The 58,865-nt window shown below is 40.6% G+C and overlaps 5 protein-coding genes and 1 pseudogene across 8 annotated transcripts; 3 read left to right on the forward strand and 3 right to left on the reverse strand.

Annotated features, from left to right (window-relative positions):
- The first annotated feature begins 4,668 nt into the window (after positions 1–4,668).
- Positions 4,669–8,882, forward strand: LOC103696476 (actin-101). The gene is made up of 5 exons (XM_008778129.4): positions 4,669–4,872; positions 7,199–7,268; positions 7,380–7,773; positions 7,867–8,480; positions 8,577–8,882. The coding sequence occupies exons 2-5, from the start codon at positions 7,209–7,211 to the stop codon at positions 8,640–8,642; spliced, it is 1,134 nt and encodes a 377-aa protein (XP_008776351.1). The 5' UTR covers positions 4,669–4,872; positions 7,199–7,208; the 3' UTR covers positions 8,643–8,882.
- A 4,853-nt stretch (positions 8,883–13,735) lies between these two features.
- On the reverse strand, positions 13,736–19,780 carry LOC103696481 (serine/threonine-protein kinase AFC1-like). The gene is made up of 12 exons (XM_008778139.3): positions 19,495–19,780; positions 18,710–18,881; positions 18,032–18,058; positions 17,590–17,743; positions 17,454–17,502; positions 17,229–17,343; positions 16,925–17,016; positions 16,560–16,716; positions 16,371–16,435; positions 14,830–14,927; positions 14,243–14,348; positions 13,736–14,089 (listed from the first exon to the last, which is right to left on the reverse strand). Exons 1-12 carry the CDS (start codon positions 19,600–19,602, stop codon positions 13,928–13,930), a joined length of 1,305 nt encoding a protein of 434 aa, XP_008776361.1. The 5' UTR covers positions 19,603–19,780; the 3' UTR covers positions 13,736–13,927.
- Positions 19,781–25,147: 5,367 nt separating this feature from the next.
- Positions 25,148–25,804, reverse strand: LOC103696491 (annotated as a pseudogene).
- A 1,658-nt stretch (positions 25,805–27,462) lies between these two features.
- LOC103696499 (diaminopimelate epimerase, chloroplastic) lies at positions 27,463–37,513 on the forward strand. Its single transcript, XM_008778161.4, has 9 exons — positions 27,463–27,861; positions 27,962–28,129; positions 30,388–30,458; positions 31,788–31,845; positions 32,907–33,086; positions 34,688–34,772; positions 36,481–36,540; positions 36,945–37,018; positions 37,134–37,513. Exons 1-9 carry the CDS (start codon positions 27,601–27,603, stop codon positions 37,248–37,250), a joined length of 1,074 nt encoding a protein of 357 aa, XP_008776383.2. The 5' UTR covers positions 27,463–27,600; the 3' UTR covers positions 37,251–37,513.
- Positions 37,514–43,282: 5,769 nt separating this feature from the next.
- On the reverse strand, positions 43,283–44,585 carry LOC103696506 (myb-related protein MYBAS2-like). Of its 2 annotated transcripts, none has more exons than XM_039132453.1 (3): positions 44,440–44,585; positions 44,154–44,283; positions 43,283–44,046 (listed from the first exon to the last, which is right to left on the reverse strand). In XM_039132453.1, exons 2-3 carry the CDS (start codon positions 44,207–44,209, stop codon positions 43,545–43,547), a joined length of 558 nt encoding a protein of 185 aa, XP_038988381.1. In that variant the 5' UTR covers positions 44,210–44,283; positions 44,440–44,585; the 3' UTR covers positions 43,283–43,544. The 2 variants fall into 2 exon arrangements, with proteins under 2 accessions (XP_038988381.1, XP_008776389.2); XM_008778167.2 differs by having other exon boundaries at positions 44,382–44,579.
- Positions 44,586–50,915: 6,330 nt separating this feature from the next.
- On the forward strand, positions 50,916–54,471 carry LOC103696515. 3 transcript variants are annotated; one of them, XR_005514382.1, is made up of 4 exons: positions 50,916–51,483; positions 51,573–51,642; positions 51,885–53,314; positions 54,152–54,471. XR_005514382.1 is itself a non-coding variant. In XM_008778176.4 (3 exons), exons 1-3 carry the CDS (start codon positions 51,270–51,272, stop codon positions 52,972–52,974), a joined length of 1,374 nt encoding a protein of 457 aa, XP_008776398.2. In that variant the 5' UTR covers positions 50,916–51,269; the 3' UTR covers positions 52,975–54,425. The 3 variants fall into 3 exon arrangements, 1 of the variants encoding a protein (XP_008776398.2); XR_005514383.1 differs by having other exon boundaries at positions 51,885–53,252; XM_008778176.4 differs by having other exon boundaries at positions 51,885–54,425.
- The last annotated feature ends 4,394 nt before the right edge of the window (positions 54,472–58,865 follow it).

Raw genomic sequence — 58,865 nt, forward strand, 5'->3', positions numbered from 1 at the left:
GACATCATCTCTTATGATCCACGATAAATTATACCCTATGTGCACCATGGGTGGCGCTCCGCACCAATCATGCATCTTGGTTCCCATAAGCCTCATTGATCTTATCTATCTTGTTTCGGTAATTTCGATAATGTGGCGAGTAACTATTGGCCCCTCCATGGTGCCCATCTAATAATATCTCCTCCAGATGACGCAGCTAGGTTTAGTTTAAGATATCCTTTGAAAATCTACAAGACACCACCTCAAAGTCTAAATGGAGCTTTCAATAGCGGTAAGTTCCTAAGACGATTTGATTTGGCATTGTAAATGGAGACGGACCGAGGACTATAAAAAAAATATCAATCACACATCTATCTTTTTAACGTAAGCATAAAGAAACAAAATTAAACAAAGGAGATTAGGTGGGCAGGAAAAGGAAGAGTTTTCTTCTTCTTCTTTTGGTTAAAAAGTTGTTAAAGTTTTACTTGTTTAAGATATGGTGATTCTGGTTTTGTTATAAAGACACGCTGTAACAGCCAACAACTTATATAATTTTAGAATTGTAGTCAGCATAGCCTTGTCAGCTCTAGTGAGATGATAATAATATTATGTTTAATTTCTTAGAACATCATATAATGATCGATGAACTCACTCTAATTACTTCTCAATCGGCTTGGTTCATGCTTTTCTCTACCAATAACTCTAATTACTTCTAAATAAAGAACCTAATAGAAACAAAGAGTATATAATTAAGATCTCACAGGAATAACCTCTATTCTTACGCATTTTAGTTAATACAATATTATCATCTTCTTCTGAGATAAAATACAGTCAGATTCCACATTTATTTGATAATGAATCAATGATGGCACTGTCAACAATTGTCAATTTACGAACGTTTCCCTCCTTCTCATATTGTAGTAAAAGAAAAATATTTTGTGCCAAATATATATATATATTAGTTCCTCTTAAAATTTACTAAAAAATCAGGAAAAAAAATCTAGAGAAACCCGAAGGATCTCACTGGCTTTACCTTCCATAGAGAAAAGCCGAGCACAGAATCTGTCGCTGTCTTGGAGCCAAGGGAATATGCCATTCTTAAGGCTGCATGTTGAATCAAAGAGAAGTACTGACCAATCCGGATGCTTCATTGAACTTGTTCTCATCGAAAAGCTAATTTGTCCAGTCATGATAAACAGACAAAAAATAAGTAATAAAACCAAAAAAGATGTATCATGATTCGTGCATCTAAATTGACAGGAATGTAATGTCACATTATCAAGGATGTCAATATGTGGAGTAGGAGAGCAGACTCCTAGCATCCCTTTTCCTCCACCAGGGATTATTTTAGTACACTTAAGAGTTTTGATGCATAAAATTCTATTATGGCATTCTTATAACACAGCAACTCCAAAGCTAGCTTGCACATACAGCTTAAATGCTAGTCCACATGCTCTAACAGTCTGATCCCACTATTTCTCCAAGAAATAAGAGGACTAATGAACACATTCAAAATAAGTTTTATTGAATCATCCCTATGTCGTTTTTCGATAGAGAGCAAAAGTTTCTGCAATAATTTGTTCAGAGTTGGATCTAATCAGCTTATCCAACATTCATTCTTTGAAGGATTTTTTTTACCTGAATATCTTTCTAAAAATTTAAATTTGCATTAATATTCTCTTAAAATTTATATTTATTTTTGTATCCTTATAAAACACTATTTTTGTACAAATGCTTCTAATATAACGGTTCTTCTAACACCATTAATAAAAATCATATTTATTTTAATTAAAAAAAATAAAATTTTGAAATTAGTTTTTTATCCCCCATCGCAAACATCTTATAATATATTTTTTTGCATATATATCCATTAAAGATATTTTAGTCATTTTAATTTGAAACCGTTAATTTTTTAACGGCGTTAGATGGTGTGGATATATATACAAAAATAATAATAAAAGAATGATAGAATAGCAAAATAAGTAATTTACAAGGATATACATATAAATATCAATTTTAAGAAGGATATACATACAAAATTTAATATTTAGAAGGGTATTCATAAAAAAAAAAATTCTTCTTAGAAACCAACCTAGCTTGGAGACTGGCACACAACATGCAAGGTCAAAGGAGGGAAATTGACCATTTTAGAAAAGACTGAATGCCAAGAGATCAGGGAACCAAGAAAAAAAAGGAAGTTAAGTTCCAAAACAAAATAGTAAGGAGAAAAAATTGAAACTAAATTATAGAGTTACAGAATGAGAAAAAAGAAAACATAGTAACAGCAAGAATTCAAATAAGTGGTAGCAGCAGTAGCAGAGCAATCACTTAAAAGAAAATGAATAACAACAAATAACGTTGCAATTTCCATCACTCAGCATGTGTTTATCAAATCAGTAGTGCATAATTAACATTATCGATCGATCATTAATTTGTCTGCATATAACTATTGCTCCGGAATAAGTTTGCAAATTATTCAAGGAATGATTATAGTTGAGCAATTATGCCACCGTGTACCTTGGTTTCGTATGTGGTGATATAACCAACCTGGGTATACATATAGGTTTCGGGCTCCCCCATTTTTTTTTCTTGTCTTGAAGATGCAGCAGCTGACTCACTATCACTCTCAAGGCATGTGCCCAGCCATTAGTGTATATTATGGAGGATTGCATTTAGATAAGGTATCTGGAAATGGAGTAGTATGGAATGGCTTGATGCCTCTTTCCATGTACGTAATGTTAACGAATGCACTTAATTGAAGCTTTCCTGCGATGCTTTTTGTTGACAAAAACAAATTAAACCAACTAGATATTTGATGTAATTTTTCTCAATTTGAATTCTGAAGTTGTAACAACTCAGGATCTCACCTAAAAAGACTAGTCGAAAAGTATTATTTGGATGTCTTCGTCAGGCTAAAGATTTAAATCCGTTCAAATATAATCACAAACACCACAATCGGCTCATGGTCAGTCCTAAATCTAATGAACTTGTATCTCCTACTCTATATAAGTCATAGGCTAGTCCGAGCTCGGGCTCTAGGTTAGGCCTAATAATGACCTGGCTCGAACTTGTTGGATCTATTTTTAAGACCGAACCCGACCTGAGTTTTTTTGGGCCTAGCCCGTCTCCCAACCAGAAGCTAAGCGGCCTGATGGGCCTTAGGTCGGCCTGGATCCACTTCCAGCCCTACTCCTTACATGGTTGCATCATCAGATTTTGCCCTAAAGTAATATAGAAAACAAAGTAGGTGGTGGGAGCTGTCCCCCGCGCTGATCTTCGTGCGCAAGAGCCCACCACCTATGAAGGGACCCGTTCATGAGGGCCTCTCAACCCTGCAACACCCAAACCAAACCATTCTTTCCAACCCAACAGCCCATTATCCAAATTCAGCTTTTTCTTATTTTTCGGTAGAAAAGCAACGGGAAAGTGGTTTAGGATGATTCATGAGAGGACCGAGGACCAGACTTTGTCTCCTCTTTGCTTTTGACGTGTTAATTAGACTCGACAATATGACTGACCGAGTAACATACTTCTATATAAAATGATCGATCAGCAATTCTCTGATGACGTAGAACTTGAAAAATCCTTGCCATATTCAACTCTTGCAATGAAAATTCTGCCAAGTGAGAGTTCAACTATCTAGGCACATTGTCCTGACAGACGTTAAGCAGGAACTAATGCGTGGCTTCTTGAAGCTGAATTCTGCCATGTCATCATCATTCGTAATTTTATAATTAATCAACTCTATTTTTGATGTGACATGAAAGCGTCATGGGAATGCTTCGTTCAAGAAATGTGGCCAAAAGCCCATCCATTTGCGCGTTCCAGCATGCAAACCAAGCAGCCAACCGATTAGCTTGCTATAGTAAAACCGGTAAATAAGACCTATATCTAGCTCCCTAGAATGATGCCTTAGCAATAGGCCTAGCCCAAATAGCAAATGGGCCAGATTATGTGTTAACTTTTCCAGTGTCTGGACCGGTTCACTGGGCTTGTCCCATGGAAACCCGCACCCCTGCTAAAATTCGGTTTCTTTCCAAGTGATTGGTATTTTTTTTGTCCTTCTATTAGAAAATCGAAAGGCATCACCAGCAGCCAGAGAATCCAAGGAGATTGGACCACCATTTCAAAATGAACATCCTCCTCCATCATCGCCAAACTCTATGTGCTCATCATTATAAAGGTTTCATCTAGATGGACAGTGGGTTTATGCCAAAGATCTTAGTTAGTTTTCTGTTTTTTGATTTTGTTGGCCGCATTCATACTCGTTGTATGTGGACTGCCGTTGTACCAAAAATCAGATCAGCTAAAAATAGAAGTTTCATGATGCTAACAATACCTGTATAGTTTGTCAGAATTTAGCCTCTTCTCAAAATCTTTTTACGAAATTTCTATGTGCTCATCATTCTGAAGGTTTCATTTAGATAGACATTGGGTTAGCTAGTCTTTTGTTTTTGATTTTATTGGTCACATTTGTATTCATCCGCCGTTGTACTTGTTATAAAAAAAAAAGAAAATCCCTATGCGGGCTCAAGATTATCCCAATCCTCGCAATATGAACGGCAGGTGCTGCGTCCGTATGTGGTTTCTTATGCGAACGCCTCGTGCTTCGAAATTCTTAGCCGGCCGTTCAGACAAGCTATTCGAAATTTGTTGCTTTTTTTTTCCACTGATAAAGTCCAGAGAAAAAAGGTTAATTTTCTGGTCTCGCTTCAGTCTCCGCTCAACCGCCCGCATATGGTATAAAAGGTCCGGCTCCCATTTCTCTCCCATTCGCCATTTCTTGGTCTCGGCGAGAGCGCGTTTCCCCATTCCTTCCTCTTTGGATCTCTCGCCCTCCCCCTGTCGGCTTGGAGGAAGGGTGAAAGAATCCTAATCGCCGTCTTCGACGAGGTCAGCTCTCGATTTCTCCAGATCTTGACTGTTTTCCGCTGCCAGATCTTGTTTTCCCGTTTCTGATCTGCTCGATTTCGTGTCCTTTATCTGGTTTTGCATGCAAATATGAATCAGATGCAGTATACTTGTATTTGGTTGTGAAAATATTTTAGAACGATGGGTTTCTGAGATCTTTTCTATGGTTCGATCTGGAGGATCGTTAGGTTTTAGGGCCGATCGGGGAGGTTTGAGCGCCGGAGTAGGGTTTATAATGGTGGATCCTGGAACTAAGCTAGTTTTCTTGATTTCAAACTTAACTGGTGCACTGGTCGTGCAAATAGTAGGTGATGTACGAAGGATATTCGAGTTGATGTCTAGATGTTGATGATCTGCCGTTAATTGCATCACTAACTTTCTTAGTCGCTTCTTGCTGAGAGTGGTGTATGATTTATATGAGGATTGTATTACTTGGGTTTTTGAAGTGTTAGGGATCAGTTTGCTTTACCATTGTTTGCCATGATGTTCTGTTCTTTTTTTTTTCTTTCAAAATCCAGTAGTGCAGTTTCTTTTAGTAAATTCTCTTACTAAAAGAAAATTTACACCATTCTCAAGATTTTCATCATTTCTTGATATTTTACTGACCGAATTCAAGATCCTACTCTTAGGAATTTATGGTGATTTTTATGGATAATTCGTAATTTTTTTCTTACTAGGTATAGCTCTATCTTAAGACTTTTGGTATTTCTCCTATTCATTGAGGTGTTTTTTGTTACGCTAGATCTATCTCTCTAGTCGTGATGATATATGACAGTTTTTGAAATTGTTCCTGAAATTTTCTGAATTATGATTTCTTGTCCTTGAAGAAGTAATCTCAGATCTCAATTTGTTATTTTTTTATAATTCCTACCATACTATGACTTTTACCAAGTAGAACAATTTTTAATAAATTTAACCTGACAAGTTATCCCTTTGAGTAACCACCTATAACTTTATCGTTCTTTTGGGCTAGACATGTTTATCATGAAGAAAACCTGCCAGCGGACTTGCTGGGTTCCAATGGTTGCTCTTGAAATGTTGTCTTGCTGGACTGCGGTGTTTTCCTTTAGTTTTGTCTAACCTTGTATTCGCTGATAGTTTCAGCTGCAGTGTCAATAAAGTTGAGGCTTAGACTCCAAAAGGAAACATAAAAAATAAAAGTAATGCCCAGTATCTTTATGTTTATGATATTAGATCATAAGTCAGATAACAAAAATGTAATACCAATCTAATGGACTATCAGGTCCTATGAACCTTAGTTGCTAGCATTGGGAGCGAAGGTGGGTGCAGAGAAGCAGATTTTGAAAACACTTGATGTAAGGTAGTGCTGAGGAAGTGGGTGTGGATTTGAGTTTTTGAGAAAATTTTGAAGTGTGTGTGTTATCCTAAGTAGAAGATTCCTGCTAAAAAGTTCTTGTCTTATATATAACCACCATTATCCTCAATGTTTTGGTGGTATATGATCTGCAATTCATCCAGATAGCTATCAGCTTGATCCTTTATTTGTGGTCAATCAATGCACTAATTGTTAATAAGTATGTTGTTCTTTGATATTTTCCTGAAAAAAGTCTCAACAAACCAATGAACTAATCTGACATCTGAACATTATAATTTGTTTTTTGGTCCCTGTTTCTCCACCCTTACGTGTGGCTTTAGATAAGGTCTAATCAAGATCTTTCTCATCTATCACATTAGAAGGTTATGTTGTTAAGCACTTCTTAGCGCTTTTCTTCTTCTTCCTTTTCAGATATATCATAGAGGAATTGGTAGATCTTTTATCTTCTTCTAAGCTGTGTCTAAACCTCTATATTTACTTAAGTAATCAATAAAAATTTTCCTATTTAGTCTGCTTGGTGAATGTATTGGCAATTGTTGCATGACTCTGCAGCACTAATTATTGATCTGGTTATGTTATCCTGTTTTGTTAGGACAACAGAACCATAGCATATCGAACACTTGATAAATCTCCCATATCTATACTTGATTAATGATGTGAAACTTATTAAAGAAAAACTCTGAATTATGTTTTGAGAAGTCAAATAGATTTTTCCTTATGAATTAACTTTCTTACTTTTTTGAATTCTAAAAAATTGCTCTCTTCTTGGCATCCTCATTAAATTGCCATTTTTTTAAAATAGTTAGAACTGCAAGGTTTTCGCTTACGTGTTTCTTTGCTTTTGAAATGTCTGGTAATTAGGGATGAGTAATAATTTGAAATTATGCTCGGTTGCATTAGTGAATTCAAAGGCATAGAGTAGTCACCTGTGCCAGTTAAAGTTACATTGTCTCATGTGTAGTACCTCTGCAGATTATAGAAAATGGCCGATGCTGAGGATATCCAACCTCTTGTCTGTGACAATGGAACTGGAATGGTGAAGGTAAGTTAATTATTCCATCGTTGTGTGACATCTTTTTTCTTTTTTAAAAGAATTTATTTCTCTGCATGGCCTCGAACTGGCGTTCATATTTGTCTTGCCTTCATTAAATAGGCTGGATTTGCTGGTGATGACGCACCTCGGGCAGTATTCCCCAGCATAGTAGGCCGGCCTCGCCATACAGGTGTTATGGTTGGGATGGGCCAAAAGGATGCTTATGTTGGTGATGAGGCGCAATCTAAAAGAGGTATCCTTACTCTGAAATACCCCATTGAGCATGGAATTGTTAGCAATTGGGATGACATGGAGAAAATCTGGCATCACACTTTCTACAATGAACTTCGTGTTGCTCCCGAAGAGCACCCTGTACTTCTCACTGAAGCCCCTCTCAACCCCAAGGCTAACAGAGAGAAAATGACACAAATCATGTTTGAGACTTTCAATGTGCCTGCCATGTATGTTGCGATTCAGGCAGTTCTTTCACTCTATGCTAGCGGCCGCACAACTGGTTCGTATCATTTTGATTGCTCGCTTCTAATTATGCTAACATTTCATCATCATAATCTGTTAAACTAATATTGGCTGGCTCTTTTTTCAACAGGTATCGTGCTTGATTCTGGTGATGGTGTTAGCCACACTGTTCCAATCTATGAAGGATATGCCCTACCTCATGCCATCCTTCGTTTGGATCTTGCGGGTCGTGATCTCACAGATGCCCTGATGAAGATCCTTACAGAGAGAGGTTACTCCTTCACCACAACTGCAGAACGGGAAATTGTAAGGGACATGAAAGAGAAGCTTGCCTATGTTGCTCTTGATTATGAACAAGAGCTGGAGACAGCCAAGAGTAGCTCTGCTGTGGAAAAGAGCTACGAACTCCCTGATGGGCAGGTGATCACGATTGGGGCTGAGAGATTCAGGTGCCCGGAGGTCCTCTTCCAGCCATCCTTGATTGGCATGGAAGCTGCTGGAATTCATGAAACTACATACAACTCTATCATGAAGTGTGATGTGGATATCAGGAAAGACTTGTATGGTAATATTGTGCTTAGTGGCGGATCAACTATGTTCCCTGGTATAGCTGATCGTATGAGCAAGGAGATTACAGCCCTTGCCCCAAGCAGCATGAAAATTAAGGTGGTTGCCCCACCTGAACGGAAATACAGTGTCTGGATAGGAGGCTCCATCCTTGCCTCCCTCAGCACATTTCAGCAGGTGAGAATTTTTTTGTACTACACTGGATTTTGCCCCTGTGATGCCTGATATTTGGAATTGCATAGATAACCGATTGCTTTTAAATTTCATTTGCAGATGTGGATTTCCAAGGGTGAATATGATGAATCTGGTCCATCTATCGTCCACCGGAAATGCTTCTGAGGTTGCCCATGGTATGTGCTCTGTATGTTCTCTAGGCAGTTTTTTGTGTCATGCAATATCAGGTCTGGTTGAAATTGTGGTTTTGCTGGAGTATGTAAGAATTTGCTTCCGAAGTGGGTGTCATGAGAGGCTTTCCTGGTTAGAATAATTAAGACTGAGGTGCCATCTAGTATTTGCAGTGGCTTCTGTAAACACTATTGATCTTCTTTTCTCCTCTTATTTCTTATCTTTTTATATTCATATCTGGTCTCTGGTTGTGGCGGGGTTCTCATGACAGTTCACAGTGTCCTTTTTGGAGATTCTAGCTGGTCTGATACAATGCCTTCTTCTGTGTTAAAATAGTGCCAGTATGGTCCAAGCGAGAGAAGGATTGTTATCTTCTGCTCTTATGGCGATGCTATACTTAGTTATCTGGTTGAGGTTAAAACTCGCACTTGGGATGTCTGCTTGAAGATTCACGAGTATCATCTGATTATTGGGCATAAGAAATTTGCGTTGGGAGCAGAGGGGAGGATTTCATTCATGTCTATAGACAAGCAAAGCTTGGGATGGCCGCAAGAATATGTTACATTGCCAGCTTTTCTTGCTGGTATACTTTCAGTATGGAATTTTGGATTCCCAAGAACTATTTACTTGCCAACGAGTAGGTGGTTACAACCAGAAGAGTTATTTTGGTGCCCAGAGGTCCTCTTCAAGCCATACTTGATTGGAAAGGAGTCTCCTGGATTTCATGAGATTTGCACAGAACTCTATCATGAAGTGTGATGTGGATTTGGATATCAGGAAATATTTGTTTGGTAGCAGAGTGCTGAGTGGGAGATCAATCATCTCCCCTGGTCTTGCTGATCGTCTAAAGCCCCTGCCCCAAAGGGCATGAAGGTTGAGGTGGCGGCTCCACCTGAACTCAAGTACGATGCATGGGATGGAGGGCCCGCATAAGTGGAATGATCTAAACATGCTTTTCCGTCCTCATGTACATCCAACTCCATATCCTGAGGGGTAGCTGAGGGAGGCAAATGGTAGCTGAGGGGTGGCTGTTGGAGGAGGTGAGGTCGTGCCACTCTTAAAGATAACGAGAGTCAAAGTCTTGCTTTCAAGGTCCAGCTACAGAAACCTACAGGATAGTACGGGATGGTTAGAAAGTTAATGGACGATGATGACAGTGTGATGGCCTGATCAGCATGAGGAAGTTTATTTGCGGCCACGTGGCCAGCCTCACCTGAATATTGAACCTATGCATCCATCGTATGAGTGATAGTAGACATCCGATAGGAGTTTGGTTTCCTAGGGCAATGAGCAGCCTGATAGGAGTTTGCTTTCCTATTCGAAGTAGGCGACTCCTAATAGAAATAGGAGATCTGGGGCTGCTATAACTTTCCTAGGGCTACAAGAACCCTAGGTCATCTATATAAATTGGAAGCCCCTTTCCTCCATGACTCTCCACCACGAGCACCACCGCGCCTCCTCTTTTCTTTCTTCCTTTTTCTTCATCTTTCTTCCTTCAAACTCACCATTACCTAGCATTGTGCAATTAAGGTTTAGCAGATTCGCCTAGTGAAGTTTGAAAGTCTAAGATGGAAAAAATAAGTAAATCTTATACTCCTTACTAGTTTTCAAACTTGTAAGTAAATCTTATAGTTTTCGAACTTGTAAATAAACTTTATACTTCTTAATAGTTTTCGAAGTTGTAAATAAACTTTATACTTCTTAATAATTTTCGAACTTGTAAATAAACTTTATACTCTTTACTAGTTTTCGAACTTGTAAATGAACCTTATACTCTTTACTAATTTTCGAATTTATAAGTAACCCTGATACTCCTTATTAATTTTTAAATTTTCACATATTTTCTATGTTTATGATCTATATGAAAATATAAAAATACTATTAAATATGGATGATATCAATGTTTTCTTAAAATTAAGAATCAAATATACAATATTATAATACTCATGATTTATCGCAAAATAATAGTTTCTTGGTTATTTTATTATTAGTGACTTGATTATGAACCGTGAACTCAATATATATATAATCTGCATTTGTGTTATTAAAAGACCGTTTACATAATTGTTTCTTTGTTAATGATTTATCTATGAACTCTTGACTCTACGAAGCCATTTAATGCCTATCAACTTTTTTATTTATCTATGATATAAGAACATACGTTTTTAAAAGATATAATTTAAAAAAAATGACTATGGGCTCTTAGATAGTTATGTACAACCCTTGCCAAGAAGTCACGGTAGCTTGGTATACGGCTCTCGCCAGCAGGTTACAATAGCTTGGCATATGGCCCCGTCAGTGAATTATAATAGCTTGGCATATGACCCCGCTAGCTAACTACAGTTATTGGCATGATATTGATTACGATCCTGTCATGGGTATAAGATGACCTTAGCATTTAGTATGAGAGAATTATTATGAACTATGATATGAAAAAATGATAAATGATTTTTGACTTTATAAAGTTAGCATAGTTTATGATTATGTTTATGCACCGAAAAATGTATTTATATAATTTGCATAATTTATGCAAATGCAAGAGCATGATTGATTTATGATTATACTATTATTATGAAATATTCTATTTTTTTTTAATAGTAGGTATCTTCTCTGAATGATATATTGATGCATATACAAACTTATGTTTGATCCAGTAAAGTAGTATAAGGTTTACTTACTTACTGAGCTATGTAACTCATATTTTTCTTTTTATTTTTTCTTTTCCAGATGAATAGGGTCACTAGGAACAAAGGATGATTCAGGCTTGGAGTTCGTGCTAGCAAGCTTGGTAATTTTGTAAAATTTTTTAGTATTTTTAATTAACTATAAAATTGCAGTTGATGATTTTTTAAATTTCGAGGTCATGAGTTTTGTGTAACTAATTCTGGATTAGTCGCTCTGAACCTGCTCTTGTTTACTTATTTAATAGTGGATTTGGATCATTTTATTATATTTTTATTTGAGATGGATTTATATATAAATTATGCTTATTGGCTTTATGCTTGGCTATGTTAGTTTCAATAAATTATATAATGGCTTAATAACGTGTCCGAAGGTCTGACTTACCTCTGTAGAATTATCATAGTGAGAGTTTTCCATACTAATAGGCTTTTTTTTTTTTTTTTTTCTTTTTGGGGTAGGAAAGGCTCGTTATAGGCCCCGGTTGCTGTACAATGGGGGCAAGCCCTCCCCCAATCCCTGGTCACTTGGCATGACCATCAAAGACGTGATCAAGTTGATATGCTTTTTGAATGGGAAAAGAAAAGAAAAAAGATAAAAACTAATGAAGCCTTAAAGGCTGGATACACAGGCCTCCTGTTTTTCCTAGATAAAAAGGTCCAATCTGAATACATTCATGGCTTTCCATGCTGTTTCCACTGTCTCGTGAATCTCTCCTCCAACAGGATTGCACCTATAACAGTTTTTTTTTAAAAAAATAATCTGAATATGCCTCAACAACGTTTGAAGAGCCGATGAGCTCTGAAAAAAGGTCAGATATGAATCACTTTGTATAAGCCCTTCTGCTCCAATCTATGTTGAATACCCGTCAAATTGGACACAATTTTTGCCACTAGTCCCGTCATACCTGTGAAACAATTTATTACCTCACCTGCTAGTCTATAGAATCAACATGGGATAGCCAGAATCAACATAAAATAGCCATTTTATTATTTTTTTATTTTTTTAATCATGAGACCAACGATTCTGATAATAAAAGGAGTATATCATGTTTGGATTTTTTATTTAAAATGGATACTCAAAAAAAAAAAAGGACTCACAGCAGCTAACTAAGATTATATTAGAGCGAGACAATATAACAGAAACAATAAAGTAGTTGTAGAAATAGAAAAGCAAAAAATAAAATAAAAAAACAAATGATACAATTTCAGCTCAACGAAGAACCAACTTGCCATCCCACATTAAGTAATTCATTTGCTCAAGTACCAGCAACATCAAGCTTCATTTATCAGGATAGGTAATTTACTTATTTTGTATCAGATTTTTGCATGCTTATTAAGCAACTTTACGTTACAGAAGTTGAACCAAAAAGAGAATAGCTGTAAACTTTCTGCAGCAACTAACTTTATAAAAAATTGCTTATTCATAAAAATTCTGATATTTCTTTCTCTCCAATACGATCGTGAAATGGTACCTATGAGCATCAGAACAACTGGTTGCACATCTTTAGAAAAATTCCTCTTCCTCCAATCCAAACATAATCCTTCATAAGTTCTGTATAATTATAGCACACCAGCTAAAAGACAGAGCTCTCCCCAAATGATAGCAAAAAAGTTATACTCCAAAAACAAATGGTCCACAGATTCGATAGAGTGGCAGCACAATACACATCCTCCAATATTTTTTCCAAGCTTTCTTCGAATGTTATTTTTAGTATTTAGTTGTTTTTTCCAACAAATCCATGAGAAGTATTTTACTTTAAGTGGCATTGAAAAGTTCCAAAGTGAGGAGGCGAAGTTGAACTTCACTCCTCTAGAATTAATAAACTGATAGTGGAATGCAGAGATAAAGGTTCTGCTTAGTTTCCAAATAATCTTATCCTCATCTCTCTCTACAAGCAAAGAGAGTAATTGATTTTTTTTTAAAAAAAATCTACAAGTTACTACCAATCCTCCAACTAGTTCCCAAAGGCAGATGATTTGCAACCATAACCAAAACAATTTTTGCATCAAAATTCCATAAATTAGCATTCCCATTATTTCTCTTGTGAACGCACTCCAAACAGAGTCCATTTAACATTAACATGTCTAGAACTACGTATCAACCGCAGGGTATCCTTCGGCTGGTATTCACAACCACCATGACAATATTTCCTCATCTAAAATACAAAATTGTGATCACAAATTTATTTAATTGAAAAACAGTAATTTTCCAACACAAAGGTCAGATTTAAAGCAACCGTCATATTAGACTGTTGAAGGCAAGCAATACAAAAGTCATCCAAAAGAATTGCAACACGACACGAAGCCTCTGGCGAAAAACTGTCTCGGTATCAGTCATCTTGCTTAATTTTGAGTGAACTGAATTGAATATAGTTTTGATGCCTGCAAACTAACAAAAGAAGACCATACGAACATGGCAGAATCTAAATTGCATTGCTCCAGTCATGAAATTCATGTTACAAAACTGTTCCTTTGTACAGCAGTAACTTTACAATTCATCATGCAGTGAGTCATCAGGTCCAGCTATCAAATGGTATAGCACACCCTCATCTTCTCACAGTTCTCACTGGTTCAATCAACAAATGAAGACCAAATCCCTCACTTAAAAGAATAACCATATCGTCGCCGATCTCTCATAAAGAATGGGTGTCGAAGGGCCTCTCGTGCTTTCAGACGCTCAGCCGGATCATAGCGGAGCAGCCCTTGCAGAAGATCAATCAAATCCCCAGCAGAATGATCAACATGCTGCATTACCAGGTTCTGAAACAGAAGAGTCAATTATATGTAGACCACTGGGAGATAATTAGACCCTTACCCAAACATTAAACAGTGAAAGGTATCATAAAGACAAGGGCGAACAAAATTCTATTCACGCTTCACAAATACAAGAGCAGAGTAATACCAACAAGTTACCTGGAGGCGAGGCAACTTGTAAACTGCTCTCATGCTTTCATTTGACGTTGCCCCTTCAGGCCAATCCAGTCGCAGTCCTCGACGGAAATACTTCTCAGCACGTTGGCTGTGAGAAACAATACAATAAAAGCAAAGCTAAATCTCATAACCATGGATTCATACACCACCGGAATGGGACGGTACCGACAGTACCATATTGTCCCAAGGCGAAACCAGCACCAGTATGGGTGCCGGGATGCCAAACGCATCCATACCGCTATATACCAGCCATCCGCATAGATGGTACCATACACACCATACCGATCAGCACCAATGGTTTTTCATTCTTTTTGGTACTGACTACTGAGTTTCGGTATATATTGACAGTACCAGTACTGTAACAATATCATACCATTCCGATAGAAAAACGGTGTGGGGTTTGGTACTCATATTTAAAACCTTACGACAATCAAGCATTTCCCTGACTATTTAGAGTCAGATATATGAATCCTTATTCATCAATCATGTAAAATTTACATCAAAACATGTAATAAAGTAGCAGAATATAAATGCATCAGAAAAGGGAAAGAACAACTTATGGCTCTTACTCAGCTCTAATGACCATGTGCTGTGGCAGCGGGCCTAACACTCTCTCCATCATAGCTAGATGCTCCAAGTTCTCATGGGTTTGAAAGAGTGCCTCTCCCTGTTTTTAACAAAGAAAAGAAGTAGACATAATTGGAATTGTTACACAAGCCTACCCTATATCATCTACCCAATGCAGATCTCCGTCAAGTTCTATACACTCCATCCCATGATACAAGATATATAGAAATAAGGTCCAGTAATTTGGTAAGAAAGACTATTCAGTCAATTCTAGCATCTCATTTTGAGGCCAAGAAACTTCATCTCAAAATTACAATAATGATAAAACTTTATGCATGCAAGGAACAATCCTTTTAAGGTTTTTAAGCCTTAAAACAGCAAGAAATGAGTAACAAGCAAATATCAGAATACCTTTTCTAAATAAAATATATCTCCGACTTTTCACCCTTCCAATCAAGATACCAAGCACCATGTTTGGACACAACACTACTTTCAGGGCTATCTTGTACCTGATTGCTTATGATTGTTAAAATTCAAAGCAAATAAATTTTTTTGGACTTTGATCTACCATAAGTGGTGCACAAATGCCCCACCATGCTATACTTCTTATATCCTATATGCTTGTACAAGAGTTAATTAGTAACCAACTAACCATTGATTCACCTAATGAGAGGAAAAGCACAGCAAGACCACATCTGCAATCTTTACATGCTAGGGAGGAGGGACCATGAATCACCATTAAAACTGTTTGCACATATAAAAATTGTTAGGCTCCAATTCAATCACGATTATCCATGCTCATGTGGATAGAACTGCAATGCATCCAAGCATCCGAGAAATTATAGCTCAGGAGATCCGCACTGCACATTAACTATTGGCCTTTGAAAAGAGTAGAGTTATAATAACAACTATTAGGTCCATTTGGAGGAGAAACTGACACAAAAATATTTGTCCACATGCTAAATCATAAATTAGGGCCATAGCTCACATATCTCCAAAGAGGAAGGAACACACATACAATATTTAGCCTTTCAAATGCTCAATTCTTCATCACACCAGTTCCATCTATGATTTCATCAGCACATAATCAGTCAAAATTGCATGTTTGGAAGGAAGGAAAGAAAGTACAGGTTTTAAGTTATTTGCAAATAATTCTTCAGGGACGATTCATGAGACCCCAACCCAGGCCACTAATCTACACATATCCACCTCAAACAACAAATACCTCATTTTCCATCAAAAGACACCACTAACTTGCTAGAGAAATTCTAGCCAGTACACCAGCAGGTTCACAACGCAGTCTCCAGATTTTGTAAATAACTAATTATTAAAATCACAATGAAGTGTATGGACAATGATGAACTGAAACTACTGATTATAAAATCACGATTATAAAGGTCATTGCAACTTTGCCCTGTATATCATCAAAACAAAGCAATCATGAAGTTATAAACTGAAACCAAGGATACAAAACTTGGAAATAAATGGCATAAATGACCTTTTCTGAAAGAAAGAGGAAAAGAAGTGGGGGAGGAGAACTTACCGAGCAAAGTTCAACAAGAATGCAACCCACACTCCACAAATCACAAGGATAGTTCCATCCAAGTCCTTCAAAGAAGAAGTAGAAGAATTATGATGATGATGATACAATAACAATAGTTCCCTCATTACAGACGCAAATCAACAAAAGGGCACAAAATGTACCAAACAGAAATTTATCATTAAAAAATACCGAGAATAACTTCTGGTGCACGATAATGCCTTGTTGACACCACATAGTTATGATCTTGATGTTCAAATGTTGTACTCCCAAAGTCAATAAGCTTGATGGCACTAGACTTTGGCAGATTCTTAAAAAATGAGCCATCCTTAGCTGATCGTGTCAGAAACTTCATGGACAATAACACAAAAAAGATTAGACAGATTGAATACACAAACACAGAATCAAACAACTGCATGATTCAAATCCTCAGAGCAGCTGAGCAGGCATGCCAGAAGTAGCAAAAATGCTGTCAGGGATCATGTTGTCTCCTGAAATATTTCATGCATTAAATCACGGGGTAAAAATACATTTTAATTACAGTTAAAAAAATGTACCTTATAATCAGGGACCTTAATATACTCTGACGACACAAGAAGGATATTCTCAGGCTTCAGATCAGTGTGAATAAGCCGTAAGTCATGCATAACTGAAAGAAGCAGAGAAGCAATATGAACCACTCGACAGTGAAATCAATAAGGCCGTGTTATGACTAGCATGCACATTCTTAAAAGGAAAACATTTGTGTTTCTTTGGATAAACAGAGTAATGAATAAATAATTGAGCAACAAGAATCCACGATATTAGTTTCTTAGATAAAGTGCTTAAGAGGAGGTAATAGAGCAAGAGTCAACCACATACATGCTACAGACTCCAAAAGTTGTCTGCCAAACTCCTGGACCAGGTCAATGGGAAATGAACGATAGCTGTTCCTCCGGAGAAAATCATATAAGCTTGGTCCAAGCTTCTCAAAGACCTGTTATAACCATTTAAGACAACATGCATGCTTTAACTCTGCAGTACCAGAAATCAGAAAAGTCTAAAGCCACCACAAATAGATTAAATAATAAATACATATATACTTACAATACATATATGATTACGATAGTCAAACCAATTCCGTAATTGCACACAGCTGCAGGATTAAAACCACTTCTGCATATTCATCTTAAACCCAAAGTGTTGCAGGGATCGACAAATTTAGTGGAACATGACTGCCTACCGTGTACCACTGATGTCAGCTTTTGCAAGCCTCTGAAGCACATCAATTTCGATCATTGCAGCTTCCCGATATTTTCGAAGTGAACGCACAATTTTGATAGCCACTGCTTCTGTCCTTTCCAAGTCCAAGCATTCCACAACTTGTCCAAATGTTCCTGCATGATTTACAATTCATACAAAGTAGACATATAAATCAGTAACTCTATATACTTTATTTTGAAAAATTGAAAATTAAGGTCCGTGCTATTTTCCTTTTAGGAACCACCTATTATTTTCCCTAGAACCTCTCGTATAAGCTCAAGTTCCATCTCTTTGTATGAAGTTCAAACTCGGTCCAATAATTTCAAACCATTGGAGCATGTGAAAACCAAGAGATAGAACAGAAAGAAGAACGAGATTATTAAATACTCATATAGCACAGAAGGATGGAAGAAAGAACCCACCTTCACCCATTTTGTTGAGTATCCTATCTGCAGAAGTCAATCGCAAAAAGAAAAATGCCAGTGTCAGGGCGTGCAAAAAACTAAATTGGTTAAACTATTTAGGGAAACAACATGGAGAAGAATAATGCCAGAAAATTATGAGAAATCTGCCAAACTAAATGATGGTCAAACAGTTGCATAAACCAGCAAGATTTAAAAATAATAAATTTTCACTCATATTTTTAGCTTGGACTGCATTTTAGAATACTCAAATTAAAAAGTAGATATTTACTTAAAACCCAAATGGTCTAACAAGAATTGCATTTTTTTAAAACTGCCAAAGAAATAAAAAGAAAAAGATATGAAAAGCAAAACTATAATACCAATAATATGTCAGGAAAAGAATTTAATTGTAAAAGTGCAAGAAAATCCTTTTCTAGAAAAATTCAATATTATTGATCTATGTAGCTTGCAGGCTAATACAACAGCAATTTGTCATTCTGCCCATTGATTCCCTCACTGGTAAAGCTTGCATCAAAAAGAAGGGGAAGAATCAATAACAACTAAAAAGGGCAATGTGGTTCGCGATTATATTTCCAATCAAATGAGGGAGGAGAGAAGCAGATGAAATAGCAAGAACTCTGAAGCAACCATTCACACAAGTAACCAAGCAAAAATGAAGGGGTAATGAACAATTACATCTCGGGGTCAGAGTATCGCCAATTGCAAAAACATAATGGCCATCCTTGTCATCCAATCTCCATGGAGGAGATACCGGGCGAGGAACTGCAGTGGAGTAATATGAGTGCAACAAATGGTTTGTGCTAGCCCCATACAGAACTTCCTGTCCATGATATATTGTTGGAATGACCTACAAAACCAAGTCGGTCAAAAATTTTCACGCTTGTGATTCTCCGTGAGCTAAACAAACAAAATATCTGAATTGTCCTTCTTATATATAATTTACTCCGAACATCCCAATCGCATATCCAAATATATTTAAATTAAAGAGAAAACGACTTGTACCTCAAAAATTGCATTTTTATACGAAAGATTCACAAAAAGAAATAAAAAAATCAAATTGTTCCCATATTTAATTAGCTATGAGAAAAGAGATGGAAAATTCTTTCCACGATCTACCGCCCAGACTATGAAAATTCCCTTCCAAAAAATCACAAAAAGCATACAAAATCGAATTTTTCGCAATCAAGAAACGCCTGTGAAATCAATTGATCACTAAGATGAACGCAAGATTGAATCTTTCGCATGAATTTAACCTCAGATTCCCAAAAAAATAACAACAATATTTTTCTGAGATTTCCCAAAAGAGGAAAAGGGATCTACTAAACAATTCAGAGAATCAAAAATCAAAATTTAAGCTTCGAAAACACGAGCCGCCGAGAAAACGATTCAAGAAAGAACCGACATGTATTGAAGGAGACAGATCGAAAAGGAAAATTAGCCAAGAAAAGGGTGGAGGATACCCTGGGAGGAGCGAGAGGAGGGGGCACGTCCCAGGTGAGCCGCGGCCTCTTCCTGGGACGCTTGTCCATGGCCACGTGCCGGTACTCCCCGACCCATTGGGCCTCCATCGCCGATCGAAACTTAATCTAACATCGAATCCAGATGCAGAAGGGAGAGAGAAGGAAACGGAAAAGAGAGATTGGGAGAAGTTAGGAGAGAGAAGGGAAGGTCCATACCCTAGTCGGTTCCTGTCCAGGCCAACTATAGCTAATTTTAAATCTCACAACCAATCTAGCCTCTTAGGCTCAGTTGGCTGTAGAGCTTTTAAAAGTAGAACTATATGAAATAGAGCTTTTATAAAAATTATTTTTTGGTACAATGACGGCTCACACTCAACGGGTGTGAATACGGTCAACAAGATTAGAAAATAGAAGACTACATAAAGGCACAGACACTGACCCGTGGCTCACCCAAAAAAACTCCTAGAGTGGTGGGTTACATAGGAGGCAATTTAGTCTATAGTATCATTGGCCTCTCTGAATACATGCGTGACCTAATAGGAGACACACTCTCCCAGCAATCTGCAGGCATTGTGGAGCAGCGGCCTCCCCTCTGTACCATCTTTCCGACCCCGAATCTACTCAATCACCGTGGCCGAGTCTCCTTCGAGAAGAATGTAATTCATGTCCAACACCCGCCTCGCATAGAAAATGCCCTCCAATACTGCTCTAAGCTCGGCGCAAGCAACAGACGTATCGAAGATCCGCCTCTCCCTGTCACTACCAACCTGGCGTCATGGTCTCTAATCACGAATCCCACACCTCCGCAACTCCCTCCCTCGCTGACGCTGTCATCGAAGTTTACCTTGAAAAAACCAAGGGGTGGGGGCACCGAGGAAACAAAAATAGTCCTGATCGCTGCAAGAGTAGAATGAGTGCCTTAGATTTTTCCAACTAACCCAATAGGTGAACCTTCAAAAATGCTAAGAAACACCATTGCATGCTGTAGAGCTCCATCTGCCACCTCCCTCGGATGAGAGTTGTCGTCCTTAAAGACCTGGGCATTTCTGTCCAACAGTGGTAGGTCAGGTACGCAACCCGTGTCCCCCTCTCCTCAAGTGTGGGCCCTCGTACCAAGCCCTCCAGGTAGCATAAGAAAGTCCTCGATCGACGTCCACCCCTGCTGCGGGTCAGGGTGGGGCAAGGCACACCACCAGATCTGGCTTGCCAGTGGACACTAGATGATAGCATGGTAGATAGACTCCACCTCTGGGCAGACCATACAAATTGAAAAGATCCTCACTCCTCTCCTCACAAGCACACCTCTAGTAGGCAGACACCCCCAAGCCACCTTCCAGAAGAACAAGACAATTCGAGGATGCCAGATCCATCCTACATCCATCTGCCGAAACGACGCTCTCCCGACCATCCCAGCTACATCCCGAGCTCGTACCCTAGACCTCTCGGTCAAGCTCCATATTTTTCTGTCCACCACCCCTCCAATCGAGATTGGCAACGCCAACACTCGCTCGGCGAGCTACTCTCCAAATGTCTGCCTGACGAGAGCTTTGTCCCACCTCCGCTCCCCCTAAATGAACAACTCACACACTTGGTGCCCCTCCAACCATTCATGGTCAATCAAGGTGGGCCAACTCTGCAAAGGCACCTCTGATAGCCACCTGTCCTCTAGGATACTAATAGCCTGACTATTCCCGATCTCCTATCTGATCGCTGGTATCACCACTGGGACGTGGGCGCAGATCTCTCTTCAGATGAAGAAGCAACCTCAGCCAGTTCGGAAGACAGGCGGGCCGGCTGGATCTCCATACTTTGCCCTCAAAAGGGAACCCCAAAGGTTCTCTGGCTTTAACGGAAACCTAGCTGCCAGTTTGGTCACAAGGATCTCCTGACAGTCGATCAACGAGTGGATTCCTAGCCCTCCTCTGGACGTCGGCCGGCATATAGTGTCCCAGGCCTCTAGGTAAACTCCACATCGGTCCCCATGCCGCTCCCAGATGAAGCTCTTGAAGAGCCTCTCCATACACCATATCGCTGCAAGGGGCACCCTAGTATTGGATAACAGGTAAACGAAGATAGAGCTCAAAATTGACCATACCAGCGTGACTCTACCCATCATAGATAGAGCGTTTGTCTGCCATCCCTTGAATCTGCGCCTGATGCCCAGCTCCCTAGACGTGCACTCCGCCCTGCGTAGACGCCTATTGATAATCGGGATCCCAAGATATCTTAGGGTCCCCTCCTACTCCCCAATCTCCATGATGCTCATGACAGAAGCCTTCACCCCTAGGTTGACCTTCGGGCTGAAGTAGATGGCTGACTTTGTCAGGTTCACCTGCTGACCTGACACCGAGCAAAACACCTCCAGGATCCTATGAATATTTAGGGCTAATCGTCTCGTCGCACGGCCAGTAGCAGACAATCATCAGCAAACAGTATGTGTGATATTTGGGCTAAGCCTACCGCCAGGTTGTAAGCCTCTACCTCCTGCATCACCGAGGCCTGCCGAAGCGCTCTAGATAAGGAGTTTGCGCAGATGATGAACAGAAGTGGGGACAAAGGACATCCCTGCCTTAACCCCACCGATGACTCAAAGTACTGCAAGAGAGAGTCATTTAATAGTAAAGCAAAGGACGAGGTTAGAATACATCCCTAAATCTATCTGATCCACTCTAGGTGAAAGCCAAATCCCTCCAAGCAGTGAGCCACGAAGTCCCACCACACCCTATTATATGCTCTCTTCATGTCGAGCTTGACACCCATCAAACTCCTGCATCTCGGTGCCCTCTGAACTTCGACATGAACTCCAACAAGCATAGAAAAATGGGGGATCCCCCTACAAGAAACCCCAACCCCCAACCCAATATTTTTCATGCTACTTCGTGAGCGGCCATAAATGTAACAAGAGCACAACTTCAATGAAGTCTCGAAAATGGACAAAAAATATGGTAAAAAACACTTGAATAGTAAAGGTGAAGAACTGATTGGGTTTTAATTGATTAATCTTTATTGTTTGCATTTACTGGTGAGTTAATTTCATTTTACTTGCTAGTATATTCAAATTAGTGAGAACTGAGTGAACTGATTTCTGATATCTGAATGTCATATTTCCTGCGAGCGAGAGAGGGAGAGGGTGAGATCGAGATTCAAGAATGTGATGGGTGCAAGTCTTTTAAAAATAAATTTGAATATATTATTTTTTTTTAATAGGCTAGACGAATCACATAAATTTTATATGAATATATCTAATCAAGTCAAAAAACAAAATATCTTGAAAGAAAGAAGGCACAATCGCATTGTTAGTCCACAACACACCGCTGGAATACTCCGCCACAAAGAATGCAATTCAATCCGCAACTTTTTTTTCTTTTCCTGCAATGAATAATTCATACAATTTTAGTATGGATACATCCAAAAAAATCAAAAAACAATAAGTTTCGAAGTGCTCTAGGCACCTTCCTCTCCTCTAGAGTAGTTAGCTACATATAAGACGACTCAATCCACGGCTCCATTAGCCTCTCTATAACCATGCTTGGCCTGAAAGACAACGTCACCACTTACCATGTCCCGAATGTTCTGAAGTAAGGGTGGCACCCACCCACGCCACCGGTGCCTCCTAGATCTAGCCAATCACCGTGGCCGAAGACTACTCTAGCTTGCGGTACTTGCCGGGACCCAGACCAGCCCACGCCGTCCACAACTCTACCCCCGATATAGAGGGTAGCTATATTAGTCTTATGGTAGATATAACTAGTCCAAAAGAAGGTACATCAACTCCCACACCACCAAATGTTTCGAAGCAAGGGAGGTTTGTCTGCAACCTTAGTCTACCTCTAGATCCATTCAATCACAGTAGATGAAATCTATGCGCAAAACATAGCCTCGCATATGTGACAGCAGTTTGGTATACTGAATTTAACAGCACATTTTACATCAAAGAGAAATGCTATGAAGTTAGTACAATCCACATTTTTTAGGGTGGGAACTTGAACTAATAATCAAACCAGGCAAAATGGAGGTATTCAGTAAACAAAAAGTTTCAGATTATTTGAATGGGCAACTCCGCCTCAACGGGTTGAAACGTTAAAGAACAATTCTCCCAGCCTACTACCTTGGCAAATACTACATGGTTGATTGGCGATGGACGAAGCATTGATGTGGTGGGGAATCCGTGGGTGGATGTGCTCCCCTTACGACTCTGGCCGACTACGATCAACGTTGAGGCAGCAGACGGACTCAGGGTGTGCGACCTCCTTAGGCCCAAGGAGGTGGAGTGGGACGATGATAGGCTTGGCCAGTTGTTTGGTGAGCACTTAGCAAAGCGGGTTCGATCGCTTCCGGTCTCGAGATTTGCGGGCTCGGATGTCAGGGTTTGGAGCACTTCATGCAGAGCTAGCATCTAGGTTGGGCATGTTCTTCAGGCTCTCCCCCAGGAGTACGAGCACGAGCCAAAGACCGGTTTGTGGTTGGATTTGGAGATTTGAACTCCACTTGAGGGTGGCCTTATTCCTCTAAAAGGTGGCCTGAGAGCGCTTGCCAACGAGATCGATGCTGAGCAGACAAGGATTGCACATTTTCCCCCAGTGTGCAGGGTGTCGTGTGGACGAGATGGTGGACCACGTGCTGTTCCAATGTGCGTGGGTGATGGAGGTCTGGAGACCGGCGGCGACCCCGCAGGAGGTTTGGAGTCGGAGGGACTCTTTCCTACAGGTGATCTCCCGGTGGTCCATTATCCCTCAGATGCATCGAATGGCCATTGGAGCATCCTGTACAGCTTACCAGATATGGCTAGCAAGGAACGCTCGAATGTTTGGTGAGACCAATCCATCCTCGAGGTTCATAGTGGAGCGTGCTCGGGCACAGACGACAGAGATTACTCATGCAGGTTTATGTCGGGTGTCTTTTGCAACTCGGGACACCTAAGACCCCCATTCTGCTTAGGCGGCACCCTTTACAGTATTTTTTACATGGGAGCCCCCACTTCCGAGTTTCTTCAAGATCAATTTTGACAGTTTTATCTTGGACATAGGCAGGTGAGGAGGTGTCAGATTTGTCATCAAGGGCTCAAACTCTCGGGTGGTGGCTGTCAGATCTTCGACACCTCGGTTTCTGAAGCAGAGTTACGAGCGGCATAGGTAGGCATGTGCCATGCGCGGCATGTGCTTCAGTCTAGCTTGATCATACTGGAGGACAACTCGATTACCGTAATCAAATGGGTCAAAAGGGGCTCGTGCAGTGGCGGAGGGGGTCACCCCCTGCTCCGAGACATATGGGTGATGGTTGGAGATGGAGTGGCCTTTCAAGCGTAGCATATATACTGAGAGGCTAATGGAGCGGCGAACTGGGTGGTTGCCTATATAGCAAGCCACTCAGGAGGCACCTTGTGGGCTAGGAAGAGGGAATTGCCCAAGGCACTTCGAGACCTATTGTTTACTAATTCCATTGGATGTATCCGTACTCGTAATGTTTGAAATACCCATTTTAGCAAAATAATAATAATAATAATAAAAGAACAATTCTCCCTTCCATCCATCAATTTTTTCAGCTTTAAACCATGCACCAACAAAACATCTAAGTCAACAGATTAAACATAGCCAGACATGCAAGAAAACACAAGAAATTTCACGGAAAACCAGAATTGCACGCATATCCACTAATAAAATAGAAACTGCTTCTGATTAAATGTTCTGCAATACATCTTAGCTTTCTTTATATCCATCAAATAGAAATCATAAATGAATTCCCAAAGCCCCCCAACTACAATGTTTTTTTTCTTCTTTAGAACAAAAAGGTGAAAAGGAAATCTTGACCTACGAGCTAGTGAACTTGGTGACGACCTTGGTGCCCTCGAAGATGACATTCTTGGCAAGCTCACCGGGGAGGACAAGGCGGATGGAGGTCTGGATCTCCCAGGAGGTGATGGTCGGCTTCTTGTTGTAGCGGGCGAGCCTTAAAGCCTCTTGGGCAAGCTTCTCGAAGATGTCGTTGATGAAGGAGTTCACGATGCTCATGGCCTTTGTCGAGATCCCGATATCTAGGTGGAACTGCTTCAACACCTTAAATATGTAGATCTTGTAGGTCTCGTTCCCTTTCGTCACCTTCTTCTTCTTCTTCTTGTCCGCCTTCTTTGCTCAGGAGACACTTCTCCGCCTTGGGCTTCTTCTCGGTCGAGGCCTTCTCTGCCACCGCCTTCTTCTCCTCCTCCATTGGCTTATCAGAGACCGGCTTCGTCTCCACCTTCAATGGCATCGAAAATCGAAATGGAGAGGGAAACACAAAGGGAATGACAAATTCGGAAGCCTTGGGGAGGTTTGGGGGGGAGAGGGAGAAGACGGGAGGTTTCGCAAGGGGAGAGAGGGATTACATTGGAGGAATACATATATAAATATGAGAAAGTAGTGGATGGTGATTGGCTCATGGGTTGTGGCGCGGATTGATAAGCTGGTAGCCTCTATATCCGTCAATTTTCGGCGAAAGATGGTGAGCGGTATTAGACGACTGAGATGCAACAATACCGCTTCAATGTGCAGGTTCGATGTCGCTCGTGCTCCGATACCTGGAGCACGCCGAGTGAAAACCCGGACTAGAAGTTTGACCGACTATCGGTCTAGTTTCGGTTCACGCTTCACCATCTCATTAGTATTGGTTCAAACATCACAAATACATGAATTGTACATCCAAACCAAATTAAATTTGACATTCTTCTTTAAGAATTTATTCTGAAGACTGTACAAAGCTGGAATAGGGATCTTATTCTACACTAATGCTGCCAAACTTATTTTTCGAGGAAGGGAATAAAGATACTCTATGGAGATGTTTAGGGTTTTATAACATAAGCCACATGTAGCGCACGTTATATATGCATTCCAATCCACCTGTTTGGATACCTACAATTCAAATTGTATAAAAGCTACCTTACGGTAGGTCGACTTCTTAAAATAGTCTCAAAAATGAGTTACAGCCACTTAAATAGACATCTTAAGTAAAAAAAAAAAAGTTTCGTGTCCTCTTCCTCCTTCCCTTCCTCTCATCTCCCCTCAAACCTCCGGAAGGCCCATGGCCATGTCTTCCGCCTTAAACCTAACTGTAGAGGGCCTCTCCTCCTACCTTCCTTCCTCTCTCCTCCCCCATTTGCCTCAAGTCTTTCATTACCACCCCCTCGATGTCATTGTGAGTCCCTATCACCTGCGAGAGGCCGGCCCTCCTTCTTGGATTTTATGATGCTTCCCTCCTCTATCCTGCCACCACCCACCCCTTCTGCTCCTTCTCTTTCATCTTATCTCCCTTTCTTAAGACTTGCACCACTGGTCCACTGCCCACTCCCTCCCTATGGGCACCTAGGTCCACACCCAAACCCTCTCCACTAAGAGCTTCGATATCAATCTCCTTGTTCAAAATGCCTTTTCTCTATATATGTTGAGTGCTCCAACCTAGCATTCACATGTAAAAAGTTCAATAGAATACCGGTCAAAAATGCCTCCTTTTTTTTTTCTCAAATTTTCTTCCAAATATAAGAAATAAACTTTCTTGTAAGATAACTACTTCAACTCAAGTTGCAACTCAACTTGAGTGGCAGTGCTAACTTCAACTACATAGCTCCAAACAGTCTTTAATCTAGGATAAACCGGTATTAGATGGTATAACTCTATTATATGGCTCTGTCTAAATTTCTATACTGCATAATGGGGTGAGATTTTTATATCCTACCTTGTTACTTCTTTGCCCCTCATCTCATCAAAGCCGTGCCTCTCCCCACTTTCCCAATCCTACCCGTAAAAAACTTGGAAGCGGTTGGAAGGAAACGCATCTCTGGTGCAAGATAGAGACCAGGATCGGCGATAGTAGTTTTTTATTCATTCGATGGACGCAAAATCGAATTCGAATTCGAATTCGATTTGTCTTATAAAAGCATGGATTTGATCCGAGTTTAACCCGCTTACATCCCCGGGCTCTTCCCATGAAGCCCACCAAAAGTCAGGTTTGCGCTTGCCGACATTAGGTCGGATACCTTCTGCGGCACCGTCAGGCAACGAGTGACGAGTCCCTCCTACCCCTTTGTATGCGAACCTTTCCACACTCGAGAGGGAGGCGGCTCGGAGACCGAAGACCATGGTCGCCGCCCCTGTCTCCCTCGCTTTCTCCCACTCCTCTCTTCGCTCTCTCGCCTCGATCTCTCCACTCCGCCTCCCTCCATCGATTCCATCTTACAAACCCGTCCTCGTTCTCCGAACCCCTAGTTCTCGATCGCCGGCGGCTTCCATGAGCGTCGAGGCCCCCAAGAAGTCCCCCGATGCCTTTTTATTGGATCGGAAGGAGTCCGGCCTACTTCATTTCGTCAAATACCAGGGCCTAGGCAACGATTTCATCATGGTTCGTGATGCGATCTCCCTTCTCTCCCTCTGGTTCTTGATTTCTTGGGCGTGGACTTCTTCTTGATCCGGTTCTTGTGGACTTTATCTTATTCATATAGGTCGATAATAGGGATTCCTTGGAGCCCAGTGTTACGCCCGAGCAGGCCGTGAAGCTCTGCGATCGAAATTTTGGCATCGGTGCCGATGGTGTAATCTTTGCAATGCCGGGGATCAATGGCACCGATTACTCCATGAGGATCTTTAACTCGGATGGCAGCGAGCCTGAGGTAATCTGTTTTCTTGGAGAATATTTATATGTTTAAAAGTCGATCGATTTGTTTTTATGGCTGTGGATAGGAGTCTTAATCAGCTCGAACATTTGTTTGTGTTTATACAATAGAAGGACACAATTCTTATAAGCAGAGTCGATGATTCCATTTCCCATCTTTCTTTCTTTCTTGCTTGCTTTTTTCTTTTCCTTTTAATCTGTCCATAGTGTTTATTCACTGGTTCTTCTGTTTTACTTACGAGATAAATCAACATTTAAACATTGTTTTGTTATTTGATTTTTATTTAGAGAAAATGCTTGAGAACACCTGCCATATCACAATATAGTTCACCGGTCCTATATTGAACTCGGCCAAAGGGTACTGCCGGACACCATCTATCCCCGGTGTACCACACCAATCCCTGCTGACTTGTGAACCGAGTGGCGAATGGAGTGGTTATCGATAGTTGTACTCTTTTATCGACTAAGAAGTTTGGATTCTTGTTATATATTTAAGGAACATCAGATCTCTTTAATCTGATTAAGCATGCAACTCCATGTAGGCAAAAGCTAAAGTGTATTTTTTTAAACATCATATGGAAGCTGGATTGTGAACACTTATTTGTTTTCTAAAAACTATAGAGTTTCAATTTTCATGTCTTTCTGTACCAAAAATGGAAAAATGATTGAACTTGTTGAAATACATTCTCCATTTATGCCTGAATATATTTGTACATGCCGCCATTTAGATTTAACATTTTCATTCTACAAATAAAAATAGCTAGACTGTCGAGAAACATAAATTGTGGTTTATTTTTACCTTTTATAAATAAAAATACCTTTAAAAATATCATTTAACTTTACAAATAAAAATACATTTTCGTTTTTTAAATTAAATTCTTCCACTATTTGTTTTTACCTTTTACCTCTAGTGCTTCTTGGAACATGCTTCTTTCAGTGATCTCAACGAGCATATATTTGATCTATTAAATGAAAGATTTCATTTTCACGGAGAGATAGATGGTGCTTATTAAAAAGTTGTGTGGAAGAAAATGCATTTCAATCAAAATTAATCTGTCTCTTCAATTGAAAATTGATTTTTTTCATAGTGATGATTCAAACTATCAAATAAAAAGTTTGGAATGTTTATACAGAGATGGCTAGTGCTTCTTGAGAAGTTATCTAGGAGACTTAACATGCATTATAACTGAGATTACTCTGTTTGTTCAATCCGAGCATCTATACATTCAAATTAATTGAAAAATTGTTAAATATATGTCCAGTCATGCACTGTCCACTTCGAGCATGTATATTAATTAATATGTGTCCAGTACTATTTGTATGTGTTAAATGCATGCATACTAGTTTTTAGAAGTTGTTCTTGAGTTGGCACTATATCATAAGGTGGAAACTATGATCTCGAGAAGGCTTATAACAGTAGTAGCAGTGTTGGTTGTTGATATGTATAGTTTTTCAGTTATCAAAAGTGGAGATTTGGATCGACTCTTGAAAAGAAACATTTAGCTGAAATTAGACTTGAGATCGTAACGAGTTTTCACAATCTGGAAAGGTTATTTGCAACGGGAAAGTTATATCAATGTTTATGCTGGGTATGAGATTTTTATCCTAAAAGAGTTCTCTATTATATGGAAGGAAAGGAAAAAAGTGAAGTCAAAATGGCATGCAATTCCCTAGATCTGTGGCTGATACTTATGCTTTGAACTGAAAAGGAACCCTTTTTTATCAATATTAAACAAGAGAAATAAAAAAAAAGAGAAGTTGAGGCATTCAAGTGGCTGGCATTCACTGGATGTGCAGTAATTAATGTTAATGAAGCTATCTTTCTTTCATCTGCATTTTCAATCCATATCTGGTCAAAATCAGACCGTGAACTGCAATTAGTAAAACAACATAAACTGCTACTCTTTTGATCACCTATCGTTTAAGCCTTTCTTCTTGTAATCTTTTACTTTATCATTTTTCTCTCCTACCACTTCTGCTATTCGAGTTGGGCTTTTATCAATCTAGTTGCTCTGCCCTTTCTATATCAATCTAGAAGCCGTCTTTAAGATCATAATCCTATTATGTAAGTGATGCGGAGCAGGCATTTATGTTCGTTGTTTGAACTATTTTCATCCTGTTTTTTTTGCCTTAAACCTTATATATTTATATATCTCAATAGCTATGCAGCTTTAACTTCACAAGAAGCAAGACTCTTTGCGGGCATGTAGGTTAAAGTGCTAATGTATTTTCATGTACTAAATTTTTATGATATAGATGTGCGGTAATGGAGTGCGCTGCTTTGCTCGATTTGTTGCGGAGCTTGAAAACCTTCATGGGATGAAAAGGTGTTGTCACTTATGCTGGTCTAGTTTGTACTTCTCTCGAATTATCTAGATTAAAACTATGGTTGGAACTAGTCCTTGGATAATTTCTATATAGATAATCCATCCCCCCTCCATATGCTGTTGTCATGTTCTTGTCATTTGTTGCTCCAATTTTGCTACTACGTGGCTCAAATGGCGAAAGTACAAGTACAAGGACTAAGGGAAAAATTAAGTGTAGAGAATGTTGCTGCAAAGTGATGTAAATTTCTAATGAAAGGATATAGAATTGGTCAACATGAACAAACGATAGTAACATGTATCGAGAATAGGATTCATAAATGTTTTGTTTTGGTTTGGAGTGTCGGTAAACTATTGGAGGGTGTAAAACTTTGGTTCTTTGCCTTTGATGAATAAAATTTAGTACTTGACTTGAGGCAGGAGGTGGTTGTTCCATGCAACTCAGCGGATGATCTTTGACCTGTGGATTTCCTCCTCTTCTCCTGTCCAAGAATTTCAATGGTGCAGGGGAGAGGAGACCCTGCCAAGATATGATGGTCCACAGAGTATTTGAGAGGATATAATCAGTTCCTTATCGTGATGTTGCATGAATTGGAAGTATCCAGTGATGGTGCATCAATTGTCATGAGATATGCTGGAGCTTTAAGACATGTCCTAACAATCAAAAGATTTGCTTCTTGATTTTTTGAGTCCATTTGATCGGATATGAGCTCAGTGAAGAAATACTTCATGGTAACCAAACTGGTGCTGACCAGGGGAATCTTTTTGTCTCTTTGTAATAATAGAGGTCTTTGAAATATTTAGTATTCTATTTAGGGTGGATGCAACATATATACATACATACACACATACCTGTATGCATTCATGGATACATGCATATATATACACACATGTATGTATGTATGCATATGTATGTTTGTATGTGCATATGTATATATAGATATGTGTATATATATATGTGTGTGCGTGTGTGTGTGTTTACACATATGAATGTATGTATGTATGTAACCATAAATTTAACTAATCATAATTTTTTTTTTCTTGAAAATAATCTATAAAATAAAACCGGCATTATTGTTATGCATGCCTTGTGTTTTCGTTGGCATGTTAACTTGTTGTTGCTGTTTGACAATAACAAATTTAGGTAGGCCGTGCAATTGTTTAATGGTCTAGAAACAAAAAATTGGCCAACTTGTTGAAGGTTGATGTGCTGTTTTTCTAGATATACTTGGATGATTGTTAAATTTGTTGTTTATTAAAATATTTCTTGTTCATATATGTTTAATTGCTCTTATTATATGTTGAGGTTTACATGTTTTGTGTATCTTGCAGTTTTACGATTCACACTGGGGCTGGTTTAATTGTTCCAGAAATCCAAAATGATGGAAAGGTATGTTCAATAATGTATTTCATAATTTCTATTTGATATTTAATTTCCCAATTAAACATATTGATGGGTTTATACATGGAGGAACATTTTTTTTTACCTAATTGCATTAGATTAAACTATGTAACCAATAAGTGAAAAGCAAATCAGAATCACCATTGAACCGTTGCTTATAAAATTTCTTTTTTAAAACCTAAAAGTGCATATTGTTCCTGTTTTCTTCGTAATCAAAAGCTATGAATGTCTCTGAAAGTCAATATTCTTAAGAGCACTCCTCTAAAACTTAGTATTCCTTTCTACTGTTCTTGCTTTGTTAAATAATATGCAAACAGTTGCCTGCATGTAGTAATGTGTTGGAACGCATAAATGTACTTGATAGACTCACATATCACCAGATTGCATTAAGACTTTGAAAAAATTCTTGCATTATGTTAATAGTTTAGTATGTTGCCATATTCTGTATTGACCCTACTATCTAAGAATGGTCTGGCAGTATATATTGCAACTACCTGGACAGGTTGTGAGGTTATCCCTTGTAGCCCTCCTTAAGCTTACACTTTTCTTGAGTTCTTGAAAGATTTTCTTGCTTTTAACCCCTTACATAATTTTTATACGTAATTCCATTATAATTATAATCCAGTTCACAGGTCAGCATTTTTTTTCCTTTATCAATATGATTTACTATTTGTAAGAACAACACTAACTTAAATTTCAAGAATATATGTAACTTTAGTATTTTGTGGAATTTTTTATGGAACATAATGACTAAACAGTATTATGTTGTTCTTGTATTTTTCTCATCTATGGGTCGTTGTATTTGCATTTTCTGGGCATGACTCTTGGGTCTCTTTGCTTGGTGTCATTTGATGCCTCAGGACTTTCCTCTTTCCTTTTTGTTATACTTTTGGATGTTTAAATTTTTTACTATAGGAAGTTGACATCATATGTCTTGATTTTAAATTTTAAAATGGGTTTTGTCTATTTTCAACATTACATGTTCTATATATGACTAGATATAGGTCAGCCTGTTTTTGTAACACCATTTATAATCGTTTTCTTTACAGGTAAAAGTGGATATGGGTCAGCCTATTCTTACAGCACGAGATATTCCTACTAAGCTTCCAGGAAACATGAATGGAGCTGTCATCCAAGCTGAATTGGTAGTTGATGGCATACCATGGAATGTGACCTGTGTTAGTATGGGAAATCCTCATTGCATCACTTTTGGCATGAAAGCATATAAGGTAATCGGTAATCCTATTCAAACACATGACTATTGTCAATTTACAGAAGTTTCTTCAGCTTGTGTTGGGTTTGATTGTGTGCCTGCTCTAGTTATTGCTTGTTTACATCATGCTTCTTCTGTTCCTTTAGTATATGGCAACTATTTTAGTTTAAATAGATTCATTTGATAATTAAATTCGTGATATTGAACTAATGAACTGTCAATTGGCTGTTTTTTTTTTAAGCCTTCAACAGTTCCACCATTGCAGATTAAACAAACTGCAATTCTAAGTTTAGATGTGGAAGTGGCCTTCCATTCCTCTATGTTGTTATGTGTTCATTAGTGGATACTCTAAGTTTTATCTGGGAGCTTTTGCACCTTTATATTGTTAGTGGCTCCAACGGGAACAAATTCACTTAAGCAAGTGCTAAGGGGAAAGAATAATGGGTTCAGTATGTTTCTTTTTGGTTTATTTAATGATTTTGGTTAACATTTGTAAAATCTAAAATGCTGATGCATGGTTATTAACTCGGATCTATTTGCTCAGTAGTCTTATTTTTGTCTTTCATTAATTGTAAAGGATGTTACTGGTAACTTTTTCTTTATCTTTTCTTGAATTTTAATTGGGAACAGCATGAACTGAGCTGCTCTTTGGTCGATCATTCATGCCTCAGAGATGATTAGAGTTCCCTATATCAAATCATGCTGCCTTCCCTCTTCATTGTCTGGACTATTTCAAAGTCTGAGGTCAATCAAATGTGGCCTACAGGGTATAGAGAAAACATGAACCAATCTTTTTAGTTTTTTAGAATTTTGAAGTGCAGAAGTATTAGGGGAAACAGAAATTCCATCCTCGCACTTGTAAGACAAAATACCAGGCTACAACAGATGAGATCTGGTTAATTCATGCTACCGTCTGTTGTAACTTTTTCTTTATTTCTTTTTTGAATTTTAAATGGGATCAGCATAAACTGTGCTGCTTCAAGGGTCGATCATTTGTGCCTCAGAGATGATTGCAGTTCCCTATATTAAACCTTGCTGTCTTCCCCCTTCATCTTGACTATTTCGAAGTCTAAGGTGAATCAAAGGTGGCCCTACAGGGTAAAGAGAAAACATGAAGTGATCTTTTTAGTTTTTTAGAATTTTGAAGTGCAGGAGGTATTAGGGGAAATAGCACTTCAGGGGATTATGCTTAAACTTGGAGTTGTTAATTTTTTTAAGTACAATCTTTGACTATTGCCAACCTTAATAGCTGGGAGAAGGGTTGATGGGTGCTTATGGTTATGGTCTTTGACTTTTCTTAGTTACAAATATTCATGCATATTAAGCTCTAGTGTTCCATTATATCTACCTGGAGTCCTTTATTTCTTTGTGAGATTCTCAAAAATTATTCAATGTGCTGAACAATCAATTTGTCAGTCTTATCTTTCCATAGCTGGACACATCCTCACTAAAGAAAAGCTGAAACAAGTCGTAATCCCTACTATGCATTATGAATGTGCAATGTAAAAGATTTAGAATCAATCTCTATGTGTGTCCAACATAAGTTCTTGAACTATTAATTCTTGAGTAAGCCTTTTGAATTATTAGTATACAATGTCTCATTCTAGCTGTTTACAGGCAATGGAGGTGGATGACTTGAAGCTCGAAGATATTGGTCCAAAATTCGAGCACCATGAAATGTTCCCCTCTCGAATTAATACAGGTTATTTAAATATTTTCTTGAATATACACATCCTTTTTCTATATTGCTTGTTACTATGACCACTGCAGTCCTGTAAATTAGTTTTGGATGCATTCTCACTGTGAAATCATTAACTATTTGTTTTGCTACCTGGAGTGGTTCATCTTGTATGCTTTTTCTTGCACATGGTTCTACAGTGAAATCAGAAAAGTTAAGAAGGCTGAGTTGGTGGATTCTAGTCACTTGGCAATTTTTAGAATGGTTTGTTTGTTGGCCACCATTTTGGTTTGTTGGCACATGGTCTTCAGGGCTAAAATGCCTTTTGGTTTTCTAAAAAAAGGGTGGTCCAGTGCACGGGGCTCCCATTATTGTAGGGTCTGGTGAGGGTCAAGTGTCTGGCCTTAACATCATGTGTGAGAGAGGTTGTTTCCGTATTTCGAACCTGACTTATAGATCACAATGGAGCAACCTTATCATTGTGCCTAGGCTCACCTCTGCATTTTTTTGGTTTCCTAGGAAGGTTTATGTTTCATATTGCTGGTACCCTACAGTTAATGTGGTATTTTTTGGTTCTTCCTTTCTATATTTTAAGGCACATAGATGTGTCTTTATATGTTCTATGTTCAAGAGGAAAGATATTATGCTCCTTTTTACCTTGTTATCTACCTTTAGTTTATTATAATAAAATAAAATTATAGGTGATGTGATCCCATCATTTCTCTGAAAAAGGGGGGAGGGGGGAGATCAATTTTACATAAGCATATATGCGCTTGATTTGAGTATGGTGACATGAGGACAATATCAGGTGTTTCATGAGTTCATATTGGATGCATTTATGTTCTTATTACATAAGACCACCCATAAGTCTCTCGTGATCCCAAAATGCATGGTCATGGGGTTCCATTTAGATTAATTGTGATCCATATGTTACTATCTTCATGTGCAAGGGCTCCATCCATCTTCACTATTATATCCTAAATACATCTGAATAATTATCATAGAACATGCACTTCATCCTACTTCAGAGTCAAACACATGCAGGTTAAAATTTCAAGTACTATTTTCATCCTACAACATGTGATATGCCCTGCATCCTTGTCTCACCCAATGTGCACTTCATGGTTTTAGACTATGGTGTTAGATAATTTGGATCACTGTTCATTTCACATCAATATGATTTTGGGTCAGACAATAGGCAAGGATGACCAGAATGTGCCTCTTGCAATCCTGAAATGCTGCAAGATATGGTTCATTATTTTTATTTTGTTCCCTTCAAAGTTCATCTTAAGAATAGCAAAGGGATAGGCCTCTTTTGGTTCAGTTGTGCTCTGCTGCATTTTTTGTGGTCTTAGCTACCATTGTAATATGTGACCTCTGAAATTGCAATTTAGTTTTTATTCCATTTAATGCTTCAATTATTTTCTGCTTTTGCATATGCTTTATTTTCTAGCACCGAAGCTCTTTATGTGAGTAATGTTAATTGATCACTGTAAGTGGGCATGCTGTAGTTCTCCATCACATGCTCTAGTGCTTCCCTATCTGCATCCAATTGGGCTTGCTTCCACCAAGCTTGGTATTTTAGTTCATGTTTTGTCAACTATAAGTTATTTGCTATTTTGTTAACCCGTAAAATCTTTGGTGGTGCTGTCCACCTTTGCTCACACTAAAGAGCACAGAGAATCCCTTTTTTGGTGGCTGATTGAATTCTTTGGTCATCATTTTCTTGCAGAATTTGTGCAAGTCTTCTCTCGTTCACACCTGAAAATGCGTGTATGGGAGCGTGGTGCAGGTATATCTGAGAGCTATTGCTTACTATGTGTGCACATGTGTTTATCTGTGTGAAGGAGTGAGAGAGAAGGCTGGTGGGTGGCCTGGGAGGCGGGTGGCGGTGGTGGTGGTTTGGATCTACTTTCTCAAGAGCAGAAATTTTCTAAAGCTTCTTTCATCTTCTCAGTGATGTTATGCAGCATAGAATCCCCCCTCCCCTCTTGGGCACTATATAGTAGAAAAAATGTCATCCTAACGTGGTTGTATACCATATTCTTTTGTATGAGTCAGTTATGGAGTTGTTTACAGATCATGCTTAGTGTCCTGTGTCCTGATTGTGGTCACAGATACTCATGGAGTCTCCATTTTGTTATCATGTGATTGTTTTATGAGCAATTGGATTGCTCAATTCTTTTTGAATTGCAGGAGCAACTCTAGCCTGTGGGACTGGAGCTTGTGCAGTCGTTGTTGCAGCAGTTCTAGAGGGCCGCACTGAAAGGGTATGTTTGGTATTACCATGTGATTTTAAAGTTGTGTCCATTTTATCTTCTTCTCTATGCTTCTCCCATCCTCATCATTAATTCTATACTTTTGGCCAATGTTCTTTTGAACCAGATATGCATTGTTGATTTGCCTGGTGGGCCACTGGAGATTGAGTGGAGGGAGGAAGACAATCATGTTTACATGACAGGCCCTGCAGAGGTAGTGTTTTATGGATCTGTCCCCCTTTAGCTCAGCATTTAGATTAGTTTCTAAGACCTTTGCTCCAAGAGGACATGATAAATGAGTCCAATTGAAAGATGTTCTGGAGTATTATTTGCAACATGTATATTAATGTCTGTAAACTGTCAGAAATTTTGTTACTTGTAGTTTACATGATGACATGTCACTCGCAAATTGTAGCTACAGTCAGTTTGCTATATTAAGGCTCGTAACTACTTGCAGACGAAGTTGCTGCCTGACAGCTTTGTGCAGTTCTTCTTATGCAGTGTTCAGGGTTTGTGATGGTGCATAGACCAAAACTGTTGTTTATAAGCACAAGTTAGATAATATTTCATGATGCATCTCCACATTTCGTGAGGTTTTCCGCTTTTTTCAGCTATATGACCTGTGCTTAGAATTCTTTCCCTACCAACTGTATTGTTTCTATATTTAGAACTCTTTCCTAACATGAACATTTAGAATCCTTTTTGACTGTGAACTCTTTAAACTCACCAATGTGTATGCACTGCCCGCTATATTCTACTGTTCATTTTTATAGACCACGTGCATTGCACGTGCCACACTCTAGTTCTGATTAAGATTTAAAGAATTACCTGCTCAAATCTAGACCCTGAGCTCATCATATTGTATCATAGCACCTGATTCTAATGGGCCACTCAGATATGTTCTTGACGCGCTGTATTCTTCTTGTTGGCAGACACATTTGTTGTCAAATTGTGGTTATCAGAACAACAACCTTCTCTCCCTTTCTAGTGTAAATTATTGTCCTCCGGATTTTGTTGCACTATGTAATTGCCCAGTTCATTGTTAGAATGCCATTGTCTCGAGCACTCTGTTCTATCTCTTATTGTCCTCCACTTTGTAGGCCCCGATCTGTTTTTGAAAGAGCTGAACCTTGTGAGGGTTGGAGGACGGTCTCCTTTTTCAAGGAACGCAAATTGAATATATACCAGGACCCCAACGTTCACTTCTTACCTGTTAAAACATTTATTAGTATCATATGCAGGCTAATGATAGGAGGACTTCAAGAATCAGCAAGAGCTTCCAAGGATTTTGGTCAGTATGTTTCTTACATTTGTTAGGATAATAGAATATTTGTTGGAAAGATAGGTTTAGCAGGTTGTTTAGCAAGAGTCTGCTGTCATAAGATCTGGATGAAGAAGCTGAGTTGGACATGAACTATAGTTATTGACCAGTTGTTTGACGTGGGGATACAACTAGGAAATCTGAATTTGGTCAATGTCAGGCTTAGCTAGCATGTCATTCAGTGGGGTTGAGTAAATTCTTGATTGTAACTTCGGGGCTGTTGTTAAATGAACAGTGCATCTGATGAACTTGAATTTTGCTGCTTAATGGTTGGTGAAGAAAGAAAATATAAATTATTCAATAAGTTAGAGACTATAAGTAATGTGCTTGGACATTAGGTTTCTCCTTTATTTATTTGCTCACTATGTAGTGAAATGCCTAACTGTTGGAATACTTTAAAGAACCAAATCCTACGTGGCTATTAGATGGAGAGATGCATTGGGAGATGTTAGGCTTTTAAAATGCTTAAATTAGATATGAGCAACTTTACAAATGAGAAGCTGTGCACAGGCAAAATGGTAATTCATGGTTTTGTTCATGATGTATGTGATTTGAAGATTTCCATTAGTTTGATTTTTTTGATTAAGAGCTGAATTACTATTTTGCATTAAGATGGATTAAATCAATGATAAATGGAAGATGTAGAGAGTTCCTCCAATGGAGGTTGTGGATCCTACACAAATCTTCTGTTTAGGCATTATAAGAATATGAATATGAAGATGTTAACACCATGTCCAAACCGATAATGTGATTCATCAAAAGAGGTGAATAGATAGATCGATGGTGCAGACTGATACATTACTTGGACTCATCTCATTGTCATTTATCTAATTCAAGTGTAAAAACAAAACTCCTGGTGCTTTCGAACGAATAAAATTTTCATTGTTTTGCTTACTTATATAAGTTGTCGTTAATAGTTATTATTAACCCCTCATGACTAAGGTCATAATTTTTAATTATAGTCTTAGGAGTGATTATGCATTTAGGCGTCACAATGCACACTGCATTATAATTGTTCATACTTGATCTTTTAGATAAATTATCACGGAAGAACCAACTGAAATCTACTTTCTCAAGAGTTGTATGAAATATCTTAGCGAAGTCAAAGATGGAAAGTAGCCATGGTTATTTTGGAAAATACGTTTGCTTTACACATTGTGCCAGTGTATACGCTATTCTCCAGTCTAGACCGGCTCATTCTTTTCTGTAGGGTGCATGTAAAATATTTTATCTGCTTTGCTGACTCGTGGTGCTAGAAAGTTGTTCGACAACTTGTTTATCCTTGTGGCCACCATCAACCGTGATTATCAAATTGCAGGTAGCCTTAATTATTATTTCGATGATGTTGTATTAGGCTCTTGTCGTGTTTGTTCCAGCTCTCTTTGGTATGTTTCTTTCCCCTTGACCGCCTAAAAGCCATCGCCTTTTATTCAATAAGAATAAAGAGTCACTCTAAGATAATATATTGGTTGATGGGATACGAGTAGCTGAGCACTAACAATTTTTTAATTAGGAGATAAGAAGGGTAATCAGGCGCGAGATCACTCCCAGCAAAGTAGGGCTCCAAAAACGCCTTTAGAGCAGAGCACTTATCGTCCACCTTTTAACCGCCCTATCGGCCACTAAGACTTGCATGACCTGCAACTAGTTTTGCTAAACTAATCTCCTAATCCATTCCTTCTCTCTATTAAGGCCGGCCATATTTCCTTCCATTAGAAAAGTTGAAGAAAAATGAGGTCATCCACTCACTGCGCTGACCCTTCCATCTCCTCCCCATTCCCAGTGCTGAGTGATTTGGAGAAAAATAAAATGGCGCGAGCCGAGGGCCCATGCATGCACGTGTCCAAAATTTAGAGAAGAGTTTCTAATCATTCTTTGCAACTATGGAGAACCTTGTCTCATCTCTACAGCGCCCATTTTTGAGGCCGTCCTATTTTAAACCAGTGCGGCTATTTTTATGATAACAATCCCTCGGCCTCGGCCAGATCTTTCAAATCACTTATGAAATTTTTTAGTTTATTAAATAGTTTAACAGATCTACTTACATACCACTATCTCTTATAAGAGCTTTTTATTGCTTTTTAGTTTTTTTTCTTGCAAATTCTTTATAAATAGTTTATGTAAACTCTCAAGCCGAGTGACTTTGCTTCCGTCTTTGTAAAAGAAAAAAAATCCCTCAACCACGGATTGGTTAACTAGACAAAGATTGTTTCTATAAACAAGCCGCAAGCAAGCAAGGATTTCACTATACTTTGTAGAAGGATGATAGAACTATGTACTTTTGATGCATTGATTTTTTTTCCCTGATAATATGGATGGTATCGTACCATTCTGGTATGAGACCAACTAACAAAATCAGAAAAGAAAAGAGAGCAAAGGAGGAGGGGCATCGGGGGAGAGGAGAAGACTCCAGACTATCCCACAATAGACTACTGGAATGCTGAGCAACGAAGGATACCACCGAATCGGCCGCCCTGTTCGCCTCCCAAAACAGATGTGCGACCCGAGCGTCCAGACAACCCCGCAATAGGCCACGGATATCGTATAATAAGGAATGTTCATCGCCAGCCATGGCGTGACCCTGGATCCACCGGATGACAGTCGTAGAATCTCCTTCAAACTAAATTCGATCGACCCCAAGGACTAGACGAGCATAGAAAATACCCTTACAGACTGCTCACATCTCTTCCAAAATACTGTCATCGAAGTTCACCTTGAGATAGCTCGAGGATGGGGGCTCCTAGGCGATAAGTATCGCCCGAGGTGCTATCAGAGTTGAATAGGAGCCGTAGATATCCCTCGCAGTCCCGGCACCATCAACAGACTCTGCATGGTCATACTCTGCTGCATGGATGAGCACCTTGTCCACTACACACCTCGGCCTCTACCATCTGTCCTCAAAAACTCTGACGTTCCTGCTTAACCAGGTATGCTAGGCAATATAGGCACATCTAACACTACTAGTCGAGCTGGCAGATTGCTTCACGGATTCCTTCAAGTAATCAAGGAAAGTCGTGACCGGGGAATGAGAATGCAGGAAACTGTAGGCAACCCCTGCTAGTTGCCACACTAGAACAACCCTTGGGCATCCGAAGAGAACGTGCTCCACTGATTCCTCGACTTTTGGACATCCATCACAATAAGTGGGGAGACTCATCCCCCTTCTACAAAGCACCTTCCTAGTCGGCAGCCTGCCGCATACCACCTTTCAAAGGAACAAAACAACCCGAGGGTAAATTCAGAGCTTCTACAACCAGCTTCCATTAGTCGATCGTGGCGCTGTGACTCCATACAACACCCCAAGACCGTTGCCCCTCACCTTGGATCGGCAGGTTGAGCCCCATATGCTTATGTTCGGTCTACCAAACCTTAAAATCGGCATAGCAAGGATTCTCTCTGCCAGATGTCCCCCAAAGAGTTTTTGAACTGTAGCTTTGTCCCAACTCCTCTCACTCGGTCTCAAGAGGTCACACACCTTGAGACCCAAGCTGTCCGAGCTGATCATAGTGGGCCAAAGACACGGAGACAGGTTCGCAATCCAGGGTCGGCACCAGCAGCGAGTGATTGCAGTCGTCGTCTCGGTGGCCGATCAGACCATAAAGGTAATAAAAAGCATGGATATTCTCATAAACAAAACTCTTCCAAAAGACCATCTCGCGCCCTCAAATTAGGATTCCAGGTTTGAGCGGATTGAGGGCATTGATTTCGATCTTCACCCGAGCATAGCCGGGCCTCAGGTGTTGCTCAATGAACCCATCTAGAACAAGGAGCCGACCGGCCGCTGCCACAATCTCCTTAATCGAGTCCTTCCAAATATTCCAATGGGAGAGTAGGGAGACGGACCCAAACCGCTGCCTTCCTAACTTTGTCCACGCCGGGTCTGAAATCTGGCCTCCACGGCTACATCGCTAAGAGCTGGCCGGCCACAACCCACGGCCCACCGGACAAAGGTGAGTTTCGGTCATCTTCACACCGGAAACGGAACACATGGTGGACCTCCACCATCGGATAGGCCTCCACGTCATACTCCAACTTCCCTCGAGTTTTGAAATCGCGGGCAACCCACTCAATGGGAGCCATCCTCCGAAGGCTTCGAGCTACGATCACGGTCGTCTCCCACGCCTGCCTCGTTGTCTCGACCCTCTTCGCCGGCAGCTCCACAACGTCCGCAAAATAGAAATGGAGATTTTCAATCTCCTCCTCGGAGATCTCGTGATTCGTCCACTAGGGTTGTCGAGGGACACCCTGCACCACTCCGGACCACGTTCGGGAGTCCACACCTCGCTCCTGGTTTCGCTGGTCATCGCTGCTGGAAGATCCCTTCTTCGGCCTGCCTCTGCAGTCCACCATCACTGCCGATCACCACCTGCTCGCTAGAAAGCGTCAAAATCGCGCGATTTCTAAAGCAGCACTACCCAGAGCAACTCGCCAACTTAACCTTTCTCCTTGCTTTTCTGTTTTGATGCATGGTTTGATGGGCGGTCTCTCCTCTGCTGAAAGAGTAAAAGGAGAAGGTTATCTTATTAGAATCAATACTTTATGAAATTAGCACCATTGCTTTGGCCATGAAACTTAAACTTTATAGTCCATTGCAGTAGTATATTTAGTTTTGCATGATGGGCGTGACTTCCCCCAGAGTCCGTGTCTTTGTCCCTACATTTTGTATCAAATTAGAAAATGAATGATAGCCCAAGGTTTTGTCAGGTGTATCAACAAACTGGACGTTAGTTATTCAAGTAAGACCTTATAATTAAGGCTATTCCAATGTTATGTCAGTATATATGACCGTATCTCTTTTCAAACTGTATCCCTCCGGACTCACATAAGTCCTCAACAAATCTTGGTTCGTTTTGCTTTTAAATATGCATTATCGCGTGCCCATACACAGATATAGAATCTAACTACTTCAACAACTCGCTGTTCTGTGGAAATATTTGTGTTTGAGATAATGTTTATAGTGAAAACGTGGCCTCTGAAGACCTTTCCTGGAAAGAATCCGCAATAGCGATAGAGACAACTGCTGCACAAAATCCCTCGAGGCAATCAGTTTGGTTCAATAGGATAACAGAGTATTTATCTTACAATCATACAATAGGTTTTATGGCTAAGCATACCTAAATTTTACAGGAGAAATAGCTTTATCCTAACAGAGGTTCTGCTTCAAAGCCATTTCACAACTATAAACAAGGAGCGAGAGAGAAACCAAGTGTAATCCCTTCAGTTACAGAACTCTCTACCGTGTTGGTAGTTGGAGACCAAAAGGTCATCCACGGGAGGAAACATCTTGAACTCTTCGTCGTCCATCTTCCAGAGCAGTTCAGAGCTGTATTCCCACATAGGAGATGGCATTGGAGGCCAGGAGGTATCACAAACTTCATTCTTACATTCCTCGAAGCTCAGCCCGCTGACTGCTTCAGGCGTTGCAATCTCATTCCAGATCTGATCCATGGAGTACCCCTTCACATCTTCCTCCTCCTCGTCGAACCCTGCAGTCATGCAGCAGCAAACACCAACCTCGTTAAGCTCGCGCTGTTCGAGCCCAACCTCTGGTGGTGGTTCACTTGGAGAGGGGGAATGATAGGCCAGCGACGACGATGACCACGAAGGAGAAATCGCGTCTCTCTTTCGCTCTTGAGCCTTCTTTCTCATATGAGTCCTCCAGTAGTTCTTGATCTCATTATCGGTGCGACCGGGGAGCTTTCGAGCTATCCTAGACCACCTGAAACCATCATCCAGATGAACAAGAAGCATACTAATGGATGACACATGCTATCAAGTTTGCTAATGGAACAGTAGTAGATGATGAGCTAGACGTAGTTACTAAACCTATTTCCCCAACGGGAATGGAGCTCGAGGATGAGGCGCTGTTCCTGAAGGGTCATGCGGCCGCGCTTGAGACCGGGGTGCAGGTAATTAACCCAGCGTAACCTGCAACTCTTGCCTGTTCTGTTGAGACCTACATACAACATTAAACCAGGCCGGGTTAAAGGGTAGCTTCCTCCACCCCCCCACCGCCAAAGTAAGCCTACTTGTAGCCCCCGCCACCCCTCAAACCTGAGACTTTGGCTATGAAATCCCAACGACGTTCACCGAATAAGCCCACAAAGCATACCAGTTGCTGGTCCTCCTGCTCCGTCCACGGGCCCTTTCGCGTCTCTTCTTTCACCGTCACCATCGTCGTCTTCCACTCCTATCTTTGCAGGGCCTTCGGAGCTCCTCCTCTTCCCACGCCCACTGCTTTGTTTCCAACTAAACGGCTTGCTTGCCTTTGTGTCCGCTCCTCTCTCATTTATAGCCTGGGCGAGCTGTGCCGTTTATGATCCTGGGTCCTACAATTTGCTCCTCTTTTGTTTTTCTTTAATTATTATTGTTTTGGCTTACGACATTTTGCACTAACTCAGAGGCATCTCCAGTGCACGTGATGCGACAGTAGCCTCCTTTTCAGCCTCAGTTTGCTTAGCAATGTACTAATCAATTGGTGCGTACGCATGACAGCCTTAAAATAAGTAACTACGATCCATTAGAACTTGGCTGCATGCTTCTGACTTCTGCGTCCTCTGCACCCTAAATGGCGGTAGGACATGAATCTATAATCGATTATCTAGCTAAATTAATAGCATGTCTTGGGATTATATCTTTTGTTCTGTTTAAGGTCATCCAAAGATTAATCATAAACCAAACTCATGGTCTCACAGGTATCCTTCTCTGCAGCCTCACAGGGACGTCGTTGGGTAGGACTCTGGAAGTGATCTGGTCTGCAGTTTGCGAGGTTTGTCACTTCGCATGGTTTTTCGCAGTTTGCTGTAATTAATCCACAAACAGTTCCCTACCTAGGATTTCGTCATTGTGTCATTTTTACTGAATAACATCCTCGACCAAATTCATCATCAAGGGCTCACCTGAGTACAGGTTTCTTTTTCTGAGAACAAAATATATGCGAAGTTTCATACAAAAACACTGTTCTCAGCACCTTCTGTTTTTAGGCTCCTATTTATATATCAGTAACATGGGTCTACGAATTTTCATCCAGAAGCATTCTTTTAAGCACCTTTCTCTCTTTACCTGCTATTGGTCAGCAGCATTAATTGTCTTTTTGATTGCAGTCAGCGGCACTGCCATCCATGACACTAGGTTAAAATAAAAATCGTGTGGGGATAAAGCTCCTATCATATATGTTACCACAGCATGATTATGCTTGGTGTCAAATACTAGATTGATATGAAAAGGAGGTTGGGGAACGCTGTTTTACACACAAGTGACACTATTTAAACAAACAAAGGCTGGGCACCTTCCAACAAGTCTTAACTGGAGCTTCTGGGAGGACATGGTAGTGCTTGACCCAGGAGGAAGCTGCCCATTAGAGGAAAAAAGATGGAACGTCCATTCATGGCAGACCATGTTATTGAAGTAAAGAAGTACTCTGGTATTAGGTGACAAGTCTCTCCTTCGACTGTTCCTTTGACCTTTTGGGGTGCGAACAGCAATGGCTGTTCTCCACGATCATCATGGGTACAGAGAAGAAATTTCTTGTCGTAGTGCTCCTTTCTCTGTAGTAGAAAAGCAGCTTCCTCGTCGGTCTAATATCATCATGTAGACATTTACCACTCAAGGTTCTATTTTATATTATTTTTGTTGCTGATACAGGTAAATTTTGTCTCCTGCCATGCACCGATTTCGCCAATATTATCCATAGCACGTATGCAGTATCAAGCTTCTATGTAAGATCTCGGAGACCTAATTCTGAACATAAATTAATATATTTTGGAGATGATATCACTCAATGGTTGATAAGCAACGTAAATAGAATTTGGACATGCTTAGTGCACGGGGGAGAGATTAATTCTGGCGTCACCAAAGTTGATCTAAAGATGTCACAATTGCAGAATAGGTATTAATGGTGACTCCATAAGAGTGTGGGGAGAGAGTCTGGCGTCACCAAAGTTGAACTAACGATGCTGTGCAAGCATTATAGGATTTAATGGCGAAGCACCCGTGGTTCTCTCTAAGCCACGAAGACAGCTTTGAAACTATCTTATCTAATGGTTTATCTGATCTCAAGAAGGTGCAAATTTAGTATTCATTTCCAGGGTGTGTGTGTGTGCACGCCAAGTTACACACTAGATAGTAGTGGGAGATGTTGTCTTGGTGATGTTGATACATTAGCCGGCATTATACGGTCTCCAACAGGCTCTCTGTTAAAGAGGTCAGCTTGGTTGCTAAAAAGACCTGTACCCCTATCTCTCCAAGGAAGTGCGACGTATAAAAAAAAAAGCTAACCCATCACGACGTGGAGGTCACCAATTTGTGGTTTCCCCACTTATTTTGACATAGGTAATTACTGGAGCTTTGCATCAAGGATAGAGATAAAAGTATGGGAAAAAAATGTATACGTACAACGGGCAAAGGTGAAAAATACTCCTCCCGAGTTAAAATAGGTATCAAGAATGAACTTTTACGCTGTCATTTCTCTCAGTTCCCTGTGGTTTGTCTGTCATCAATGGGCTGGAGGAAAACAAGGGGCACGAGGGGGATCGTAGCCCCTCTCTTGTCGGCGTGGCAGGTTGCACCATCTGGACCTTGGTCGGTGGATGGATAGATTTTGTATGTCAAAGGCCATCAAGTGCTTGTTTGATTCATGAGAGTCGCGGTAAATAGATGTGCAGGACAAGAGGAGTAAGTCCAATAGGTCAACTGAAACTCAGTGATTGATTTGATTGATTGATGGATGGATCGATGGATTGATTGATTTTTTTTTTTGGTGGAAATAAAAACACACCGATTTTGATGGTTGCATTATGGTTTTAGCCTAGAAAGATGTCAAATTTAAGCTCTAATTTATTCTCCTATATTTGGACTGGTTCACTATTTCTGTATGTGTCCCTAAGCTACCGTGGTCTGCTCTGGAGCTGATAGGGATGATGATTGATAAGAGTGGGTAGGCTAAGTTCCGGATCAGATTAGCTGCTAACTCTTTTTCTTCCCTTAAAATTGGTTGTTTCTGGGTGCCATTTAGAGCTGAGGAAGAGACTGGAACCAGATTCCAGATTGATGTGGAAGATAGCAGTTGCATTATTTTTATTTTAACTCTTTTTTGTAAGCAATAAATCTTCACTACCAAAAGTCAATTATAAAAATTTTACAGACAATTGTTGAAAATGAAAGGATTTCATGATGCACGTTGTCCAAGCTAGTTCATTTTTCTGTCATGGATCTTTGTAAACAAAACAGGAAGCAAAAGCACCGGAAGGCGAGACATCAGTTTTTTTTTTTTTTTTTTTTTTTTTTTTTGTTCCTGCAATTTTTCTTCTTTACTTGTAAAGTCGCGAGAACAAGATCAGCCTGAATTATTGTTCGCAAAAGGCTCTTAAGCCATTCAAGTAGGCCCATTTCGAGAAACCTGGGCTTGCAACAGTTAAATGGGACAGGCTTTTGAGCGTCCCAGATTGGGACCACAACTGGTTGTCAGTGTTGGTGACCAAGCTTTGGGCCTTTTTCCTGACCATTTTGACTGGGCAGGCCGAGCATGAGTCGGAGTCAGAAAGAAGTTCTGAAAGGCGACAGTGACTCACTCAGTTTCAGCGGAGAGTGGAGAAGAAAGTGGGACACCCTGATCCTCTTTTTTCTTTTTTTTTTTTTTTTTTTTTTTTTTTTTTGCTGAAAACGGGTATTTCATACAATACGTGTACGAATACATCCAAGAAAATCAAAATAAAGCAACTCGCGGAGCGCATGTGGCAGCTCCTCCTCCCCCGACCAAAGGGTATACCCTGAGTGATGAGCCGCATGGGCCGCCACCCAGTCGGCTGCCCCATTAGCTTCTCTAAATACATGTTGAGCCTGGAAGGCTCGCTCATCTCCCATCATGCTCCCTATGTCGCGGATCAAAGGGTGGTCTGTACCATCACCCGTCGCCCCCCTCCGAATCCATCCGATGACCGTGGTGGAGTCGCCCTCCAAAATGATCGACCTGGCTCGCAGGATCATCCTCGCATGGCGCACGCCCGCCCAGGCTGCTCGAAGCTCTGCCTCCGGAACCGACGTATCGAACAGCTGGCAGCCACCTGCTGCAACTACCCTGGAGTGCGGGCCTCGTATAACAAAGCCCGCACCACCCCGCGCACCGCCGTCCAACACCGACCCATCAAAATTGACCTTGAGGAAACTCGGGGGTGGGGGCTCCCAGGTGAAAAACACCATATGGTGGGCTGCCGAAGCAGAGGGGGGCCCCAGGTGTCCCGAGCTGTCAAAGGTCTGTCTGAAGAGGTGGTGGGTACAAACTCAAAGGCCTGAACACGAGCAAGCTCCGCAGCAAACCTCGGTGACACCCTGCGATCGCCGAGAGTACGAGCATTTCTTGCCAGCCAAATCTGGTGCGCTGTGCAAGTCGCTCTAATAGCCTCCTGACACGTCCCGGAACTGGGTAGCCCCTGTCGTATCCTGTGAAGGAACTATGGCCTGTCACTCCGGGCCTCCTGTGGGATCCCGGCCCACTGCCATGTCAATCTCGCCCATACACACTGAAAGAGCACATGGGGTAAGTGATTGTGATTGAAACTAACCTCTTCAAATTGCTCGCCTAGCCTTGAGTTGGTCTACCGACTCCACAGCCCCACACGCTCCACACTCTGCAGGACACCCTGATCTTTGAACAGATCAAGAATCCAAACATTGCAGTCATAATTCGCAGACACCATACCTATTACTGTATGACACAGCTGTGGAATCTGATGCTGGATCAAGAAAGCATCAACAGCAGCATATGAAGTAAAATGCAACAATAAGCAAGATTGGTGACTACAATGTGATCCTGATTTAAGATTGTTAACCATGCAGGCCCACACACATGCACGTACACGCGCGGAGACAAACACGTGCCGAGGGAGAGAGAGCGAGGGAGATGAAGCAAAATAGGTGCTTTTAATTAGCGTGCAATGGTGTCTAACAAAATGCGCATTAAAAGGTGGTTGATTTGTTGATGTTAGAATGCATTTTGCATCATAATAGAGAATCATTTAATTTTATGAGAAATACGATAATCTTTTCAAACAATGTTGCTGCAATCTTGTACACAATTAGTGACATAAGCATTTCAAAGCTGGAAACTGTAGAGAAGAGTGGAGCACTGCCCAAATCAGATGGCTCGACAACTAATCTTAGGCTCTGGCAATTTAATAATACACAGAAGTTGCAATAATTTCAAATATCTCATCAATAGTTGGGTCATTCCAAACTTCTATTTCATGCAATGGGTTGAAAGCTCAAGTTGTGAGACCGGTCCGGCCCAAGCTTGACCCAAGAATGGAGCTTAGCAAAGTTACAACTGGGCCCCCATATATTTTTAGTACATATGCACTCGCATGCACAGACTTTATGCCTTTTTTTTCTTTTTTTGATGATATCTCAAATGACAGCAATTTGTAACGTCACTCTTGCTGTTATCACTTTCATTGTTTCGGAGCCGCCTTCTGCTACATTTATACTCATGTAATGGGAAACTGTTTCAATATTTATAAAGCCAATGTAGATGTTAAACTGCATTTATATACTCTCTCTTTGTTTATTTTTTAAGGTACAATGGCAACTTACACTCAACGAGTATGAATGCGGCCAATAAAATCATAAAACAAAAGACTATATAAATCTTCCGGTAACAACGCATAGCCCAGTCTTTGAGAAATGGAAATGGAAAACTCTAGTTAAAATGCAGCCACCTTATGTTCCTCATAAGCAATGCTTGTGCTTCGAGCTAGTGATATATTTATATTTAACTACAGATATTTGAGTAGCAGACAATTATGCAATCATATCATTTCATTACAATAGCTGCTATATAGTGCAAATACTCAAAGCCTTCTGATATATAAACTGGTATCTGAATACAACTGTATTTTAAAAACTCTAATCATTATTTTTCATTATAGCAATTGTTAATATAGATAATATTTTATTCTCAAGTGTGGGAAGTTTGGAGTGACTGCGTAAATGACGACAGCTGCTTACACTATAATGATGCACTTTTGGGCTGTCCAACTCACGGGTTCTGCGACACGCTCATATTTTGGGCTGCCGACCGTTTGGTTGACCAGCTGTCCTCAAGGCCTCTTCCCCTCAAGGCCCCCAAGAATCTAACAGTAACGCCAAAAGGTCCCCCCCAAAACAAACGAGGATATATTTTGTTTTAAATTTTTAATAGAGACTTGAATAAGATAACGGGGGACCCCACCTAATTACTAACATTTATCTTAAAATCCCAATCTTCATGCCAGCTCAAGATTGTTTTTTTTAATCTCCCCCCTTAGACTCCATGTGTAGTGTGATATTACCAAATAACATGCTTATTTTTTTATTGTTTCTTATTATAAAATAAGAAAAATAAATTTTAAAATAAATGGATTACAAAAAACGTTGCCCTTAGCTATAAAAATTTTTGACTGTTCTTTATTGTTCTGTCACTCATCTATGATCATGCCTTGATGCATTGATCAATCTCGACGATTGAATGGAAAATATAAAATATAAAATCCAATGTATCTGTTGCTTATTCAATTTTTACCGTTACTTGGTTGGTTCATGTGTAAAAAAATATAAAATATATAAATAAATTTATATCTAAGTTTTTGGGATAAGCAATAATTTTAACATCATAAATAGTGTAAAATTGACTCCAGAACTTGGATAGGATGTGAACTTAGATTCTAGAATATATTTTAGATTAACTAACTTGTTACTGTGATCCCATGGGCTCGTTTTGCTGGTTTCCTGCTGTCCGCAGAATCCCTGTTGGAATCCCAGCAGATCCACGCTCCTCTCAAGCTCTCCGCTTCCCTCTTCTCTACTCACCACCATCTACTCTTCTCTAATCCTCTGTTTGACCTTAAACCTTTACTCTCCCCTGTTTCCTCTTCTATAATCCTCTGTTTAAGCCGTTAATTTTCGAAGGCGATGGCGGTCTCTTCGAGTGGAAGAGGCGAGCTTTCGGAGCAGTGGAAGAAGCGAGAGACGAATCCGGAGAGGACGAAGGTCTGGGCGGAGCCGAAGCCGAAGACGTCCGGCAGGAAAGTCTCGGTGGTCTACTACCTCGCCAGAGACGGCCATTTGGAGCCCCCTCACTTCATGGATGTCCCGCTCTCGTCCGCCGAGGGGCTCTATCTCAGAGGTATGAGATCAGAAAACGGGAAAAAAGGCCCCTTTTCCTTTTGTTCTTTCCAATGGCCATCTCATTTCTATTTGTTGTTCCAATTCTAGATGTCATCAATCGTCTCGATATTCTCAGAGGAAGAGGGATGGCTGCCATGTACTCGTGGTCTTCCAAACGGTGAACTCCATATTACGTCTCTGCTTCTTCTTTCATTGTAGAATTTAAGAAACGCCAAAGACACCCTTTTGCCATTCGATGCTGATTCGAGTCCGAAAAGCCCTAAAGAACTCAACTTTTCCCGTTTTAGTTTGTACTTGAATCCAACCAACTATGAAGCACGAAATTTTTGCCAGTTTTTATGCTGATTCGAATCCAATCAACCTTAAAAGTTCTTACCTTTTTGCCGAATTTCGCTTCAGGAGCTATAAGAACGGATTTGTGTGGCACGATCTCTCCGAAGACGACTTCATCTACCCGGTTCACGGCCAAGAGTACATTCTCAAAGGATCGGAGCTCCCCCACCTCGGCAACCCTTCTAACTCTCAGGAATTCCTCGCTGCCTCTTCTTCCAACTCCGAGAAGCCTCCCGAAATCCCCAATTCCGTCCGAGGCGATTCCAACTTCCCCGTTTCAAGAAGAAAGAAGACGTCTTGTAATTCTCGCGATCAAAAAGAGTTCACGGCCTGCAAGAGCGAAGCGGCGCCGGATCCCACCGTCAAATTCTCCGACGCCTCGACCCAGACCGACGACCCGCGACACAGGCGGCGAGCTCCCGTCGGAGAGGAAAGACGAGAGACGATTCCGAATGTCGAAGCGACGGATATCGTCACGGGCGAGATCTCGCCTCTGACGTCCCCCTCCAGCCCTGAGACGCTGGAAGCGCTGATCAAAGCCGAAGGCCGGATCGTGGCGATACGCCCGGAGTATCGCGAAATCCCCAATTGCGTCCGAGGCGATTGCAATTTCCCCGTTTCAAGAAGAAAGAAGACGTCTTGTAATTCTCGCGATCAAAAAGAGTTCACGGCCTGCAAGAGCGAACCGGCGCCGGATCCCGCCGTCAAATTCTCCGACGCCTCGACCCAGACCGATGACCCGCGACACAGGCGGCGAGCTCCCGTCGGAGAGGAAAGACGAGAGACGATTCCGAATGTCGAAGCGACGGATATCGTCACGGACGAGATCTCTCCTCCGACGTCCCCCTCCAGCCCTGAGACGCTGGAAGCGCTGATCAAAGCCGACGGCCGGATCGTGGCGATACGCCCGGAGTATCGCCATCGAACGGTAGGCGCCTGCTCGAACGGCAGGGCGAGGGCGTCGGCGTCGGGAGTCCTGACGCATCTGATCGCGTGCGGCTCGATCTCAGTGAAGGACCCGGGGATCTCGCTGGTGTCGCAGTACAGGGGAAGACTGCCGCGGGCGAAGACCGAAAAGGGGACGAAGGAGATTGAGGAGGCTTCACGGGGAATGCCTCCTAGTATTTGGGCAACTGGATTGGAGGATATGGAGTAGTTTATTGGGAGTTTGATTGAAACCAGGAAGCTAGCTGGGGAGTGATGGTGAGGGAGAATTCCCCAGCCATTCCCCACCTTGAAGTGGTCGTCTTCCTGCAATGCTGCTATGGTGAAGTGAATGTTTCTACCATGAGACCAGAGAATAAGATATCTCTAGCTCTCATTTTGAAGACCCAAAAAAAATTCGATCTTCCTACGAGAGGACACAGCGGAAAGACATTTTTTGCATGAATCACAGATGGAATAAGCGGGGCCGGTCATAAAATTAAAAACAAGGTGAGCTGAAAGCCGTGAGATTTGCTCTAAATTTATTTGCAATGCCCCGGTGCCTCAACATGGTAAGAGTTAGCCTCTTGGACATTCTGGTTGATATAAATATCATTGTTTTTTGTGGTAGATACATTTGTGAGTGAACAAATATGCTCCTATGCTTATATTGATATGTTTATTGATAATTTAAAAGATGAAAAATTTTAATACTGCTAGTGTTTTAAAATGCAATGTATAATGCTGCATATGTGTTTGTATATCCGTACGTGGCCCCTTGACTACACTCTATAGTCTATTGTCTATGTACAATTATTATATACAGCCATAGCATATATAGGCGAAAAATGACAATCTTCTTATCGTTATGTGGATTCTTGAGCCACATATGCAGCCCTAGGCTCATATAGGCCCATGCAGGTGAAGCAGTAAGCTGATATTTAGGTTTGATTTGGATATAAGATAGAGATATTATGGATATTCATAATGTTAAAATAATGATCATATTATCATCGCTATTATTAGGTATTAGGCACGAAGCAACAAATACTAATCATTAGTTGTCATTGTCATCAACCTTGTGATTATCCATCTAAAACATATTACTGTCAATCCGTCATCATTATTTTTATATTAATTATTATATATAATATATAATAATAATAATTACATTTAGTATTCTATATATATCTTTAAATAGTTAAAAAAATAGTAACTGTATATGCTTCCATATATGGTCAGCATACTGTATATTTACTGTATACCATCCACATTGCAACCACTTTTTAAAACACCAAATACCACATATACACAAATTACACATATTTTTTTATTAGTTGTTGATTTTTGTTCTGCTGAATTTCATTTATTGATGAAATCGTAGTTTCTTCCCGAAATTTTGTGAACAGGAGATTAAGAATGGAACCCAGGAAATTGAGGACGGCCATTCTAGACCAGAAAATCCAAGACAAGGAAAGGAGGTAACTCGCCCATCCCACGCGGTACATGGAGGAGCGTAGGGATCGATGGTTAACCACCCTAGAACTAGAAATAGAGAGATATTGTGTGAGAGAGAAAGAAACAGCATATCCCCTTGTAGAGAGGACAGCAATGATTTATTCTGCCCTGTATGCGTATGAAAGAGGTTTATGTTTCCCTAGTTTTCCAAATGGTATTCTTTAATTAGTTCCTGTGTCCCTTCCCTATGACGTGGATATATGTGTCTGTAAAGGATTTCAGGGATGCGTTCAAATTTTTTTGAAATCCGCCTTCCTTCAAGCCATTCCTGTGGTTCTACAGAGTTGGTCTATATCAGAAGAGCTTTTGACAGCTTGGAATATTTAGAGTTTCTACTCTGCCCAGACAGCACCCTGTAAAGTATTTTTTATCTGGAAGCCTCCACCCTCCAGTTTTCTTAAGATCAACTTTGATGGATCTATTTTGCATGAAGACACGAGTGAAGGTGTGGGTTTCGTTATTAGAGACTCGGACTTAAGGATTGTGGCAGCAGGCGGCAGTTAATTATTCAACATCATGGTCTCTAGTTCGAAGTTGAAGGCTGCCTGGGCGGGTCTTCGACATGCCCGGTATGTGCTTCTAGCTAGTTCAATCATCCTGAAGGATGACTCGGCCACAGTCATCAGTTGGATCCAGAAAGGTTTGGTGTTTGCCAACTGCGTCCACCCCTTATTTCGAGATATCATGACAATGATGAGGGATGGAGAAGTCGCTCAAGCTAAATATGTATTTAGAGAAGCTTACAGGATTGCGGATTGGGTGACCGCCTATATGGCTAACCATGTTGGTAGCACTTTGTGAGCTGGAGATGGAGAGCTGTCTCGGAAGCTCCACGATATTCTGTGTTTTTAATTTTATTAGATATATTCATGCAAATAATGTATGAAGTACTTTTAACGTAACATAAAATAAAATAAAATAAAATAAAACTTAAAAACACCAACTCGCTTACTCTGGTTTCGTTTATCGCACCTTGGCTTTGGCCATAATCGAGCTCATAGCTTATAGAGTGGTGGCTTGGATGGACCATATCGTAGCACGGTCTACCATATTCTGTTGGATCTTTTCAGAGGAATCACGTGGGTGGCGCAAAAAGTAATGCAAATTGGGTTGTCATGACAGCCTGCATTGCTCGGATCACTCCTCACCTACGCAACCGAACTTCCTCAATTTGGTTCCTTCGGCGAGGAGGCGTCGAAGAAGCAAGCCAGTTCCACGGCCGCCGATTCTCCTTCTTCTTCTTCATCACCAGGAATTGATTCAATTGCTATTTCCAAAAAGAAGAATGCTCATACGGGAAAGTGAACTCCTGGGTCTGGAACCAGGGGGGTTGCTCCGAGAAATCCTTTCTTTCTCGTCCACTCCAGGGGCCGAGGTAGACAGCGCAGTGGTGGCTGTGGTGGCATGTCTAGTCGATGGAGTGGAGCCTCCCAGCTTGGAGGCCTTTAGGATCTGCATAAGCTGTGCCAAAGAAAGACACTGAGGGCCCATGTGCTGAAGGAAGAACTGCAGGGACTGGAGTGGCTGCGACATCATCGAACATCTCAATAGTATTAGACCCAGAAGGAAAGCCCGGCCAGAACCACACGTGCAAGTTTCCCTGCATGTGGCTCGTCCGTGAGGTAAAAAAAGCAGTCACTAGTATGGGAGCTTACAAGGCGCCGGGCCACCATTTGAAAGACGAGAGAACGAATTCCAGTTGGTTGATTTGCACCGTCACACGTAAGAGAACTAAGTTGGCTGACTTGCACCAGTTCTAAGGTTCTAAGGTCAGGAATTGGTGGATATTGCAGGGAAGAACTAAATTTTTGTTGTCTGCAAATGTTATCCAAACCACCTCAAAGATGTATACTAGGCAGGTATTGCCTTCAAGATCGGAGCTCCGAGCTTAGAGATCGAGGTTGGACAAGCTCCGAGCTTAGAGATCGAGGTTGGACAAGCTCCGAGCTGAAGAAGTTGGCTGGCGATGGTAGTGGCTGTGGCTGTGGTCGCATGAAGAAGCTTGCTTGGTGCTCGCTCAAACTGAAAACAAAAAAAAAATTCAATTGCTGGAATTTGTGTGGGGAAAAACTTCCGATATTTAAGTCGGATAGAAATTCTAAAGGTAACAACTTGAAAGAGTAATTGTAACTGAGACGAGGTCCCCCGAATGCTATTTATAAAGGGCAAGGATTGGTCCCTGTTATCGAGTAAGCCAGACGTATGGCTCAACTACTCAGCAACCATCCGAGTATCAACACATGTCGGCTTAACCGCACATGATCGTGACCAAGCTGTGACCATCGTTCGTTCAAGAGAATTTAACTAGCTTAATTTGTGATGCCTTTAAGGCTACATGGTGAACTTCCACTGGCCGACCTGATCATGTCGGCAAAATGAAAGATCGAAGGTTTCTCACTATCTATCTTGAAATGAGCACTGACTACGAGCAAGCGCACGTAAGGGGCCCATGCTTGTAGGTTTGTGAAGTCGCTTTTAATTCCTCAACCTCTAACCAAGCACTGGCTATCCTTTTGACGCATCCTATGTTTATGTCATCATCTCTCAATCCAAAAGTTCTAACACGGATAATCTGTCCCATGCTTGCTATAATTATCGATCGGGTACCTCGTTTGCTTCCAAAATCAAGTCTGTACCTCCACTACAGCATCTTTCCTTGATAGAATATATATATAACTTGCACTGGAATTTTGATGTGGGTAAAGTAGATTGATAACCTTGTTTCATTCGTTACCTTCTGGTGAAATTTTCATCCAGATGCTGAATTTTGCCAAATTTTAACAGACCTATTGTACAGGTCATCTGAAAAAGATTTGAGTTTACTTCAGTAGAAATTTCAGGAGTGGTTTGTACTTTCTACCCTGATATTGCTAATGCTTTAAAAATTGTTCGTCTTTTTCCGAATCGCCGGTATTAAATTCTGGACCACAAAGTTTTGGGAAAGAGAGGAGACTCTGATAAATCTTCAAAGGCAAACCAACAAGGCCAAAAATTAATAAAAACAGAAGCGCATATAAAATTACACGTGCAAGTGTGGCCAGCTATGCACGGGAACCGTGCAAACGGTTCATGGAACGTTTAATCATGATTAAACGGTTCATGACTAATCATGAATTTTGTAGATTAAAATATCTGTAGAATTAGAAAATGCCAAGAGAAGATTTGACAAGATGAATGAAGCTACGAGGAGGAAGAGAAAAAACAAAGAATCAAAAAATTTAACTAATCACAGGCCAAATCAGCTAACTTATAATAAGGAAGTTCCAGAAGAGAGAACCAGACACAATATATATACACATGGACTACACGAATAACTCAAGCAAGACGCCACGAGATCTCTCTCTTGAGCAACCGTTCTCTAAAGGAATCGCGTTGAACTCCAGCATGGATTTCTCCAATCCAGCTTTGGTCTCCGGAAAAGACTCACTCGAGGGCTTATGTCGCCGCATATGACCGCCCAGAGCCTGGCCCATGGAGAAGCTCTGGCCACAGATGGAGCACTCATGGGATGTTGGCTTCAACCTCGAGCCCTGCATCAGATCAAGCCCAAGGCCTTGGAGTCTTGGTCGCTTGTGGCCGGTCCGATGTCCTCCGAGCGCTTGGTACGTCGGAAACCGGCGACTGCATGTCTTGCACTCGAACATACCATCCTCTGTCTTTGTCCTCCTGTAGATCTTCTCAGGCGTACCTCCACGAGAGAGTGATAACAAGAGGTTGGCCGTCTTCATGGTCTCCATCTCTCCCTCCTCTTCTGCTCTCAAACGCTTCATATTAAGCTCTAAGCCTTGGACTGCAAGCTATATCCAAATAGCAATGCTGCAAAGCTGTATGTATTGAGAGGTCTGGAACTCCAGATATATATAGGCTGGCTTTAACCGACGTAAGCCATATCGCGTTCGCATTATGTTCCAATTGCATCTTGGAAAGTTGAAAAACAAGTGGGGCTGTTTCGCAAGCAGAGTTTGTCACGTATACATTTATATTGGTGGGACCCACACGTTCCCGTGTGGATAAGTTTGATGAGTTGGAATGCGAAGTGGTGGAAACTTCCGTTGCCTCGCTGAATCTAGACCGATCGAGGTCTGTCGTGTTAAGGAATCGAACGGGAATTGCTTCGCACCGAAGACAACGCGGCATAGACTACGTACAGTGGCGGTACTAGGATTCTAGTGTCGTGTGCCGCTTAGTTAAACGCGGTTGGACTGGACCCATCGTGGTCGCCTCCTTGTGAGTGAAGGCTGTGAAGCTGGCGGCGGCTAACGCAGCAGAAGGTAGTCCACTAGAATCGATAGGAGTTGCCAAGATGCCGAGGAGGAAATAAAAGAGCAAGAGATGGAAAAATTGGAGTTCTTTTTGGTTGGACCAGGTCCCCATTTCAGCCGTATATCACTAACGAGAGCAATACAAACGTGGTTGTGCGTGATACTTCCAGTGGTCGTAAATATGATAATACTATTTTTTTAGAAGTTTTTTATATATATTTTTTTATATTTTCTGAAGTATATTAACTTTCAACTATGTTTAAAAGTGTAAATGTAATCGTATTTGACAATATAAATATTTGCTATTTCTATATGTATTACATGTGTTATTATATGATTTCTG

The sequence above is a fragment of the Phoenix dactylifera genome, chromosome 12 (genome assembly GCF_009389715.1).
Source record: "Phoenix dactylifera cultivar Barhee BC4 chromosome 12, palm_55x_up_171113_PBpolish2nd_filt_p, whole genome shotgun sequence".
NCBI classification, from domain to species: Eukaryota; Viridiplantae; Streptophyta; class Magnoliopsida; order Arecales; family Arecaceae; genus Phoenix; species Phoenix dactylifera.

What these genes read in the sequence shown, in the direction of transcription:
- LOC103696499 (XM_008778161.4), top strand. Translation starts at nt 27,601, where the DNA reads ATGGTCGCCGCCCCTGTCTCCCTCGCTTTCTCCCACTCCTCTCTTCGC. An exon ending in CCCCTCTCGAATTAATACAG is followed by an intron (nt 34,773 to 36,480) that starts GTTATTTAAATA and finishes ATTTTCTTGCAG; the next exon opens with AATTTGTGCAAGTCTTCTCT. An exon ending in TAGAGGGCCGCACTGAAAGG is followed by an intron (nt 37,019 to 37,133) that starts GTATGTTTGGTA and finishes CTTTTGAACCAG; the next exon opens with ATATGCATTGTTGATTTGCC.
- LOC103696515 (XM_008778176.4), top strand. Translation starts at nt 51,270, where the DNA reads ATGGCGGTCTCTTCGAGTGGAAGAGGCGAGCTTTCGGAGCAGTGGAAG. An exon ending in CGAGGGGCTCTATCTCAGAG is followed by an intron (nt 51,484 to 51,572) that starts GTATGAGATCAG and finishes TTCCAATTCTAG; the next exon opens with ATGTCATCAATCGTCTCGAT. An exon ending in TACTCGTGGTCTTCCAAACG is followed by an intron (nt 51,643 to 51,884) that starts GTGAACTCCATA and finishes ATTTCGCTTCAG; the next exon opens with GAGCTATAAGAACGGATTTG.
- LOC103696506 (XM_008778167.2), bottom strand. Translation starts at nt 44,502, where the DNA reads ATGGTGACGGTGAAAGAAGAGACGCGAAAGGGCCCGTGGACGGAGCAG. An exon ending in TTTCATAGCCAAAGTCTCAG is followed by an intron (nt 44,284 to 44,381) that starts GTTTGAGGGGTG and finishes TGTTGTATGTAG; the next exon opens with GTCTCAACAGAACAGGCAAG. An exon ending in CATTCCCGTTGGGGAAATAG is followed by an intron (nt 44,047 to 44,153) that starts GTTTAGTAACTA and finishes TGATGGTTTCAG; the next exon opens with GTGGTCTAGGATAGCTCGAA.
- LOC103696481 (XM_008778139.3), bottom strand. Translation starts at nt 19,602, where the DNA reads ATGGAGGCCCAATGGGTCGGGGAGTACCGGCACGTGGCCATGGACAAG. An exon ending in CTCCTCTCGCTCCTCCCAGG is followed by an intron (nt 18,882 to 19,494) that starts GTATCCTCCACC and finishes TTGGTTTTGTAG; the next exon opens with GTCATTCCAACAATATATCA. An exon ending in GCTGACATCAGTGGTACACG is followed by an intron (nt 17,503 to 17,589) that starts GTAGGCAGTCAT and finishes TTAATCCTGCAG; the next exon opens with CTGTGTGCAATTACGGAATT.
- LOC103696476 (XM_008778129.4), top strand. Translation starts at nt 7,209, where the DNA reads ATGGCCGATGCTGAGGATATCCAACCTCTTGTCTGTGACAATGGAACT. An exon ending in ATGGAACTGGAATGGTGAAG is followed by an intron (nt 7,269 to 7,379) that starts GTAAGTTAATTA and finishes TTCATTAAATAG; the next exon opens with GCTGGATTTGCTGGTGATGA. An exon ending in CCCTCAGCACATTTCAGCAG is followed by an intron (nt 8,481 to 8,576) that starts GTGAGAATTTTT and finishes TTTCATTTGCAG; the next exon opens with ATGTGGATTTCCAAGGGTGA.